Source organism: Dermacentor silvarum, chromosome 10 (genome assembly GCF_013339745.2).
Source record: "Dermacentor silvarum isolate Dsil-2018 chromosome 10, BIME_Dsil_1.4, whole genome shotgun sequence".
Taxonomy (NCBI): Eukaryota; Metazoa; Arthropoda; class Arachnida; order Ixodida; family Ixodidae; genus Dermacentor; species Dermacentor silvarum.
The window spans coordinates 101,283,312-101,355,400 of NC_051163.1; the positions used below are offsets into that span (position 1 = coordinate 101,283,312).

Consider the following 72,089-nt stretch of genomic DNA (forward strand, 5'->3'; position numbering starts at 1 on the left):
ACCGATATCAATGCAGGGGCGCTATGAGGAGATTTTCCTCTAGAGTTCGTTATATTACCTATTTGCTTCAAAGAGGTACGACCTAATGCTAACGCATTTGTCTCGCATTTACCGCTAAATCGCCACTTGACCTTTTTTTTTGTACGTGCTTCAAACGTAAGTGCGCTGTGACAAAATTCCACTACTTCTATTTCTATGTCAATTTAAACAAAAATAATCTTGATTTGTACCTTGAGTGCAGAGGCATAAGAGGCTCACCCAAAGTGTAAGCGTTCTGTTAGTGGTTTTAACAGTGCCTTTTTGTTTCATAATGTAAATAAATATTTTGGCAGAAAGCACGGATGCTATTTGAGCAAGGTGTATGGTTGGGAATGAGATTCCGTTTAAGAAACGCCGCAAGGGCTATACCCTACCTGGCGCAGGTACGGTACACCAACCATTTTATGTCTCCGAGCTATCCTTCGGCCAGAAGAATTGCAACTGTCCCTACGGTCTTTTCTTATCGGAAACGAGCCTTTTTGTCAAACTGCGATTCATCACCGGACAACTTGTTATGGCGGAACTGGTAACACGGGTATTGCGTCTTGTCGCAGTACTGCGAGACCCGCCATACGGTGCGCGTACTAGAAGGCCGGGTAAGAAAATCCTTTCTAAGTCACAGTGGCATGTGCTTTTATATGCTGTCTTAACTCAGGCTTAAAGTCATTTGGTAAGACTTTTGTTATTTATTGCCAATGGGTGGAAAGCCACAGGTTCTCGTGGTTTTATCCAAGATCGCCTTTTTTGTTTGGTGCGCCGTTATTAAAACATTCATTTTCTGCGTAATCACTATTGAACGTGCCTATTGTGCTAGATTGCGTTATGCCATGCTCCGAGCTTACAACATGTTTTCATGTTTTGTAGCAGCTTAGAAAAACTGTGATTGGTGGTTGTACAGCGAAGCTGTAAACGACACACACAACGATTACCCATTGTGACGTCACTTGAATTCACACACGTGGCTCTACAAAGAGTGAAATCAGAGACAACTGAAGTGTACTTAACCACACTCTTTATTACTTCACAACGACAAATGCGGCCGCGGCGGCCGCATCTCAATGCGGGCGAAATGCAAAAACGCCCGTGTGCTTTCGTTGTAGTGCACGTTAAAGAACCCCAGGTGGTCAAAATTAATCTGGAGCCCTCCAATACGGCGTGCCTCGTAATAAGAACTGGTTTTGGCACGTAAAATCCCAGAAAGAAGAAGAAGAACATTATATTAATGCTGTTCTTCTGGCGTCTTTACTTTCTGTGATCTAACCATGATAGCCTGGAATGAACTGAATGAGTTTCTAGGCCGTGGTGATGTCACTACGTGATTTCTATGCTGTTGGGTACTTTTCCACTCTGAGTAGCTTACGCCCCCGTAATTTTTTACCGTGGGAACACACGTGGGAGAAGGATCGCTGTAAACGACAGCCACAACGATTACCCATTGTGACGTCACTTGAATTCACGCGCGTGGCTCTACAAAGAGTGAAACTGGAGACACTGGTTTCACGAGGTTTTTGAATGACGTCAACCCCTTTCGAAGCAGCTGCAAACCTAATTTTACCGGAACGCGTCAGAGGGTACTCCCATTGTTCACACACGCCTTATCATTCAGCATGTGGTTTTGATGCTCGTTTTGTGGTTTTTCTTTTGAAAACGAGGGCTGAGCTGTATGCTGTATACCTGATTTCAAAGGAGAGGCGAGGGAAGCCCGTAATAGTGCGTGTCAACCCGCTTTCCTTCCATGTCCCTCCTCGCGACACATGACGTTTTTTGCTTACGACGACACGAAAATTTCCTTGGCTGCTAGAGGTATACAGCTTCGCTGTAAGAGGAGTTATATTTGGTCCTTCGTTTGCGATGTGGCTCATAAAGAAATGTTCTGCTTCGAACATTCTTACGTAGCATACTATGCAAACAACTCGCTTTTCGACATACTCGTTAGAGTGCACTCATGTTCAATACGTCAATGTGTGTCTAGGCGAGTTTGAGAGAATTCATCAGGACGTTAGCGTAAAGGAGAAAAAAATATTATTTACAACCGTGAGCGAGTGTCTACTAAATTTTTAGAGCTATCTATGTATCATTATACTATTTTTGAAGTTTGCCTGCTATAAAAAATAATCGAAAAGTTGTTTTGCCACAACGAACCGTTGGTTTGTGTTAGATGACTGTTCGACATTTTATTCTGGAGTTGCGGCTCAAGGAAAGAAGGAAAAAAAAAACCTGGAAGCACAGTTGCTACAGCAAAGCAGAGTTAACAAGACGCCATGAAGTAGCGGTACATGTTTTTCCGATGCTCCTCTGTTGTTAATGCGAAACACTGTAAGCTGCGTTTAACACGAATATCCATGTGAGAATGAAACATTTATCAATCCACTAACTAGAAGGCAGCCCTACTCAAGGGTGTACGCGTGGAGTATATTTTGCAGCATAAAAAGCCGACAGATCCCACGCCCTGTGGGAATCGATGTTATGCGAAGCAGTTAGCTGTGTGCGTAGAGCCTACAAGTTAACGAAACGACCATAAGAGCACCAAGACGTAGGCGGCTTTTCATGACCTACATGACAGGCATGTCATGACATTAATGTCATGAGTCTTCAGGAGTCCCTTTAGCTACACCTAAGAGACCTTAATTAAGGCGAACGCCTTAGTCATGCTCATGACTATAACTCCGACCATCAACTTTAGCCTTTTCCTTCACTTAGTACCACATCCGAACCTATTGCATTGCTTTTTAAGTGTTAATATTTTTCGCTGAGTCATTGACGTTTTTGCTGAGCCATGCTTATGACTATGACTTCTACCACCATCCTTCACTTAGTACCCACGTCCGAAACCATTTCAGTGGTTGTTGAGTGTTAATCTTCTTCCTCTGAGTCATTGCCATTTTCGCTCATTCATGCTCATGATTATGACTTCTACAATCATCCTTTAGTGTTTCCTTCACTTCGTACCCACGTGAGAACCCATTTCACTGGTTTTTGAGTGTTAATCTTTTTTCGCTGAGTCATTGTAATTTTTGCCGAGTCGTACTCATGACTATGACTTCGACCATCAAACTTTCGCCTTTTCCTTCACTTAGTACCACATTCGAACCCATTCCATTGGTTTTATTGCGATAGCAAGTATATGGACACTCCAAAGTGAATTTCTGCCGTCGGTGTCGCCGTCGCCGTGAGGTTCCGTATGACGTCAACGTCGATGAAATCGTAGCCGCGCTCCGGACGCTGTATGTGCGAGTGAAAGGGCGCGAGGGACGCGCGCTTTCACGGGGAGCGAACGCACGCCGGAGAGCAAACGAGCGTTCTGCGCCGTTCTCCATGAAGGGCTGCAGAATTAAGCGTCTCTTTCCTCCTTTCCATATATAGAGAGCAAACGCGACTTTTTCCGTCGCGCGAAAGGCTATGGGAGACGGGAGGGAGGGAGGGGAGGCGATGTTTAGCTGCAGCACCAAATGCGTATTTAAATAAAAACACCGCGCGCGTTCGGCACGAACGCGGGCAAAATGCCGACGGCGTCGACAACAGTTCTGCGCGTTGCTGGTGCTGCTGCATGTCCAACTTTATACAGCTGATAAAACTACTATCCTTACTCCGTATTTTTGCTGTACTCCGTATTGCTGTACTTACTCCGTACTAATTTGCTGTCGCAATTGATGCTTCGCCTTTCGGGTGAAACTGCGACAATTGTTTTTTGAGTGCTAATCTTTTTTTGCTGAGTGATTCTCATTTTCGCTGAGTCATGCTCATAACTATAACTTCTACCAGCATCCTTTAGTGTTTCCTTCACTTAGTACCCACGTCCCAAACCATTTCAGTGGTGTTTAAGGGTTAATCTTTTTTCGCTGGGTCATTGTCATGACCTACATGACACGCATGTCATGACATTTATTTAATTACCTATCATATGTGTTCATCGTGCACTCCTGTCATACTATGCCAATTTTGGTAGCTACCAAGTAAACAAAACGACCATGGGAGCACCAAGACGTAGGCGGCTGTTTCATGAGCTACATGACACGCATGTCATGACATTTATGCCATGACATTATTTATGTTCGTCATATACTCTTGTCATAGTATGCCGATTTTGGTGCATACCAAGTTAACGAAACGACCATGAGAGCACCAAGACGTAGGCGGCTGTTTCATGACCTGCATGACACGCATGTCATGACATTCATGCTATGACATATCATTCATGTTTGTCATACACTCGCGTCATACTATGCCAATTTTGGTAGCTACCAAGTTAACGAAACGACCATGAGAGCACCAAGAAGTAGGTGGCTGTTTCATGACCTACATGACACGTATGTCATGACATTCATGCCATGACATATCATTTATGTTCTTCATATACTCTTGTTATAGTATGCCAATTTTGGTACATACCAAGTTAACGAAACTACCATGAGAGAGAGCACAAAGACGTAGGAGGTTAGATAGATACTGTCAAAGTAGCAAATGTTCGCCAAAAAATGCTTCGCATTAAAAAAAAATGTCGGCTGTAGCGTCCTTTAATTGCACAATGGCGGATGTGGTGGTGCTGGGTCTTCGGATTCCTTTCCGCCATGTGGTGTTTTTTAACGTGCACCTAACTCTAAGCTTGCAGTAGCGTTTTTGCATTCCACTCCTCTCGTAGTGCGGCCGCCGCGATCCGAAATCGAACTGAATTGTTGGGTCTTGAGGCAACAAATGACTAGGCGCGGTGCAAACGCCATCTGTTTTTGTTGAGTTAGCGCTGTGTGTGTGTCTGTTCCTATCCGTCTTGTCTGTTTCCCGTTGCACCTATAGTCATGAATAACACACTTGCCTTACCTGCCGTGGTGGGATAGTGAATTTGGCATTGCGCTGCTAAGCCTGAGAGCACCGGATTGAATCCCGGCTGCGGCAGCCGCACTTCGATGGGGGCGAAATGGGAAAACGCTCGTGTACCGTGCATTGAGCGCACGTAAAAAAAAAAAAGAAACCCAAGAGGGTCGAAGTTAATCCGGAGTCCCTAACTACTGCGTGCCTCATGATCAGATCATGGTTTTGGAACGTAGAACCCCAGAATTCTTTACTTCTTCAAATCAAGTCAAATCAAATCAAAATCACTTTATTTCAGGGCATTTCCTTTGGAGACAGAGACTAAAGGCTGAAACAGCCTGACAAGGGCCCCTGCCCCCGTTCAGTTCATACAGCATTTACTCGTACAATAACGTATACAATGAGGTGCACGTTATATAAAAAGTGCAGTTGCACTCTATCGATAGCCGAAGGAAAAAAAAGTCAATTATAGTACATCAGATAACAAGTATGAGATGCATACATATGCACACAGATCACGCAGATAGATATATACATATACACAATGTTCACACAAGATTCATGTGTTAGATAGCTAGTAGGCCTTTTTATCGTGTTACAAATATGTAGAGAATGATTATGCACCAGTACACTGTGCGTAAAAAAAATAAAAAAGAAAAAAATGAGAAAATGCTATGAATGAAGTAGAGGCTAATGTAGAACAGTCTACAGTACACATGCTGTTGTGACAAGAAACGTTTTATACATCCTTTTAAGTTTACCAGGGCTATCTGTCCAATTTATTATGTCTTTCTGTATATTTTGAATCTGTATAGCTTGCTATGTTAACGATTGTTTCCCGTAATTTGTCCTAATCTTCGGAAGCCTCCTCCTATGCTGCCTAAACCCGTACTGATGTTCAACTACCATATCAATGTCTTTGTATATGTTTGTGGCATGTATATGCTGCACTAATTTATAAAGATAAACTTGATTGGCCATAAGCAGGTTGTGTGTCACAAATAACTCGCTGGTACGAAAGTCACATATATCTCCTGCATAATTTTCAAAAATACGTAGTACGCGCTTTTGTGGAACCATTAATCTATTATAGTTGCGCTGAGTGGTGGTACCCCATACTAGCGAACAATAGGCAATCTTAGAATATACTAAAGTGTAATAAAGAATTTTTTTAAGCCGAAGCGGTATTAGTGTTGAAATCTTTCTAATGCACCCTATTGATCAAGCTATATCGACTACCAAATGGTCCACATGACATGACCATAACAAAGACTCTTGGAACCAAATGCCTAGGAATTTTCGCTCAGTTGTTTGCTGAATACTCTCGGTTCCATCCGTAATATGCATGACATGTTGGTCGCGTTTATTTGGAGGAGAAAAAAATGATGTATGTGGTTTTAGAGGCATTTAATTGTAGACAATTATCATTTAGTGATTCGGATAGGTTTTGTAAAAAATGATTAGTCTTTTCTTGAAGTTCACGTTTCCTCCGTGAAGTAAAAGATATGTTTGTATCGGCCGCAAACATTACATTATCAAGGGTGTTGTCAATCTGAGTTATGTCATGGATGTATAACAAAAACAGGGTAGGACCTAATACTGATCCTTGGGGTACTCCATTTGTCACATTTAACTATGTAGAGGAATAATTAATAACATCTGTAAATTGAAAGCGTTCCTCAAGATAGCTGGCTATTAATTTCAATGACATGGCACGTATTCCATAACATTGCAGTTTTAGAAGTAGTGTACTATGATTAACCGAATCAAACGCTTTTCGCAAATCTAGAAAGAGCCCTGATGTATAATGCTTATTTTCAATACCTTGAATGATTTTATCCTTTGCACGAAGTAGCGTTTGTTCAGTTGACTTAATTGTGTTTTTGAAATCCGAATTGCCAACTATATATGATATTATATTTCTCTAAGAACTTTGTTATGCGATCATTAATTGAGCACTCAAAGATTTTTGATAAAACAGGTAATACCGATATTGGCCGATAATTTGTAAGGGCGTTTTTGTCTCCGGATTTGTGTATCGGAACAACCCTTGCCATTTTCAGTTGGTCAGGGAAGACACCAGTGTCGAACATTAAGTTAATAATATGGGCGAGAACGTTTTTTAGTAAGCTGGAAACATACTTTACTGGTTCAGTCCTAAATTCGTCATAACCAGCGGCGACATCATTTTTTATTCTATTAAGTAACTCTTCAGTCTCTCGCGGGGAGACGTGATACAGAACAAACGAATTTGGTAAAGAACTGATGTGTCTGGTTGGTTGATGACTGCCTATAATTGAGCTATCTGCCTTCCCTGATTCTATAAAATACTCATTGAAGGTGTTGCCAAACGCTGCCCTGCTATCGCATTTCCATTTATCTCAACCTCTTGTACTCTGGTTGTTGCATTTTTTCTGCTTGTCAATCTGTTTACTGTTTCCCCATATCTTTTTCACATTAGTTTGATGGCGAAGAAACAAGCTTTCATAATAATTTTCTTTTGCTTTCTTTAGAACTGAAGTTAGTTTATTTCGAACCTTTTTGAACTCCTTAAATAGGTTTACATCGCGCGTAATAATAAAAGTATGATACATCTTGTTTTTTTCTCTTATTCTTCTGTATAGTGCAGGGTTAATCCACGATTTTCTTATTGCTTTCTTATTATTTTGGCCACATTGTAAAGGAAACGCCTTATCATAACTTACTTTTAACTTGTTATAGAAGATCTCGTAAGCATCATTAGGATCATTGCAGTCATACACGCTAGTCCAGTTTACTGCCTCGACCAAAGAAAAAAAATTTTTCAGTGATTTGTCATTTATCACTCGATACTTGCTTACTTCAGGATGTTGTCTGCGTGTGAAGTGATCAGTAACACAAAACACGGGCAGATGATCGCTTATGTCACTGACTATCACTCCACTCATTAGTTATGATACACTGATATTCGTCTATGGTTGTATCCGTTTTAGGACCAATGCGTCTGGGAACCGAAACCAAATTCTCAATCCGTATGACATAATCAGACTCTTATAATTCATCGCGTACTGGTCATTACTGACCGTATTTATATTTATATCACCAACAAAGAAAACAGGTAACTTGTTTGTCTGAAAAAACTGCAGCAATTACTCAAAAAAGACTAAGAAGTCACGTTTAGAATCAGCTGGTTGCCTATATATGACAGCAAGCTGAAATTGACATGTTTTTATAACTAAGCATTCAACATTTACATTTGTAATTGTGTACTCCTCAATGATGCTGTAAGCATAGCTATGATTGATATATATCGCCACACCCCCGCCTCTTTTCCCTACGCGGTCCAAGCGTATGCAGGTGTAATTGTTAATGACGGGTGTATCATCAGTAATAGTCAGCCAAGTCTCTGTAAAAACAATGACTTCAAATCTCAGCACGAGAGACTCCAAGAAAATTTGTAAGCTGTCAAGCTTGTTTTTTATACTTCTAATGTTGAAATGAATCAAAGAGAAGTTAGATTACTTGGTCGTAAATGTGTTGTTAAATATTTCTGATGTGTATACATCACACGTGCTCATCTACAGTAAAGAGAAAGCAAGCTTATAATTAGCTGATGCAATCTTCAGTTCATTTTTGCAAGGTCATCGGAAGAAGAGATTCGCAGGACACGACTATCTTCGTCTTTTCTTTCTAGGACCTTGCCTCCTGCTGTCCACACGAATTTACATTTGAGCTCTTTCTTATTTGCCACTGTTGCTCCAAGTAGAGCACTGCACGGGCCGATTTTTGCGGCCCGGGCCCGGCCCGGGCCCGTTTTTACATTGGGCGGCCCGCCCGAGCCCGATCAAAAATTTTATGGCGAGACCCGGGCCCGGCCCGGGCCCGGCCCGGGCCCGGAAATAATATACGTTACCCGCCCCGCCCGGCCCGCCACCCCTTTACCTTAAGCCCGAGCCCGGCCCGAGCCCGACTCGAAACCAGCCCGAACCCGGCCCGAGACGGGAAAATACATGTTTTTCAGAGTTGAGAAGCCCGAGAATAACTCGCAGAAAGCCCGAGCCCGGCCCGGGCCCGCGTCAAAAAACCTGAGCCCGGCCCGGGCCCGGGTCAAAAAGCACACGCCGTGCCCGAGCCCGGCCCGAGCCCGTGAAAAAACGCCTCTACCCGGCCCGGCCCGGCCCACGGGCCGGGCCGGGCCCGGGCTTTCGGGTAAGCCCGAGCCCGTGCAGTGCTCTAGCTCCAAGCAACTGTCTGTTGTGGGGCGTCAAATGTTCATTGACGAAAATTGCACTGTTATCACCAACCAAGCCAACGTCTTTTGCGCCAATTCTCATTTTTCTTAGCCTTGTCTAGTAGCGAGTCTCTCTTGGCACGCCTCAGAAAACGAACAACAATGTTCTTGGTTGTTGAGTTCACAGTTGGGACTCTATGGCATATATCAATGTCCCTCTCGTCGACTGGCTCAGTGACTGGTTCACATATTTTTAGAACCGCTACTAAAGAGTCGCACTCGTCCGGAACACCTTTGATCTCAAGGTTGTTACTTCTTTGATACTGTTCCAACTCTTGTAATTTAAGATTTAACTGTTTGTTTTCAGCTTTTAGTTTTGGATTCTCAGAGACCAAGCTTTTTAATTCATTTCTTAGTGCCTTTAGATCCTGAGTCACATCTTTGACATCGTCACATGTGTCAGTGAAGTGCTGAACAGACTTTTCCTGGTCCCTGAGTTCAGCACGCATTTCCCGCTTAAATTCGGCAAATAAGGCTGCTACATCCTTTTCCCTCTTCTTCCCTTTCCCCGGTGACATTGTACAATAGCACAAGTATCAATCCAATCACTTTCATACAAGACAGCGACAACAGACGTGTTCGGCAGCAGCGCAGAGTTGCAAAGACGATTTCAAAGAAAATCGACACTATTTCTCACCTGCAAAGGATGCAGATTTGTCGTTAGCGTGTGCACGATTTAATGCTCTGCCGCCGAACTGGACGCCTGGGCTGAAGGGGACCGTATTTAAGCCGTCGACCGTCAGGAAGGTACAGCAACGCCCCAGCTATCTTCGTCACGTGGTAGAGCCTTGACGGGCGCAACAGATCTGGTCTGCAGCGCTGATTATCTCGGCCGCTTCTTGAGATGGCTGCAAAAGATGCAGATTTGTCGTTAGCGTGTGCACGATTCAATGCGCTGCCGCCGAACTTAACCAACAAGCTAGCCCAACTTTCTACACTAATAGGTGAGTGAACTAGGTGGATAAAAAAAATCTATGCGAAACATGACGCTGACGGCGACAATTAACCTGGCGCGCCTCTGTAAGGGTTCTTCTGAAAATCATGAGCCATTCCACTCTGTGAAGGTGGATGACCAGCGACGCTGTTTAGCACACGACACATAGGTGGCCGAATTTGGACAAAGGTACGAACACATTTATTGTCTTCATCGGTTGTCATCGTGACGATAGGTACGCACAAACGTTCTCGAGTTACCTCTGTTATTATTATATTAATTCCATCATATTCGCGTAATGTCTGGACTCCCGAGGAGTAACGCGCCTACGAAGAGCGACGACAGTAACAGAGAAGAGACGCCGGCGGGCGGCAAACACCATCGATGAGGATCGGGCACAAAACGCCAAGCGAACGGCGACTTGTATTTCTCGTTGTTCATATACATTCGCGTGCACGACGAGGTCACCGCCCCAAGAAGCCGGAGGAAACTAGACACGCGTGACGTTTCGACGGAACCTCCACCACGGGAGAGCGGAAGGAAAGGAAACTAGATACGCAAGCACTTGGAACGCCGACAAAGAGAGGGCGGTGCGAACGTAGACATAGCCGACGCGGGTCGGCCTTTTCGGTTAAGATCCGTTCGCAAGATCTGCTCACGATCGTAACTTAAGCTGCTCAAGAAGCTGGTCGGGAGAGAGGTCGTCACCACTTCGCGTGAAATCAACCAGCATCACGTGGCCCATCGCTAGCCTTTTTGGTCTCCCACAGCTGAACTCTGATTTTTTTCGCTTCTTTTCTATTTTTCAGTAGCATTAGAATAAAACACATCTGTTCTTAACCTTGTGTCTGGAACCTCTTTAGGTCCCAAGTGTGACAAAGGTAGTTCAAGGGCGCGCTACAGGTCCTGGAGCCCATCACCCGGAGTCCACAGGGTGCCATTGCATTTGGACGCTTTCTAGACTATCTCCGGGATCGGAGATAGTGCAGAAGTTTTTGCTCGCGCACATGGAATTTTCACGGGACCCTAGCCATGCAGAAACAGCTTCGCTGTAAAAGAAAAAAAAAAGAAAATATAGTTTCCCTTGTGCTTCATATATGTTTCATGCACCGTACAGGTCATTACGCACTAATAATTCTAAATTATTACGCCCTTACTTAACCCATACGAACTTTTTAACTTCTTTATCTTCAAATAAAGAAACTGATGTCAGTTCAACAATGTTTCCAGGCAAATCATTTCAAGCTTCATACGTATACGAAACAGTACGTATGAAGGTTGAAATGGTTTGCCTGGAAACATTGTTGAACTGACATCAGTTTCTTTATTTGAAGAGGATAAAGAGTGTTGCTAATCCGTATTTTGTAAACTCTCTCCTGCTTGCGCAGCGCTGCTGTCTGCTTTAGTTCTGAATAAATAAATAAAATAAATAAATTATAAATAAACAAGCACACACATAAATAAGTACATAAATACATAAATGAACAACTAAATAAATAAATAAATAAATAAATAAATAAACAGTGCTGGTGCGCTCGGGCCAGGCTGCATGCTGCATCCTGCGTGCAAATAAATAAATAAATAAATAAATAAATAAATAAATAAATAAATAAATAAATAAATAAATAAATAAATAAATAAATAAATAAATAAATAAATAAATAAATAACATTGACACCTCGCAAAGTGCATTAGTCGGGAGAAAAATTAAGTGATGCCGCTGTGTATAGGACGTGGGGCACCGGAAGCTTCCCAAGGCTGCCTGCTTTTACGTTCGGCGACGTTCGCTCAGTGGTGGAATCAGATTCACGGCACATTACTTGACTGAGGTATATAACTGCCGAAAATTTTCTTCGTGCCACGCGCTGGGAAAAATTTTGCACCTCTCCGATTCATGAACTTTGGCGATGTCTGCTTGTGTCAGTAGTTTATTTGTTAATTTTAAAAATGAGCTGTTTGGTATTTTTGAATTAAAGAACTGTTATTGAGCCACAACGGCCCACTTATGGAATAAATACTTTGAAATCAGTGACGCCACACTGACCTACCAGCGACTGGATTTCGGTGTGAAATTCAAGAATTGTAACTGTGGCCTTCAATTTTTGAAGCGAAATCTTCATTATCCTACCTCGGGCAGCCGTCGGCGACTCAACAGTTTTCACCTTGAGAGCTAGAGGTCAAACCACAAGAGAGCATTAAGGCGCGTTTATAGTCCATCGGCACACGGGCGAGCGTCATCAAATGCCTGGCGCGTCGGAGCGCATTGGCCGCGCGTCCGGTTACGTTGTCGGCGCCAGTACGTCGAACCATCGGTCGAACTATAGCCGCTGTTGTTCTCGCCAACGTGACATAACATGTGCACGCGTTCACGCTACGTGGGACTATATTTAGGCCCTTACGGAGCCCTGAAAGGAGACATTGCCGCCGTTTCCCGAGTAGAGTTGGGCGAAACCACGCCTCGGCCAAAGCTCGACAATGGGCCTAGCCAGGGCAGTGAAGCTTTCGCTATCAACCAGGGTTAACCAAAGCTAAACCACAGCAATTTTTTCTTCCACATATCAAAATCTGACTGCGAAATCAATCGATCAAGTTCATTTCCATTTTGTGAAAAAAAAAGAACAAGTGGCAAGAGAAAAGCAGAAACGTAGCACGGCTTGGCAAGCCTCGCCACGCCTTTATTCAGCGGGTTACGCAAATATAAATCAATACAGCATGTCATACTATTCAAAAGGCATACATTATTGAGACAGCAGAGCATGTTTCACAGGACAAAAATAAAGCTATACACTTTCAACAGATCCTATAAATATACATCAGTCACGCAGTGATACATGTTATATGACGTAGGTACAAAATTATACTTATGCAAGAGATCGCGCCGACAGCATCAAAGTGCTACACGAACAATAGGGGCTTTTCAGACGTGGAGGAGTTATATTGGAAATGTATTAAGATAACGGTGTCGTAGTTAGGCCTGCACCGAGGCAATTCAAAAGCGTCACGGTTTCTAGTTAAATTAAGGGTTCGCGAATTACAAGCGGAACAATGTTAAAAATAAAAAAAAATCAGATAGTCGTTTTGTAAAATCATGCGAATCGATGACCAAACAGATCGCTTACAGATATAATTCAGAGCTGTTCAAAAATGCGTCAATAATTGCGTGAAATGTATAAAATTACCGATAAGCCAGAGAAACCGCTGTTTCTGCCTAAAGATTAAAGTTTCGAAAGGAAGTTTTATCGATATGCACTGATTCCTCTTTAATGTTCCTTTAAGAGTTAAAATAATATTTGGTCTACTAGAAGCAGACACGAACGAAGGTAAGGGGACATCTTCCACTCTAGGTGAATGAGAAGGGAATGCACGTGCACCATAATTTGCATATCAATCAGCGCGAAATTTAGAACGTCGAGAAACAGGTGGCAGCACTTTCAACCGATCACCGGCACGTGTGTATGCACGGTCACTTGTTTTCACCGCGTAGACAGTCTGTCAGGTCGGAGGCCGTGTTGTACTTGCTTTCGAAGAATTCCGCCAACGCTCTCGCCATCTTGATGTGACTGTAGGAGCCGGACGGACAAAGATCGGAGTCGTCTTCGTACTCGAGGTCGAACACCGCGATACCGTAGTCGATGTGGGTCAGGTTGGCCTTTTGCCTACAAAGCTGCAGGAAAATCAGTCACCTGTTACAGAGCTCTTGGCAGACGCGTACGCTCTTAAAAAAGGTCGTAGTAATTACTACCTAGTGCCACACCATTTGCTACCTTAGTGTACCTGAAGTTGGTAACGATAGAGTTAGTAAGTTAGTAGCATAACTGACTAAACAAGGTAGTCACTGTTTAGTAATGCGTCTCAGCTCCGACCAAGAACGATGATGGCGTTGACTACAGTGAACAATGTATAAGACACTGTACTGTCAGTATCGGACTATTCGGAACCGATACAAATACGGATACAAATCGGAACAGATGCAAAAAAAATTATGGAGATGCCATGCACTTTGGGAATCAGTGTAAGCGAGGCTTTCTGTGCTGTTTGCGTTGATTGACCATATTTAGCGGGGGATGTTGACAGTGAATGTTTAAGTTTTGTAGCGTTTAGTGCAATACGAGAGTGGTGAGTTGATGTTAAAGGTTACTTCACGTGCCCCATTTCTTTTTGTCTGCGTGGCGCGCAGAAAACACAGCGAGACGGGTTTCTTTGATCGAGTCGTTGTTATGCGCCATTGTCCATAACTTCCGAGGTTAGCATTGTCATTGCCTCACACGGCACATTGCATTGTGGCAGAAGTGTTAAAGTGAAATATGGGGCTTTACGGGCCAGAACCACAATCGGATTATGAGGCACGACGTAGTGGCGGACGCCGGATTAATTAAACCCCCTGGGGGTCTTTAACGCACCAGGCGGAGCGGACGCCGACTAGTGCGGACGTCACCGTATCGAGCTCCACAGTTTTGATGCGCTTTTCTGGGTTACCTCCTCAGCACCCGGGAAATATTGGTATCATTGCATTGACGAAGTCAAGCGGCACCAGAGGACATCACAGTTTTGGACCTGGGGCCGTTTTTCACGCCGCTACGACTCTAAGAAGACTTCCACCCCGCAGCAGCACCGCTAAGCCTACCAACGAGTAGGGAAGCGGCAGCTGCAACGCGGGAACGCTGATGGCGTGCTTGCAACAGACGGTGACAACGGCGACCGCCTCGACAGCTGCGGCTGCGGCGGCGCAGGGGAACCCGACGAATAGCAAGACATCGATGCGGCTAGCTGACGCCTCCGATCCTGAGCGCGACAGCATGGAATACCAAGACGCCGATACACCGGAGCAAGGTAGCCAACGCGGCCCCCGAGCGTCCATGCAAAAACGAGCCAGAAACCCAGCCGGTGACGAGGACGGCTGGCAAACAGTGCTAACGCTACGCCAGAAGAAAGCCTTGGCGCAGGGCAAGAAACTGAAGAAAAACGTCGAAGAAAGCAAAGGCAAGACCAGCCAGCCGCATCAATCAAAGCCAACACCCACCGCGAGACGGAAACCCTTTTTCCGGAAACTACCACCGCTGCCGAAAGAGGACTTTAAAGTGGTGTTTCGTCCGCATCAAGGACTGCCAATGAAAAACCTAACAAGCCCACAACTCGCTGAAGCCGTGATTACAGCCTGCCGAGGTCAAGTAAGTGGCGACAAGTTCCTCCTGAGACTAAAACCAGGGTCCAACATATTCATTGTGTCGACGCCGGACGAAACTACGGCAGACCACATCCGTCGCATAACGAGCCTAAACGTTAATGGAAGAATGCATGCCGTTAATGCATACGTGGCCACTGGGGAAGGCACCGGCAAAGGTGTAATACACGGCCTAGCGTCTCACACCCCTGCCGAAACGCTGATGGCAAATCTACGAATCCGCACGAAAGGAGTCGAGATACTCAGAGCACGAATGCTCGGCGATACCAAAACCGCAGTCATTACCTTTTATGGATCCATCATACCACGAAACGTATATTACATGGGTGGTGAGTTGGCGTGCTACCCATATAAGAACACTATTCAATTTTGTAACGCGTGCCGACAGACCGGGCACCGCACAGACGTATGCCCACAGCCTGATCTGCCAGTCTGTCGCACGTGTGGCACGAAAGAACCCCAGGCGGACCACGAATGCCTCCCCATCTGTGACTCTTGTGGTGGGGAACATTTAACAGGAGACAAGGAATGTAAGAGAAGACTAAAGCCCCAAGCACGTCCCCGTGCCTCCATCAAAACACGTAGTAAGAACCCTTGGAAAGACACACCCAAGCAGCCACCACCAGGACCAAGATGGCTCAGCTCGGATGACTCGGAGGACGAAGAGGAGGAATGGCCTTCGCTACACAGAGAACACAAGACAAAAGCCAGAGGTGAATCACGATCGAGATCCCACACCAGAACATCAAATCCAGCCAACCCAAAGAGGTCTAAGAAGGCATCACGCTCCCAGTCCCGGTCAAGATCGAGCACAGGAGACGAGGACATAGATATCCCCCGCCCAAAACCCCACTACCCGCAGCTCAACCCTAAGCCCAAGGCTCCAGGGAACAAGTCGGAGAACACAGATCACACAAAGGTGAGCTGGACGGGGATGGTCAAAACCGGGGCTCCCATTACATCAAATCCCGAGTACCAGAGAGTCTTAGCAGAAAATCGCATGCTCAAACAAACCCTAGAAGAAGTCAAACAGGAAATGGCCGCCCTCAGAGGACAGATTAAACAAATGGCTAAAGTAGAACAACCGAAAACCACAGTAGTGGAAGAAAATATCCCGTCGTCTCAAAAACCGATAGAAGCGATGCTACAGCAAATAATGCAGCAAATGCAGGGAATGCAAAATTTCCAGAAGCAATTATACGACGATTTTAAAACATTAAAAGAGCAAGTCGACGAGCTAGCCACCAATCAAAAACACTTGAATCGTAAGCGTGCTGCAGGTAGCCCAAATGCACCTACCCTTCGAAAAGCCAAAAACGGAGTAGTCTCTGACTCCACGGATGCGGAGGGTGTCACAGGCCATGGCCACTAATCAGGCAAAAACACACGAAATCGTTGAAATTTGGCACTGGAATTGCCGCAGTTTCCAAAAAAAGGCGGCGGCCCTACAGTGCTACATCGACAAGGCGATTGTTAAGCCGGACATTATATGCCTGCAAGAAATTGGCAAATGCACGGTTAAATTGCGCGACTATTATACACATCACAACCCGGATTATCCCAGGATCGCGACGCTGGTTAGCAAAGGGATCGCGTCGACCGTTAGGTACCTTCCTAACGCTCAAACACAACACCATATAGTGGAACTCTTTCCAACTTAGAGAGGACGCGCCAAAACCCAAATAATCAATATCTATAGCCCACCTAAAGAGAGAGGCACGGATTTTGCGTCTATAATTACCCACGCCATGGGAAACATGGAGAGGAAAGACAGACTAGTTCTCGTGGGAGACTTTAATGCTCCACACACAAACTGGGGATACAGAAGAGATACACCGAAGGGCAAATTACTCCTTCACGCCGTAGAAAATACAGGCCTACAGCTGGAAACGCTGCCCTCGGCACCTACTAGGACAGGGAACAGTGTAAGCGCCGACACGTACCCAGACCTCACTTTTTCGCTGAACGTTAGAGATGGTCACTGGCAAAACTTACAGGAAAACCTGGGGAGCCACCATTTCATAATAAGCTTTTCCACCGCCACTCCCAAACTCAAACGCGACCTCGGTTCCGCATCTATGACGGATTGGCCGGCATATCGCCAGTACCCAGTTTCCTTAAACCCGCCGGCAAATGCGGAGCAATGGGCGCAGGGCCTCAAAGAGGCCTACGAAGCCTCTACCAAAAAAATTACATTAACGACGGAAAACCCAGTGGTCGACCCGCACCTGCTACATTTGTGGGACTGCAGACGAGGACTTACCAAAAGATGGAATCGACAAAGACTAAACAGAAAATTAAGAATAAGGATCGCAGAAATCTCGGCCCAGGCGAGCGAATACGCACGTAAACTACAAGCAGAAAACTGGGCCCAGTTTACTGATTCCCTTAGGGGGACCCTATCGACAGCGAAAACCTGGGCCATCCTAAGAAGTATGATAGATCCAGAAAACACAAAGACCGCAACTACGCGAACCCTCAGAACACTAACCGGCACATACCAAGGCGACAATGACAAATTACTTCAGGAACTTAGGCAGCGATACTTTGGAACAAAAGACCCCGATTATGTCACGCGCGGTTACTCAGGTATAGAAAACGATGCACTAGATGCCCCTCTAACTAAAACAGAGCTTTTTGCTGCCGCACAAGCCCTTGGGAAAAATTCAGCACCAGGGGAAGATAGGGTCACCAATCCCATGCTCCGCAATTTAAGTGACGAGCAGCTTGAGCGCTTAGTACACTATTTCAACGAGCAGATCTGGGAGACGGGGCACCTTCCACAACAGTGGAAAGACGCCACCGTCATACTCATCCCAAAAGCAGGCAAGGCTCGCAGTCTGCAGAACTTACGTCCGATATCCCTCACATCATGCCTAGGGAAACTCTTTGAAAAAGTAATTCACACGAGGCTCACGAATCACCTAGAAGATCGTAGCCTCCTATCAGACTACATGTACGGCTTTAGGCAACACCTATCAACTCAGGACATATTTCTCAGGCTTAAAGAGGAGGTCCTAAGCAATATACCTACGGGAGGGGAGCCCGTGGTAGTCGCGCTTGATCTCAAAAGTGCATTCGACACCATGTCGCACACGCTCATACTTGAGGAACTAGAAAGAGTAGAATGTGGGGAGAAAATGCACAATTATATACGCTCCTTCCTCACAGACAGGAAAGCCACGATAGGAATAGAAGACATCAGGTCAGATAAATTCGACATGCCAGGTAAGGGTACCCATCAAGGGGCCATCCTCTCGCCCCTTTTATTCAATTTAGGCATGAACAGACTAGCAAGACGGCTAGAGCCAATTCCAGACTTAAAATTCTCGCTGTATGCGGATGACATTACCCTGTGGGCGACAACAGGCCCTCTAGGGTATAAAGAACAAGTCTTACAAGAAGCGATAGAAACTGTAAATGATTTTGCAGAACAAAGCGGCATGTCCTGCGCGCCAGACAAATCAGAATGGGTAAGGCTACACGGCCGAAACTATCGGAAAGATCAAAGCGTTAGCCTATGGTTAGGTAACAGGGAAATCCAGGAAAAACAAAGAATCCGGATCCTAGGCCTATGGCTACAAGAAAACCGCAGAGCGGACTTCACTATCAAAACGTTAAAAACGACCACCAAACAAATAGCTCGCATGATAAGCAGAGTAACGAGGAAAGGCAGAGGTCTAACCGAGGCGGAGGCCATCCGACTAGTGCACGCGTTTGTACTAAATAGGGTCACGTATAGCCTGCCGTATCAAGAGCTCAGCCCTAGCGAAACCAAAGAAGTGGACGTAATAATACGTATGGCGTATAAAGCGGCACTAGGACTCCCACCCAGCACGTCCAACGAGAAATTACAAGCGCTTGGACTCCATAATACTTACGAGGAACTGAGGGCAGCGACTATGCTGGGGCAAAGGGAACGCCTCGACCGCTCTAAGGCAGGGAGACGGGTCCTTGCGGATTTAAATTTCCCTATTAGACCCCATTACTGCGAGAAAGATCTCATTTCTGTTCTCGAGACTTTACGAGAACAGCTGATAGTTTCCCCAATTCCGAGGAACATGAGTCCACTCTACCATGGTGCAAGGCGCGCGGCTAGAGCGAGACAACTCACTAAAAAGTTCAGTGGACACCGTGATGTCATTTACACGGACGTCGCAAAGTCCCATCATGGTCACGTTCTAACGGCAGTAAACTACTCCACACACTCAAACATCAAAATCTCGGCCTCAGTGCGCACCCTTTGCACGAGCACAGCTGAAGCAACTGCAATAGCTCTAGCAATCAGACAAGCAGACGCAAGCGGGAACTCGATAGCGGTCCTGACAGATTCGCAAGCAGCATGCCGGATGTTCATAAACGGACGTCTACCGCGCATAACCCTCAAGCTACTAGGCGAAACACTACGTGCATCACACGGCATTACATGGTGCCCGGGACACTCGGGAGTCCCAGGAAACGAACGGGCGAACGCACTAGCTCGCGAACTAGCGAACCGAGCAGACGACGCCCCAAGTAAAATACCAAAGGACCACACCCCGCACGACATCCTGGAGCACCAGCGTCGCGAACGACAAATCTACGCGTTTCCGCATCCGCAGCTCGGAGTAGGAGACGCTCGGAAGTGCCGAAAAATCCAAACTCACACCTTTCCGCACTTGCGACTGTGGCACGCAATGTGGCCAGCAGTATATGCCGGTCAATGCCCCTGGTGCGGGGGGCGGCCTTCTCTTCCCCACATTATGTGGGAATGTATATGTAGGCCACCGAACATTAACTCGCCCCTGATACTGACCTCACTAAGGGAGCCCTGGGAGGCCGTCCTCGCTCGAGCTGACTTGGAGACCCAGAAGGGTCTCTTAGACCAGGCTGAGCGTACGGCAACGGCCACTGGAGTCCTGGACTAGGGACCCACCCTACCCGCTCCCTTGCCTCTCCCTTTTTTTTATTCAATAAAGTTTTTCATCATCATTAACGCACCAAAATCCAAGTACACGACCCACCTCGAGCAATGCCATAGCGGCAAAGCTACAGCGGCGGGCACACAAGTGTTGATTTGACGGGCGACCGCTTCAGCAGTGTCGCCTAGACGATGCGGTGCTTCGCTGCGCCTTTGCCTCTGCACACCGTGCGTTAGTTGTCCGCTTGGCGAATGTGCATGGTATTTATTTTTCAGAAATAGCAGAAACGTACCGTACCGTACCTTGAACTTAAATTTATCCAGTTGGTCTGCTACCGCTGTCGTGTCTACTAGCAGCGTTTCCTCGCCTTCTCACATCGTCGTGTCCCTCTCCCACCCTCTCCCCCTCTATGGGAACTGCGAGCGTTGAGTGGCAAGGCTGTAATTCGCTCGTTTCGTGATTGCACCGATATTACCTATTCTCTGCCTCCATTCACTGCAGGTAAGCGCAGCAGTTTCTGCAATGCTATTTTTCCATTATTTTAATTTAGTACCTACTGTAGACCACAATGTGGCCCTTGCAGGAAGGACATACAAAATTATATACAACGAAGGAAATGTGCAAAACAAGCAAAAAAAAAAAGAAACTGCATCTGAAAACCAGTCGCACATACAGCTTACGGCCAATGAGAATTTTATTGCGACAGCAATTATATGGACACTCCAAATCAGATTTCTGCCATTGGCGTCGCCGTCGCCGTGAGGTTCCGTATGACGTCAATGGAGATGAAATCGTCGCCGCGCGCCGAACGCTGTATGTGCGAGTGAAAGGGAGCGAGGGTCGTGCGCTTTCACGGGGAGTGAACCCACGGAGAAGACCAAACGCGCGTTCTGCGCCGTGCTTCCTTAAGGGCTGCAGAAGGCGTCTCTTTCCTCCTTTACAATCACCATATATGTAGAGCAAACGCGCCTTCTTTCAACGCGCGAAAAGCCGGGGGGGGGGGGGGGAGGGGGAGGGAAGGGAAGGGAGGCGACGTTTAGCTGCGGCACCAAGTGCCTATTTATATAAAGAAGTTGTGAGGCGAGAAGGTGATAAAGACTTCCGACGCTGCTCGACGAGTGTCCTGTTCTGATGTGGTCGAAAACCTCCGAGCCGCCCCCAGAGACTCCGGCAACAGTCACCAACGCCACGCGCGTTCGGTGCGAACGCGGGCAAAACGGTGACGGCGTCGACACCAGTTCTGCGCGTTTCTGTTGCTGCTGCATGTCAAAGTTTATACAGCTGATAAAACTAATATCATTACTCCCTATAGCTCTCTACAAATTTGCTATCGCAATTGATGCTTCGCCTTTCGGGTGAAACTGCGACAACTTTTTTTTAGATGCGAAGCATCTTATGGTCGGGGCTATGTCACTGCCTTCCTCGCTCCATCCATCCGCCGTGCGGCGTCCACACCCGCACTGCGCGCCCTCCTCCCCCTCCTCTCCTTGTATGCATATGTATAGTACATTTACGCCAAGCTCCGGCTTCCGGAAGCCGGAAGCCGGCTTCTGCTCCCGGTTCCGCTTCTGCTTCCACTTCCGGTTTCGCTTCCGCTTCTGGTTCCGGAAGCCAGCTTCCGGCTTCCGGAGAACGCTTCCGGCGTTTTGCCCGAATGATTCCCCGGTGCTTCGCCCACTCATCATCATTCACTTCGTCCTCTCATTCTCCTCCCGCAACGCCGCGATGAGTGCCATGGACAGCGCCGTGGAGAAGAGGGCTCGAGCCGCTGCCACGAAACGGCAGCGGCGACAGACCGATCTGAAAACTAATGGGAACTTGAGTCGACCCCATGGCTGCTTCGCATACTACTCGGGGTTCCCCTACGGGAAGATGGTGTAATTTTTTCTATTGCCGGACGCGACCATCGAAGAGTGAGCCCTTAACAGCTTCGCTGTAAAAACAGCGGAATAACAAAAAAATGTCAAAGCTAGTGAAAGCTAGGAAGCACGGCAATAAATAAATGTGGAGTAGAATGGTCCCGAAAACATACAGCGGCGAAGAGAATAATCACACATTTACCTTACTCTATGTCATCATGGAAAACCAAGTAGGATCTCTAACCCTATGGTATTTACATATTTGCAATATTAACGCATTGTAACTAGGATAGCCTAATTTACAAATTATCAATTATCCATAAGGTTGCACGAACCACAAGCAGCGGCGATGGAAGCAAGGCTCTCGCGTGCCTCTGGCCACTTCGTCGCTAGTTGCCACGTCGTCAGACCGACAGTATACTTCACTGACTCGTAACACTACCACCAGGGGCGACAACGCCGACCCAGCGTGTGCGAAGCAGGCGCGTAGCCAGGATTTTTTATCGGGCGGGAGGATAAAGTTGCATTTCGGGGTGGTGGAAGGAGGGGGGGAGCTAAAGTGCTATTATTCTCTGCTAGGTTCCCATGCTTGGTGCGTAATAATAGAACTCTTACCCTTGAGCAGGCTTTTGGTCTGCCTGAAGGCGTGTACCATCCTGCACTTGTCTACGGCGGGCGTTCGAAGGATATGCGCCTTTGTTCATAGGCGACGTGCTAGGCATAAAAGGGAGCAGGGTGCCGGCCGGGCAAATTTTGGGGGCGGGGAGGGGGGGGGGGGAGGCTGATGTTCGGAGAACTCTGCTTAGAGGATAGATGCTAGAGGGGCCGTTGCTCTAAACTATATGATACACAAGAAATAAGTAGCTTATCGAATGCATTTTCCCTGTAGCGCGAGTCGTTAAAGTTTACAGGAAAGTATTACCTTAAACTTTGGCGATCACCTATTTGACAATGATGTATAGGCTACAACAACAAGAAAACGACATCGAGTCTTCTGATATTACATCTGCGCTTACCTTCTGACGCAGCATGTCGGATGTATCGTACGTCATGATGAGCCCGTCTTGGAGGCTGTACGCGTAACCGGAGTGATCATCCTTGTCTTCAAGTCGGACGTAATTTGGGTTGTTGCAGACCTATTTGAAAGTAAAAATGCACAGTCGGTGAGGACGAAAATGGTGCGAATTTCCACCGAAACAGTCGTGGCAGTCGGCAACAGCATATACGAGATCTGTTAGAAAAGTATCCAACCTTATTTTAGTTTTTTTTTTTGCGAACACCTGGTGAATATGAAACAAGCGCGATTGCATCAGCCGACTTTGAACCTTCGTGTGCATGCGCGAATTTTTTCCTTCCTGCCGATAGCGTTAGTCGCTGGGACGCAGCGTTTGAGTGAGGTAGTGCGCAGTGCTCTCGTCGGTTTTTTTTATTATTATTATTGCAAGGAAAATGGCGGAGCGACTGGAGCAGCGCTACTGCATCTAATTTTGCCACAAACTGGGCGACAGCCAAGTGGAAACCATTCGGTAGATTCAGACGGCTTTCGGTGACGCGTGGGCATCGCCAAATAGTGGCAAAGCTTACTCACATTGTCCCTTCTCTTTATATATGTAAACGAAGTTTTGCTGGCTTTATTAGCGAAAGAGTTGTGAGAGCGGCGGTGACGTTGGCAATTATGCAGTCGTTTATTTGACAAAACGCGCCAGGACACTAACCAAAAAATGCTTACTTGTTATTTTTTTTCAAGAAGCAGTGAAAACTTCGCTACATTACTCGCTTTATTCATCCCTGTTCACTAGCTGCTTTCGGTACGTTGGCCCAGCTCTCCTGGCGGAACATTTTCTGCGGACGCCCATGCTTGCAGAACAATTACGCTCCTAAGACAACTGTGAAGAATCGTTCACGTGAGTCAAGGGTGCAACCAAAACTTGAATATAAAAGCAATTGTCGAGAAATAAATAAATACATTAGGATACATGTAACACGTCCCATAAAGATTACACAAAGGTATATGTGTAATCCAGCTCTGTACCGGCCGCACAATATCCTGGAAACGAGGAAAAAAAAGTTAATTCGCGCCTGCCACCCTTTTCATAAGATATTTTTTAACACTCGCAACAAGATGAACCGGTATATGTCTGCGGTCTCTCTTAACTCCGACGAGCTCATTTGGACGAAAACGTCGGCAATAATGTGGGAGAGCACAAATGTGCTGGAATGCTACCAATAGTTTTCACGCAATGCAAACATGGCGTTTAAAAAAAAAAATGTGTATCGCTGCATGCGCGGTGAAATGTAACGCTTCCTTTCAACGTAGCGGCGACAGATGTCGCCACCGCTTTTCCACCGAAATTCATTTTTACAGGGAAGCTGTTAGTGCGACCAAAAACGCACTCGAAAACATTATGTGCATGTTTTCACGATAGTCTGAAAAAAATACATAAAGCTCAGGACTTATAGTAAACAGGGGTTATGTTTCGGGCGAAGTGCATAAAAATTCCTGGTTGTTTGAGTTAATTTGGTGATAAATAAAAATCACTCATTTTTAATTTCTGCCTGCTTAGAGGGGTTACATAAAACGCATGCACAGTGATCCCGCTGCTCTGGAGCAACTAAAGTTGGCAGCAATTAAATATTCGTAGAGTAGGGGGGCTGTACTATGGGTGAGAAGTAGAGAAAGTTTGAACGGGGCAGGTTTAGTGCAGCTTTTGCAGGGAATTACTTGCACAAGCATTAGAGACTAGCTCTACAAGCGCATTTTACAAAATGCGTAGGAAGTTTACCAATGTCCCGAAAGAAGTTATTCTGCCACAAAAATGTCATTTCAAGGGACTAGGGGGCAGTTTTTGAGCGTAATGTATGGGCAAAATTTTCAGAGCATCCGTTAATTGTGAGCTTCATATATGCTCATTTTCCGCAATGTTTCCCAGAGTCCTATTACTTCGATCTCGTGACACCGAACTCTCATTAGGGGAAAATAGGAGCATTTATTAATTATTTATTTATTTATTTATTTATTTATTTATTTATTTATTTATTTATTTATTTATTTATTTATTTATTTTAAAATATCTTAAAGTCCCGAGGCATTGTGTAAGTGGCGGGTGTAGAGGGGAAAGCTGAAAATTTACGGCTTGATTATGAGCTTTGTAAGCGACTTCTGAACCCTCGTTTTATTCATATTTTCATGCTTTACACGAGGATATAAGTAAGCTTCTACGGTTTTCTCAGTGAACTAAAGGATGAATCCTGGATGGCCAAGTTTGAACTTTGTGGCTTAATTACAGCGTTTGCAGTACATTTAGTATGGAAGCACCCCAGAACAAGATGAGGGTGCTTTAGGAATAGCGCCGAATTGTCTGCGACCGAAGACAACAGCCCAGTGGTCTTCGACCACCAAGGCCACGTTACCTGCGGTGCATCGACCCGCCCCTGCATGATCACAGATGTCGAAGAGCTGGCCATCGCGTTAGCCATCCGCTAAGTTCCACACGGAAACAAACCGCTGACGATCCTCACGGATTCCCAGCAGGCCTGCCGAAACATCCTACAGGGAAGAATCTGAAGACCTGCTGGAAAAGTCATAGCCCAAAGAATCCAAGGAGGACACTGAGGACATCACCACCCAAAACCATCATCTGGATACCGGGCCACGCTGGCACCATGTGTAACCTGTGCGCCGACAGAGCAGCTCGAGGATTCGTACATAACCGAGCACTCATCACTCCGACTGATGATGACCCAGACCAAGTTGAACCCGAGTATATTCAGCCATCCTGAACTACCACAGAGGCAGTTGCTTGCGATATCAACCACCCCTTCGAAAACTGAAGACGTCGGATGCCGCTGCCTGGCGTAGGCTCCACACAGGCACTTACAGGAACACATGGCATCGCAGCATACACCCCACAGCCTACAGGGATGAATGCCCGTGGTGCGGGGTCACACCAATCCTATACCACATTACGCGGAAGTGCACGCTACACAGTTGTTTTTTCATCCGTTTTCATTTTCCATTAATTTATCATTTCTTTAATTCAATTAGTGTGTGCAAGTAATTTCCCCTATGTTGTTCTTGGTGTCAATGTTTGTTGGCTTCTTATGATATGATTAATAAAAATCGGGCCCCTCGGTTCCCTTTCTTCTCGTTCATATATATATATATATATATATATATATTGCAGTGAAGACGAATGCCCGGAGCTGCAGCCACATCGCGCTTCCCGGATGACTGGCGATGTGGCTGCAGCGCCGGGCATATCATCATCATCATCAGCCTATATATATATATGTCCACTGCAGGACGAAGGCCTCTCCCTGCGATCTCCAATTACCCCTGTCTTGCGCTAGCGTATTCCAACTTGCGCCTGCGAATTTCCTAACTTCATCATCCCACCTGTTTTTCGGCCGTCCTCGACTGCGCTTCCCTTCTCTTGGTATCCATTCTGTAGCCCTAATGGTCCACCGGTTATCCATCCTACGCATTACATGGCCTGCCCAACTCCATTTCTTCCGTTTAATGTCAACTAGAATATCGTCTATCCCCGTTTGTTCTCTGATCCACACCGCTCTCTTCCTGTCTCTTAACGTTACTCCTATATACTACAATATATACTACAACTATATACTACAATATATATATTAGTGGTGAAAGAAATATTCCCAGGTTTCACAACAGCAAACATACTGTTATTTTCACTCATGTGTCGGCAAGTGGCCCAACCTTCATTATATATATATATATATATATATATATATAGAGAGAGAGAGAGAGAGAGAGAGAGAGACAAAACCATACCTCTGTGATGCTCCCGAACTTGGTAAAATTTCGCGGCGGCCTGATACATTCTTTCAGAAGTTTGTAGTCATCTTGGTTGGCAGCATTCTTCGGCCGGTTCCAGCGCCCCGCTGCGGTTACAGACACAGCCCATGCAGGCGTGTGTTGTTCTTCCGCCACCTCGCTCAGGGTTTTGTGGGCTGTTGTCTGGAGCAAGAAAACAGATACGCCGTCTGATTTGAGAAACAACCGCCTCTCTATATATATATATCTAAGAATGCCTCTAACAGATTTTGGGACCAGGCCAGTTGCCAGCATGTAACGGGCCCCTCACCCGGCCCTATCGCAAATTTCGGTTATACACAGGAAATTGTAAAACGCCGGTTAAGAAGCGTTTTACCGAAATACTTTTTTTTCAAGTCGGTTCATTATTGAAAGAGATAGAAGAACTTTACGGTCCTGTTACTATGCCGCCAAGGGGAGAGCGTCACTGTCAACGAAGACAGACTCTCTCTCTCTCTGAATCCAATAGCGTTTCCAAGCGGTGTTCCTTCCTTGCTTTCTCCCATATCGGAGCCGAAGGACGTACCATGGCGTCGAGCCCCGCATCCATTCTTGCGGTGTTACGCCTTCTACATTATCTGATTAGTCATGATGAGTGACAAAACGCGCAGCGCGAAGCGGCATTTGTGCTTATGACCGTGGCACTCTGGCTGGCAGCCTGCTTCTTGAAGAAAAATTGAGCACGGCGTTCCGTTAAAGCATTCATCTGTAATCTAGAGGCTCGCAGCTTCATGATACTTCGCCGACACGATCGTCGGCGCGCCATGCATACGCTACGCTTGCTTGTTAAACATGGTTAAGCCTGGTGAGGGGACCTTTAAGTTCATGCACTGTACCTCCGGTATGCTGTTGAAAGGATGTTCCACAACCACTGCCATTGCCTTGAGTGGCACAGGCTAACACTCCCCAGGGCCCTCATCTTGTACACGTCACTCAAGTACGCAAAAAAAGTTGACGGCAGGTTGACCAATTTGGTAGCCAAAAGGTAAAGCACGACCGCACGCTTAGTACCGAAGTAGGGGGCTCGGGTACCACCAGCGGAAAGTTGTCTTTAGGTCCGCTTTCATTTCCTTGGTATTTCTAGATTTGTATTAAACATAGGAATTATGTTCGCCTAGGCTTTCTGGTCCCATTGTCTGTTTGCTTCACGTGTTTCTAACAGTAGATGCTTCGCGTTCTTCACCAATTTCAGGAGGTACCAAAAGTCCTTAGCGCTCAGCTAAACATTCGAACAACAACTCAAAAGAAGAAGCACATACTATATATATATATATATATATATATATATATATATATCATAAGAAGCCACCAAGGACACCAAGGACAGCATAGGGTAAATTACAAGTACGTAATCATTGAATTAAAGTAATAATAAATAATGGAAAAGGAAACGTGGATGGAAAATCAAATAGCCGAGGTGGGATACGAACCCACGTCTTCACATTGCTGTCCTTGGTTCATTGTTGAAACGGTTCCACAGTTTCGCACAGGTTCATGTTCAGTTCCAAAAGGGCGGCAGGAAGTTCGGTTCGGGTTCAGTTCCTGTAAGTCCACCTTCAAAGCTTAACCGAATTTAAATCGACATATTGATCGGGAACCGACTTACTCAACGTGGTCTTACCGAATTATTGACGACAATGGCAGAGTTCCTACGAACGTGTATCCTTCGAATCGGCGCGCGCACGCTCGCCCCACACACACACACACACACACACACACACACACACACACACACACACACACACACACACACACACACACACACACACACACACACACACACACACACACACACACACACACACACACACACACACACACACACACATATATATACATACATATATATATATATATATATATATATATATATATATATATATATATTGTACCGGAGCACATCGGCACCAGCTCTGTGCCAGCGAGTGTGTGGAAGAAGACGTTGACGATCGTGTGGTTCGCGCTAGGTCGGTTTTCAACGAGCCAGCTTGTTTAACCGCTTCATCTAGTCTACCTGCCAAATACTCTTGTTGCATTTGGTGGAGGTGCTGGGTAGTCCCCTTCAGCGTCCTGGAACTCCGCAGCCGTACGCTACCATCTGCCTTCACGATGACCGAGGACGCCGGCCCCTCGCGAGCTTCTCCCGCTCCCACACCTGTCGTGTGCTCTGGGGTGCTTCGTATGCGTGATCCTCCAGTCTTCAGTGGCACTGACGATCACGACGTGGAAGACTGGCTGGCCGAGTATGAACGTGTTAGTGCAAACAACAAGTGGGATGACCGCGACAAGCTGACTCACGCCATCTTTTATTTTACCGGCGTGGCCCACCTGTGGTTCAAGAACCATGAAGCTGATTTTACCACCTGGTCAGCTTTCAAAGAGACCCTCGTTTCGTTTTTCGGCCGGCCAGCGGTGCGCAAGCTTCGCGCTGAACACAGCCTCCGCGGACGATCTCAACAAATTGGTGAGACCTTCACCAGCTACATTGAGATGTCATCGGCCTCTGTAGGCGGGCGAATGCGTCCATGTCGGAACCTGACAGAATCAAACACATAATGAAAGGCATCGACGATGACGCCTTTCATATGCTCGTGGCCAAAAACCCACAAAGCGTTACTGAAGTTATTGAACTTTGCCAAAGTTTTGACGAGCTGCGTAAACAGCGCATCTCCACACGTCGCCCTGGAATGCAAACGGCTGACGTTTCAGATTTGGCTCCCAGCACCGCTAGTATTGATTACACCTCGTTGCTGCCTCAAATTCAGCAATACGTACGCGAGGAAGTGGCACGTCAGCTCTCTCTTGTGGCATCGGTCACTGAGCCTCTCCCCCCACTGGACCAGTCGCTTCGCCGGGTTATTCAGACGCAAGTTGCTGAAGCCCTACCGTCCCCCGCTTCACCGCCGCAAGTTACGGCTCCGTTAACTTACGCTGAGGCCCTAACACGATCTCATGCCCAGCCGACGCCAGTCCCATCCAGCCCAGCCACCAACTTCTACACGCCGCCAAGTCCGGTACGGCCGGTTTACGTACCTATCTCGCATCCAAGACCACCTTTCAACCCCTGGCGCACTCCGGACAACCGGCCGGTGTGCTACGCTTGCGGTATTCCGGGACATGTTGCGCGCTTCTGTCGCCGCCGCGGACTCTATTTTCGCGATGGCGCTCCCAACCTTAGTCATGTCCCTCAACAAGCTACGCACCGTCTTACATCTGACGCCACGGACTCGTATTCACGTCGCCCCGCCTTCAGTTCACGCCGATCTCCTTCTCCCCGCCGCCGCTCCCTTTCCCCCATGGTTCGCCGTTCCAACCATGCCCAGGAGGAAAACTAACAGCCGCAGTTCCTGAGGCAAGAACTGCGCCGTCGTCGAAATTTGCAAGGCCTCTTCTTTCGCCGCCTAACGAGATTGTAGTGTTTATAGACGGTGTCGCGACGAACGCTCTTGTCGACACAGGAGCAGCTGTTTGTGTGATTAGTGAGATTCTCTGCCGCAAACTGAACAAAGTGACGACTCCGCTTTTTGATATTTCGCTACGCACAGCGAGCTCGCAGCACGTGAAGCCTTCGGCCACCTGCACCGCTCGCGTTTTAATTCAAGATGCGCTCTACATCGTCGAATTTGTCGTCCTTTCTCATGCATCGCATGCCGTTATCCTGGGCTGGGACTTCCTTTCCGCGCATCATGCAGTTGTCGACTGCGCTCGTGCACAACTCGCCTTGTCTCCGTTCTGTACCGCAACCGTCGATGACCGTCGCCCGTCTGCTAAAGTGGTTGTCGCTGCTGACGTCGTCATCCCTGCTTTCTCTGTCGCCTTAGTGTCCGTCACCTGTGACGCTGTCCCCAATTCAACTGCACTTTTTGTACCGTCCGAGAAATGTGCGCGTCGCCGGGACGTTGTCCTACCGTTCGCAGTCGTCACACTTGATGATGATTCCAGTGCAGTTTACGCGTGCAATCCGTTTCCCTGCCCTTCAACTCTATTACGTGGCGAATCTGTTGGGCGTCTCGACACTTTTGCTGCCATCTTTCCGTTTGATGCGCCTTGCGATACGACCCCACTGCCTATCGATGCCGTCACTTCTGCCGCCGCTCCCGCCCCACCCGACCACGACGTCTTGTTGCGCAGCGTCGATAACGCGCTCCCGCAAGCTCAGCGCAATCAGCTCGTTCAACTCCTTGACCGTTTTCGGACCTCTTTCGACATGGGCCGACCTTGTTTGGGGCGCACGTCAACGGTTGTTCACCATATTGACACCGGTCACCATGCTCCACTGTGTCAGCGTCCCTACCGAGTGTCACACACCGAGCGCAGCGTCATCAGTGAACAAGTCGATGACATGCTGCAACGTGGCGTGATCCAGCAGTCACACAGTCCGTGGGCATCTCCGGTCGTCCTGGTACGGAAAAAGGACGGCTCAATCAGATTTTGCGTGGATTACCGCCGACTAAACAAGATCACACGTAAGGATGTTTATCCTCTACCACGAATAGACGATGCTCTAGATTGTCTACAAGGTGCCGAATTTTTTTCTTCCCTGGATCTTCGCTCTGGATACTGGCAAGTGCCGATGGCTGAAGCGGACCGTCCAAAAACGGCTTTTGTGACCCCTGACGGGTTATACGAATTTAATGTGATGCCCTTCGGCCTGTGTAATGCGCCTGCAACTTTCGAGAGGATGATGGACACTATCCTCCGGGGACTTAAGTGGCGTACCTGTCTTTGCTACTTAGACGACATAGTTGTCTTCTCTCCCAATTTTGAATCTCATCTCGATCGCCTCGAGCAAGTTCTTGAGTGTCTCACGGCCGCTGGTTTGCAATTAAACTTGAAAAAATGCCATTTTGGTGCCAGACAGCTTACGATTCTCGGCCACGTCGTTTCACAAGAGGGAATCCTACCAGACCCTGCCAAACTGCGAGCCGTTGCTGAGTTTCCCAAGCCAACCACTCTTAAAGAGCTCCGTAGCTTCATCGGCTTGTGCTCTTATTTTCGGCGTTTCATCCGTAATTTCGCCTCTATTATCGCCCCCTTGACTCAGCTACTTGCCAGCAGCGCTGACCTCTCGGCATGGAATCCCGATTGCGACGAGTCATTTACTACGCTCCGCCGGCTCCTTACGTCCCCTCCAGTACTGCGCCACTTCGATCCCAATGCGCCTACTGAAGTTCACGCGGACGCTAGCGGTGTCGGTCTTGGTGCCATCCTCGCCCAACGCAAAGACGGCTATGACGAGTATGTCGTTGCATATGCCAGCCGTACCCTAACAAAGGCAGAGTCGAACTATTCTGTAACGGAAAAGGAATGCTTGGCAATTATTTGGGCAATCAGCAAATTCCGTACTTACCTTTACGGACGCCAGTTTGACGTTGTGACTGCCCACCATGCCTTATGCTGGTTGTCATCTATGAAAGACCCCACTGGCCGCCTCGCACGTTGGGCTTTACGCCTTCAAGAGTATGACATACGTGTCATTTATCGCTCGTGACGCAAGCATTCAGACGCCGATGCCCTATCCCGTTCTCCGCTGCCTCCTGACCTACTTTGCTTACGAACTTCCACCTGCGATTCGTCGTCCCTCAGCATCACCGACATGCCGGCCGAGCAACGCAAGGATCCCTGGATCGCTTCTCTGCTTGACGTTCTCTCTCACCGTTCACTTGAATCTGTTTCACGCACCATTCGTCGTCAAGCGCATCACTTTGTCGTTCGTGACGGCTTGTTGTACCGGCGCAATTACCTAACCGATGGCCGCAGGTGGCTGCTTGTTATCCCCCGTCATCTGCGCTCGGACATATGCACCGCCTACCACGACGATCCTCAATGCGGCCAAGCTGGCGTATTCAAGACCTACTCCCGCTTACGCCTGAGGTATTACTGGCGCGGCATGTATCGATACATTCGCCAGTACGTGCGATCATGCCTTTCGTGCCAACGCCGCAAGACTCCCCCTCATAGCACCGCTGGTCCTCTACAACCTTTACCGTGCCCTACACGACCATTTGACCGTGTTGGCATTGATCTTTACGGTCCCCTCCCCAACACTCCTGCAGGCAACCGGTGGATCATTGTCGCCGTCGACCATCTCACACGGTACGCTGAAACATCTGCGCTGCCAGCTGCCACCGCGATAGACGTCGCTCGCTTCCTTCTTCGCCGCCTCATTTTGCGACACGGTGCGCCCCGTGAATTATTAAGCGATCGTGGCCGCGTCTTTCTCTCAAACGCTATTGAGGCACTGCTCCAAGAATGCCGCATCGTTCACCGCACACCACCTCTGCGTACCATCCTCAAACAAACGGCATGACGGAGCGTTTCAACCGTACCTTTGGAGATATGCTTGCGATGTACGTGTCCGATGATCACTCCAATTGGGACCAGGTGCTCCCCTTCGTCACGTACGCCTATAACTCTGCGCCACAAGCTACCACCGGCTTCTCCCCTTTCTTTCTTCTATATGGACGTGAACCATCATGTTCAATGGACACCATTCTCCCCTACCGACCCGATGTCTCTGAAGCCACGCCCGTTTCCGAAGCGGCTGCTTATGCTGAAGAGTGTCGTCAACTGGCTCGCTCGTTTACCGCGCAAGACCAATGTCGCCAAAAATCTCGCCATGACGAATCTGCATCTAGCGCCCACTATTCCCCGGGAATGCTAGTTTGGCTCTGGGTCCCATCCACTACTCCCGGCCTTTCGACCAAGCTTCTCTCGAATTACCACGGTCCCTACCGAGTAGTAGAGCAAACATCTCCCGTCAACTACATCATCGAGCCGCTCGAGCCATCTTCCGACCACCGCTGCCGAGGGCGTGAAACAGTTCACGTCACTCGGCTGAAACCGTTCTACGACCCTCCTGTGCTGTCATTCCCCTAAGTCGCCAGGTTGGCTCCTTTCTGCGCGGGGAGTGATTGTACCGGAGCACATCGGCACCAGCTCTGTGCCAGCGAGTGTGTGGAAGAAGACGTTGACGATCGTGTGGTTCGCGCTAGGTCGGTTTTCAACGAGCCAGCTTGTTTAACCGCTTCATCTAGTCTACCTGCCAAATACTCTTGTTGCAATATATATAATATATGTGAAACTTGCTCCACTGACCGGCTAGGCAAGTAAGCTAAGGATAACCGCCGCTAAGTTGCTTCTACGTACAAAAAACCGTGTTGTTTAACAACGATCCGGCTGGTGCGCCAGCTTTCGTCAGAATGAACCAGACTGCGATGAACCAGAATATGATTCACCAGAACCCGGTTTATAAGAATGAACCAGACCCTGATGAAGGCTGGACCCCAGCCGGAACGTCGGAAAATGATGTTGGTTTTCGTTTCGTGCCCCCTAGCCCCCTACCATTCAAGCAGCCGAAATCACTGGATCCAAGGACACATCTCACTTCATATATATATATATATAAGGCTAGGTGCAGGACACGATATATAGGCGCTGAGTATCGACATCCATGCATGTGAAGGGACGCAGATTCGATCATTTGTGTATATATATATATATATATATATATATATATATATATATATATATATATATATATATATATATATATATATAGTGGGCACGGCGGACCTGGCAATGCCATGACGCTAAACAGGAAACTGTTTTTCGTACTGCAGGGTTTGCTGGGAATTGCCGCCGGTTTAACAACCACCGGTAACGTGTGCCACGAGGCACGCCACACCAACGATGCATACCAGCTTCTGAACTTGGTCCCATCACCAAATCATCAAGCGTCATCTCATGATGGTGCGGAACTACTAGCGACACCTATAAAACAACGCGGCGTGACGTTATCAACAGCCGAGCACATAAAAGAGACACTTCACGACTACAACTTCAGTGGGCACGGCGGACCTGGCAATGCCATGACGCTAAACAGGAAACTGTTTTTCGTACTGCAGGGTTTGCTGGGAATTGCCGCCGGTTTAACAACCACCGGTAACGTGTGCCACGAGGCACGCCACACCAACGATGCATACCACCTTCTGAACTTGGTCCCATCACCAAATCAACAAGCGTCATCTCATGATGGTGCGGAACTACTAGCGACACCTATAAAACAACGCGGCGTGACGTCATCAACAGCCGAGCACATAAAAGAGACACTTCACGACTACAACTTCAGTGGGCACGGCGGACCTGGCAATGCCATGACGCTAAACAGGAAACTGTTTTTCGTACTGCAGGTTAGTTGCCATTCCTGTACATTTCGAAGTAACTGTCCTGGCATTGTAGTCCTGCCGTGCCCCAGACGGTGTTATAGCATTGCCCATAATTGTTTTTTGATGATCAGATTGTTGTTATGTGGCGATGTGGAATTAAACCCCGGACCTACACAAAAATAACTTTTTGAAGAGCTACTTGAGGGTCAGAAGGCCATGCGATGTGACATGGATGAATTAAGGGCAGAAATAGCAGACATGAAAAAGACAGTAGAGAAGCTGCACGATAAAATGTTCGAAAACAGCTCTCAGCCCTCCCTCCCTGTAGGACAAGCTGATAAAGTGCAGGCGGCGCTGCAATCGGTAGAGCATATCATAAACTTTCAAGAAAAAAAAACTAACAGATCTGGAGGACCGAAGTAGACGGTCTAATCTGATAATTCACGGAATACCCAAATCGTCCGATGAAACAGAAATTTCACTTAAAGACAAAGTGGTCAAAGAGATATTCGAAGAAAAACTTGGCGTGAAATGTAAATCTATTGGCCGCATCCATCGACTTGGACAGCGGAAGGGCAAACGCCCAGTAATCATTCACCTTCAAGATTTCAATGAAACGAAGGCAATCTTCGCCAATGTCAAAAAGTTAAAAGGCAGCACAACGTTTATCTAAAATGATTACTCAGCATCAACGTTAAGAAAACGGAAACTGCTCTGGGAAAGTGCGAAAAATGAAAAGCAGCTGGGAAAGAGGGTCTCGCTTATCCACGACAGACTAAGAATTGACAAGGAATTCTTCTTTTGGGATGAATCACTTAACAAACGTGTTAAAGTTGTAAAAAACGGATCATCCACGCCCGTGGAAGGTGAGCAAGATAATACATCCGTATTATCTCGTGATTGACACGATGCCTGTGAAGCTCATAAACGTCTCCGAATGTTGAATATAAACGCTCGCAGTGTCAAAAACAAAACCGAGGCCTTAGAGATCTTGCTACTACAGCACGATCCTCATGTAACTGTTTTAACAGAGACCTGGTTGAACGAAGAAATATGCGATAACGACATTTTCCCTCCTTCTTATAAAGTTTATCGTAAGGACCGGCGCACTAGGGGTGGTGGTGTAGCGATTTTAATTAAAGATAGCGTTCAGGCTGTTTTGCTGGACGATATTGTCGACCTCGAATGCCTGCGCGTCAAAATCTCTTACTGGGGTCACAGTTTTACATTATACGCTTTTTATAGACCTCCGGATGCCCCACCAGATATATTAGAGAGACTGAGTATAGAAATGTCCATGCATGAAAGAAACAAAATTGTTCTGCTTGGTGATTTTAACCTACCAGGAGTGGATTGGGAACGCCTTATTGCAAGTAGTCAACATAACAAACATGTCAACATTATGTTTGAAATTATGTTGCGATACAACTTGATGCAGGTAGTCCATGAACCAACTCGTGTACAAAATGCATCGAGCTCGGTGTTAGACTTGGTATTCATCAGTCGAGATTTCTCTGATTATAATGTGAAAGTCGAGCAAGGGCTCTCCGATCACCATCTCGTAAGCATATCGCTACCACTAGTACAACTACGTAAGCATAAACCCTCCTCTGCGCTCTACTTTAAAGATTTTTCTAATGCCAATGATGCAAGCGTTGTCGAATACATGCAAACCTGTTTGGGTGATTTCGATAGCACCAATATTCAATTACTTTGGAACAAGTTCAAGGAAATGTGTCAGTATTGTCTAGCTAACTTCGTCCCGAACAAACTGAAGAAAGTTAACAAACAAACACCTTGGATGAATCGGAATATCATTCAACTGAAACGCAGAATAAAAAGATTTAAAAAGAAGAATGCGCAGTGCAACAAAATACGAGAGATGCAAGACAACCTCGCACGTGCGGTTCACACCGCGAAAGATGATTATTTCAAGATATCGCTTCCTAACTTCATAAAAAATGATCCTACTAAGTTCTGGCAGTACATAAAAGAAAAGAAGAAACCAGTTTCGCAAATATCAGTTGACGGGAATGCAGTGACGGATCGGAGTGCCATTTCTCAGCACTTCAACAATTACTTTCAAAGTGTGTTCTCTGGTTCAACGGTGTGCGCATGCGGCGTCACACCGCCCCATTTAGCAGATGTAAATTTCATATCTTATGCTGGTGCTGCATAAGATATGCTGCTTAACTTGAAAACAAAGAGCTCATGTGGTCCGGACGAAATTCCTAACGTATTTCTCAAGCGATATGCTGAAATTCTTGCCAAATTTCTTGTGATTTTATTCCGTGTCTCACTCATTACAGCAAAATTGCCAAATGACTGGAAGACTGCCCGGGTTGTCCCTGTGTTTAAGAAACGCGACCGGTTACTTATGCAGAATTATCGACCAATATCACTAACCTCCCAATGCTGTAAACTTGTAGAACATATAATTGCTAATTGTATACACAAATGTTTGGAAAATAATGCTGCATTAACCGAGTACCAACACGGCTTTCGAAAAGGATATTCTACGGTAACCCAACTTATAACGGTAGTTCACTCGTTCGCTTTATCTCTTGATCGTAACGGCCAAATAGACGTAATATTTCTTGACTTTAGTAAAGCTTTTGATAAGGTCCCGCATGATAAACTAATTTTAAAGCTTAAAATCCTTGGCATCCCTGAAATCTTTATCAACTGGATTTCCGCATACCTGACTAACAGGAAGCAACACACTGACATTGGAGGACAACTTTCTGGCAGTCTTCCAGTCACGTCAGGGGTTCCACAGGGTAGTGTCCTGGGCCCCTTGCTCTTCTTGGCTTATATTAATGATATTGTAAATGTAATAACTCCTGGTGTGTAAATCCGGCTGTTTGCAGATGACTGCGTCTTGTTCAAAGAAGTTTTTGGTTCCGATGATCAAATTGAGCTGAATAACAACCTGAATAACATTTTGAAGTGGTGCAAAGATTGGGGGATGGTTGTTAACACCGAAAAAACTGTATTCCTCCCTATAACACGTAAAAAAACACCTCTGTTTTTTACTTACAGACTTGGCCCATCGTCATTGAAAAAAGTTGACAATTACAAATACTTAGGTGTTACATTAACAAGTAATTTATCCTGGAATATACATGTTAACAATATTTGTTCATCGGCCTTTCGAAAGCTTTGCTTCCTAAAACATAAACTTCAAACCACCCCAAGCAATGTTAAGCTACTTTGCTATTATTCCTTAATCAGACCTAAATTGGAGTACGCCAGTGTAGTTTGGGACCCGTATACTCAAATAAACATTAAGTGTCTTGAAAGAATACAGCGGAAAGCAGTCCGATTTATTTATAACAAATTCTCACGAACTGACTCTCCATCCGATATAATGATAGCCAATGACATTCCTCTTCTTAAAACGCGCCGAAAACAGTTCCGAATCGACTTCCTCTCACTGCTTCTTAATCACGGACTTGCTATAGATCCGTCACCGTATCTATCACCCTTACTAACCAGACCTACAAGGCACCATCAGCCCAACTCTTTAACACCTTATTTTGCTAGAACTGACACTTCCTTTTTTCCACGCACGGTCTTAGATTGGAACGAATTAATCCAGACATCTTAGTCTCTCCTACCAAACCGAAGTATCACTGTTGCACCATTTCACATCTGTTATTGTAGCACTATTTTTGCAAAAATCTAGGAACAGATTCCGTTGTTGTTTTGCATTCAGTTGTGTTTTATCTTCTTGCACTAATCTTGAAACAGATTCTATTGTTGCTCTTTTGTGTTTTATTATCTATGTTATTGCGTTAATCTTCAAACAGTTTGTATTGTCGCTCTTTGTAATATGACTGTTTTTTTTAAACTACCCACCTGCTTGGACCCAAGGGTCTGCAGTATGTAATAAATAAATAAATAAATAAATAAATATATATATATATATAATATGCAAATGATTGAATCTGAGTAATCAGGACACGATATATAGGCGCTGAGTATCGACATCCATGCATGTGAAGGGACGCAGATTCGATCATTTGTATATATATATATATATATATATATATATATATATATATATATATATATATATATATAATATGCAAATGATTGAATCTGCGTCCCTTCACATGCAAGGATGTCGATGCTCAGCGCCTATATATCGTGTCCTGCACCTAGCCTTGTCTCGTGGTTCCCTGCTTACTCAATGCATCAAACAAATCAAAGAGGCGTCATATAATTATACTGTTTTCTCCAGGGACGTAAGGCTTACCAAAGAAATTGGGAGGCCCGGCATGTCGATAACGGCATTCTGCGGCAATATCGTGCAGGATGAGTTCCACTTGCGCTGCACGAGAGAATTGTGACCATGGAACACGAAGATGTCCGGTGTGAATATACTGCATAGCGAAAAAAAAAAAGAAAACAAGCACTTTCTTTCAAAACTTTCGTCAGATTGACGTATTGACAGACACGAAAATAATTATATTTAACACAATTAATTGAGGAGTAACCGCATTCAAAATTGCATTTCCGTGTAATGGCGCTTCATGCAAAGCATCGGCCTGAACGGCAGGTATAATTGCTTACATGCTAAACACCGCATACCCTCGTCGATGTTTGTATGCTCCGAAGGCTGTAGAGTCGTCTTCACGTAAGGGCTGGTAACATTTTTAGGTGGGATGAAGTCGCCAGGGCGAGGGCAAATACACTCCATCCTCAGCAAAAAGATATAGTAAGCAATCACTCGGATAGCACGCTCGAAAGATACCCGTTTTTATGTTTTATGTGTTCCTAGACGTCCCCCTAATTATCCTTCGAAGCTTTAAATTGGCTGCTGTGGTCGTGAGTAAACGGCCGGAATGAAAAAAAAAGAAAAGAAAATACGTTGTACTAAAGTGGCATCACATTTGAAGATAGTGCTTTGCCTACAAAATAAGCTCCTCGGCGTGTCTTTAGAGGTAGCGGCAAATGGAGGTGCGTACACACCCCTTGCAAAAGAACGGAGGCGCGGCTCAGCCAAGATTGAGGAGTTATTTTTGGCTAGTTGGTGCGACATTGAATGTAAGTAAATCGTGAGCAGATGAAGCCGGCGCTCCGTTCTTTCTCCTTCCTTACCCGGTGTTAAAGTCTACTCGCACTCTGTATTGGACAAGTCCCTAGAGAAAATTTTACGAACTACGTCACTAAATACGTCATTAAAAAGTCTCGAAGACCTAAAAAAGCTAATATGGCTAACGTGGCAAACAATTTGGTAAATTTAGCCACGTCAAAAGGATATTCCACATCCGCCGCCATGGCCAAGAGTGGCTCTGGTTAACCCTCCTCCGGTTAGATCTTGTACACATACATAAATATCCAAGAATGTGTACGTGGAAAAAGCCGCCATCGTAACTCAAGTATTGGGACAATGTACGAGTAAAACGGAGGCTATGGGTGCAGCTCCCAAAGGCGGCAAGTTGTTTTTTCGCCCATTCAATTTCCATTTGGCTGATCATGTCTATGCTACAAATAAAACAGGAAAATGAGAGGACACCTAAGCACTTCTTATGAGTTGTCAATTCGAAAGCATTAATGTCCAATTGAGCGCCGCTGAGCCGTCCTTCGGGTGACGAACTCCTCGCGGGCAAGCGAGCGCGTTGAGACGCTAGGCGCATTTTGATATGGCCTTATCGGGGCAGAGTTAGAACGCAAGCGAGCGCTTGGGCGGACAAGGAACGCGCGGATAGCACAGGCTTCCGAGAGCGAGAGCGAGGACGATTTGGAGTCGCGGCGATGCCCTCTCCCTTCACGCAACACCTGGCGCATTACTAGGGCAGCAGGTTTCCCTTTACCGTTTACGGTAGCAGGTTTCCCTTTACCATTTACCGTCACGGCACGAGGCGCACTCGTGCCGTGGCACGCAGCCAATGGTAAATCCGTCGAGGCGCGCTCGTGACGTCACGTCACAGCAAATGGGAATTTAGGTGCCATTTCGCTGTTACAGACGCCGGACGCCATAGTATGCCTGGAAGTGCTGCAACACTGATTTGCTTTTGCGATTGGTATAGTAACTACGAAAAAAGCCTTAAACGAAAAAAGCCAATGAACCGCCGACCCGGGATGTTGTAAGGGCTGTTACTGCCGATTTTGAGAGCCGTTTCTTATTCTTCACGCAAAGGTAATGCAACATTTGCATAGCTCGATAAAGCTTTTCAATCGACACGTATGTTTAGTCACATATTTCCTTCAGAGAAGCGGTCGGTTAATGCGGCTTGCAGCCTTCGGCGACAGCACATATAGGTATGTTTATAACGCGTCATATCGGCGCTCATCGCTTGTTGTGCTGACACTGTAGACACGAAAGAATGGTCTGTTTAAAAACACCGATGGGAAAACTGAACTAGAGTGATTTATCCTTGTTAGACTTGTTGATTCCTCAGCCCAGACGGGCCGATAGAGTGTAGACGGACTCGGCGGGTACGGTAGGCCTAATCTTCGGTGGAAGCGAGCGATCTCGGTGTGGGTACCTGGCGAATGCGAAAATGTTTGTATTTGAGCTTCAGAACCTTTTAACTATTATTTTTAGTACACCAGGGAAAGTGGAAGCGCACGAATCGCCGCAGTTTTGTTGTCGGTGCGATAATATCAATCAGCGGCAGGCTTCCTGAGGTCCGTTCGAACGCGTCTGAACGGCTTCTGGGTTTCGTGTCGACTGTACAACACTGAGACAACTCGCAGTCATCGATTGCGTACTAACTAGTAGAAATTAAACGAGGCGTTATCTGCGTTTGCGTAATTTCGTTCACGAATACAGCTATCCGCACAGTCAAAAGGGAAATGTACAAGGCGAAAGTGATCTCAAATGTCGCATATGCATGGGCTAGCTCACGCACCTTTATTCCAAGCTGCAACACCGCCGACACGAAACAGACATTTATGATCCCAAATTATAGTGCTATTTAGGACAGGAGTCTGTTTTTTGGAGAGGAGATGCCCATAAAATTGTATCAAGCATTTAATATTCAGCAGCGCCTATACTTAGGCAGTGCGGCACAAACGAAACTAGCGCAGTTTCCAGTACGAGCCAGCGAACTCCAGCGACAACCAGCGCGTGTACAGCGCGCACCAGTGCGCCCCAGCGTCATAGCAGTGAAACCAACGTCTCGTCCAGTGTGGCCCAGCTCTTATCCAGCAATCTCACCAGTGTTGCAGTGACTCCCAGCGTGCGCCAGCGTCCCCAGTGCCATCCAGTGTCAAAAAACGCGCTGGTTTCACACTGGAAGGCACTGGAAGACGCGGGTTTTTGCAATACGGTAGTTATACAGAAAAACATGTTTTTATTCAATCACGAGCGCTTCTGTTTGGATGTGCAATTTTGTGAAGCGCAAAAAGTATTGGCGGGCCACTAAATTTGGAGCACAGATGACAAGATCCGTGTTACCCATGTGACAATTTGTCATCTGTTCTTGCCTTTCATCGCGTTATTGTGCACTGGAGGTGAGTAAACTTCATTGAAAAATGTAATACGGGTGAAAGAAAACATTTTATGAGGGTTTCATTTCAAGAAAGCTTTATCTGTGCAGTCATATCCACGTTTTAAACCAAGCCTCGCTCAACACAACCCAACGCAAGTCTCACTCACCCCTATATACCATCGTCACCAAGATGTTCAAGCGCCCTTTAGGAAACTCGCATAGACGTGGTGCCAGATTACCTCTAGGAAATGCTGTAAGAAACTATACGGGTTTCACAGCCGCCACTCAAAGCTGATGCTTTTCCGCGTTTAGGAGACAGCATGCGCTCGCTTTGCGAACCATGCTTCGCTGCGTATCGAAGATCGGCTCACTTCTTCTTCTATGCCTTTATCTCCTCCTCACTCACTGTATGCGCTTCGGGTCTCTTTTGTGTGTGTTTGAGGTCGCTTCTGCGCTTATACGTTACTCGCTGGCACGGGCCACCACGATCACCACTATTTCCGGCATCGGCCCTTCGTGCGACAGAAGAGCCAGCAGACAGCCGCAAAGTGAGTGGAGAGGCAAGAAATGTTATGATTTTAAATTATGAGGTACTATACGGCGATGATGTTTAAGTGAAGTGTGCGTTGTAAAACTGCTGAATTGTGCAATTATGTATATTGGGGTAATGCGTGACGATAGCAGCAATACGACGGCGGAATAACTACGACGCTATGATGCTACGATGCTATGACATGAAATGACGACGGCCTGACATCGCTGGAATGACGACAACGGCATGATTACAATAGAATGACGAAGACAAAATGATGATGGCTGCATGACGGCGACAGCACGCCTGCATGAAGACGACGAAATGTCGACGACGACGTGAAGACTAATAAATAACGACGACCGAATAACGACTGAATGGCAACCGTATAACGACGACGGAATGAAGACATGAGAATGACATCGATCAAATGGCTACAATGAATTGACGACGACTGCACGATGACGACGGCCTGACGGCGACGGCAAAGCAGCGAAGTCGTGGCAACAATGGATTCACGACTACATGACAATGACGGAACGACGATCGCGGGACGACAACGGCGCTTGCGTTGGAGCTGAACGCCTGTTGGTACAATCACTCGCTGCCCCGGGCCGCCTTCGTTCCTGGTACTGGTATCGGTTGATCCGTTCGTTCCTATCACTGGCATCGGTTGAACCGCCGCTGTATGTTAGTGGCAGTGGCGTCGGACTGCTAAGCAGTCGATTATGTATATGCCGTATGTATAGTGGCGTCGGACTGCTAAGCAGTCCGGCGCCACTGATAAGCAAGGACTTAGCACTGCTAAGGAAGGACTGCTAAGCAGTCCGACGCCACGGCCACTAACATACAGCGGTGGGTCGCGAGTTCGATGATATAGCCGCAGCGACCTCTTTTGAATGGGGGTCGAAATGCAAGAATGCTCGTGTACTTGGGTGCACGTTAAGGAACCGCAGGTGGGTCAAATCCGGAGTCCTCCACTATGGTGTGTCTCATAATGAAAGTGTGGCCGGTTTCGGCACGTAAAACTCCAGAAATAAATTTAGTTTACCGGTGCCGATTTGCCCTAGCTCGAAGTCCGGCCGATCGTGCAATACAGCAGCCTGTACCCGTAAAGTGGATTGAAGAGGAAAAAACAAGCTCAGCTTTAAAAGACAACTGAAGTTTAGTTACGCAGATTACATTGGTCATTTTTGGAGTTCTTAATGTGCGGCAAAACTGTAAATTTTGGTTACAGCGCAAACAGGTTTGGCGAACGAAAATTTCAAGCTGTCACGAATCCTACCTATTTCATATTTGGACGAGAATTGCTGTATGAGACACGATATTCTGATATTGTGTTGTAGCCTCCATCGCCATAACTTCCTCACCAATAACATTCTGTACGGGACGCCCTGTTCTTGGTTGCTTTCTTACGGCCGTACTTTAGGGACAGTTTTCAGATTTAAGGCACCGTGGTAACTGACTGGTGCTGCGTAAAATATACAAGATGTAAAAGAATATGAGGCGTAAAGAAAAGACATTATTCAAAAGTGTCCTGTGGCCTACAATGCAAGATTCCACCTTGACTACGACCACAATCGAGAAAAATGGAAACTATTTGAGGAAAACGCTGTCTTATGAATTGAAGCACAAAATTAACTGGAACGCCCATGCATTTCGTCGGACACTTTGAAAATTAATATTTCAAAACTAGTTCAGTCCTGAGAATTCGTTCCAAGTGGATACGTCTTCCGGACTCACCGGCTCATAGATTGAAAGATGCGCCGTAAAATATTTATTTAAAAGGTAATTAGCGTAATTATGTTAATTATTCAATTAGGCGTTTTGATTTCTCGTGGAAGTAAGGACCACCTCATCGACTAGTTTAGATCAAGGATTATAATTGTGCTATCTGTCATAGGGAATTTAAAAAATTGGTGCAGCTAAAATGAAACACCCTGTATAGTGAAGGACTGACATTGTATGCATGCACTGTTATTGCACTAATCTAGAAAGAGATTTCGTTGTTGTTTTGTATTCATTTTTATTGTATTACACCTTATTACGCTAATCTTAAAAAAGATGCGATTGTTGTGATTTTGTGTTTTATTATCCCTGTTGTTACGAAACAGTTTTTGTTGTCACTTTCTGTATTATGTCTCTACTTTGAAACTGTCCATCTGCTTGGATCCAATGGTCTGGAGTATGTAATAAATAAATTAGTTAATTAATTAAATAAGAGCTGGTAATGTCAAGAAGCATCGGATCAACAAGAAAATGTTGTAACCAGGTCGTCGCCCTCCTTTGCATGGCGCCCTCCTCGCCAGGCGGATCTCTGAGAAAGAAATTGGTTGTCTGTTTTGAACTGGATCGCATCGCACCATGCACCAAGTGATTGACATATGGTCTCCAATCGCTTGCCAGTTCATGCCTGTATCTAGAATTACAGACTTGTGCGCGTTTGCAGGCTCTATCACTTGCAGCTGCACGCTATATATACAGATTAGGCAACAGTGGGACGATGATATTGCGGCCCGGATTTCATGCCACAGTCTCGTCTGCGCCTTGATGCCGAAGGGAAGGGAAGATCGGCTGGGTTTCAATCGTGGTCGCGTACTAATATGGACCTTTAGCCGCATGCGTTTGTCAGTACGCCAACCTATATAGCTTTGATACCTTATTACAATATTTCACTGCTCTTTGAAATAAGACGACAATTTGGTTGCTCGGGACAGCTGTTCTTAAAGCAATGACTTTCTGCTGAATTGTCGCTGTCGCACCTAGGATAACCTTAAGAATTAACAAATCTAGGTCACCTTCGTGGCTCGAACTTAGCCGCCCGCTTTTCCGCTCTGAGGGCGTTGTGATTGATCTACTTTGCGAAGAGAGGGCGTACCTCAATATTGAAGGAATGAGATCGATCCACTCCTGGCTTAGAGGGGTGTAGCCGAAGAAGGTCAACGTGCGTTGGTTCTTGCCTTCCGCGTAGCGCTTCAGCAGTTTGTGAAATTCCTGTGCACGAGAGACAGGAGTAAGAGTGAGCACAAGCTTCCACATCGAAAGTGTGAATGCATGTTCAACATTAATCCTGGAGCAAACTGTGCTCGACTGCATCACATTGGTCTCTGACAATATTGCAACGTCGTAGTGACGACGAATGATTAAAGAAAGCCAGAACTGTCAGTTACAAATTACTGAGTGAACTTTTGCTCAGAAAGACGAGCAACGCTTCAATCACAACGGAGAGCAGCGAGCATGGTGAAACCGCTGTTTATCCATGTATTACCAAACATTCCACAGCGCTCGCGCACAGTCGAGAACGTACATCACTACTCGCGTCGCGTGCACAGTCTATTAGACAAGATACTATCGCTGCAGAATCAACAATGAAATGAAAAATCAAGATTAGATACAGTATAGGCGCGTCTTGAGAGCGATAACTTGATAGCAAGAACGGTCACCAGCAAAAAGGAAACCAATGTAAACACGACAATACACGCAGAGCCCTTGGTGTTCTTCAGAATGAGATGTCAAAAAAGATACAAAGGAAACATTACCGTGCGTTTAGGCAGTGGTTTCGCGAACACAACAAAACATTACAAGCCTCCAACAGGTAAAAGTGGTGCGACACCAGGCTGTAGTTGTTATAGCATCTTGTAGTAAAAACAGCGTAAGAAACGAACACTGAGACACACACAGCACGACCGCTGCCTGAGGGTGTCACAATAGCCGTTTCTCGCGCTGTACCTACTACAAGATGCTATAACAACTACAGCCCGGTGTCGCACCCTTTTGCAGTTCATTTGTCATGCAACGGGCCAATTTTACTCGTATTCCATCTACTACAGCTCATTCTTTGTGTAAACCTTCTCGTCTCGGCAACTTGCCGAGCTCGTCTTTTCACCTTCAGCGTCGAGAACACGGCGTTCGTGTTTTGCGTGTCTCGGTCCACGCTCTATTTCCAGCGCGAAATATACTGCAACGCACATTTGGAGAGCGCATTCATCATCTGTGGTGTGTGATCTGGGAGGAATGACGCATGTTAGCGAGTACCGAGAATACCGCGGCACCTTTAGCGTTGCCGTCTAAACCGTTTGTTCCACGATACCAAAGTGCCATGAGCTGCTTGACTTTCCAAGCCGCCCACTAAAATAATGCACACCCTTAGAAGTGAGAAAGGGTGTAAACCTATTATAACTCACACGCTTACACCCTTTTTGGCGTAAGCGTGTAAGTTATAGACAGATTTACACCCACTTTACCATGTAGAGGTGTGAATTATTTTACAGTGCAGTAGCGCAGGGGCTATGGCATGCTGTTGCTAATCACGATGTCGCGGGTTTGATTCCCGGCTCTTGTACCGTGCTTTTTGGTGCACAATACCACAACATTTATTATCGCCAAAATAAATTAGTTCGATATTTCTCAGCAGGCTCTACAATCGCTACTTTGAAGATATTGTGGTTATCTCAGCTCTAAAGGCTTGTTATATAATTACTGGCAATTAATTACCTAAGCTTAGACTGAAAATACTTTGGCTTGCGGAAAAGGACAGCGAACGATACTAAGTCGGTTGCATTCTCGTGATTCACACCTGGATTTCTTGAAATTTGGCACGACTTAGCTGAAACACCCTGTATATAAATCATACTAATATATCTGGGCCACTTCTTACAGAAGGTAGGCAGCGTCGATTAGTTTTGTAATACCTGCAATAATATTGCTACACGCGTGTGGTATTTGGTTGTTTGAACGAGGCGCGCGGGCGCCTAGACGAAGAAGAACTGCTCTGGGCTCTCGAGCTATCGGCTGATCTGGCCAGCGCTGCAGCTATCTTTTGTAAATATACTTGTCAATAGTCTCCTGTACTTAATTCTTCGTTCGCGTAACATTTTTGGTGGAGCGTGCCGTTCCCCTTATTCTCCGGCCAAGATAATGTTGACGTTGATGACTGGCTACGCATGTATGAGCTTCTTAGCCGCAACAACCACTGGTACCCTACCATAATGCTAGCTAATGTCCTCTTCTACTTGGGCGGAACATCTCGTGTCTGGTTCCGGACACACGAGGAGGAGATCTCTAGCTGGGACGCTTTCAAGGAGAAGCTCCGCGACCTCTTTGGCAATCCGACCGGTCGGCAGCAGGCTGCAAGAAAAGAGCTTGCTACACGAGTACAGTCTTCCACTGAATCGTATGTCTCGTACATACAAGACGTGCTAGCTCTTTGCCGGAAAGTCGACGAGAAAATGGTCGAAGTTGACAAGGTTGGCCACGTTCTCAAGGGGATCGCGGACGACGCGTTCAACTTGTTGATCTTCAACAATGTGTCTACCATCGACGTCATTGTCAAGGAATGCCGCCGCTTTGAGCTCGCCAAAAGCCGCCGCGTCATTCCACAGTTCTCCCGGCTCCCTAACACGGCTGCGACGTCGTACTGCGTCGCCCTTACCGCTTCACCCCCCTCCAATGAGACCGTCACGCGTATTGTTCGCCGCGAGCTCGAGGCTGCCAGTCCTGCCACGTTCCTTCCGCGCCCACTTGACCCCACCATTGACCAACTAGCCCCAGCGATCTCCCTCATTCAGGAGGTTGTGCGGCAAGAGTTTGCCAACCTCGGTTTTCCTGCTGCCTGCTCCATCTCCCGAGCTGACGCCCGACTGGTGCCGACAGCTGCGCCTCGCAGCGATCTGTATTCCCGTCCCAGATACCGCAACCCTACAGAGTGGAGAACGCCGGACGACAAGCCCATTTGCTTTCGTTGCCACCGCATTGGCCACGTCGCTCGCCACTGCCGCACCTCCTGGACATCGCCGTATTCGAGCTACTTTTCCCCGTCTCCTCGCCCATATGCCGACCCTCGCCCCTCCTCGCCTCGCTGTATGCCTTCTAGCTCTCACGTATCCGTCGATGACAGTCGTCCCACTCGCTCGCCGTCACCTCAGCGCCGTCGGTCCCCGTCGCCCCAGCCACGCCGCTATTCGTCGCCGACCAATTATGGACCCTCCCGGACGGAAAACTAGGCCATGCAGCTCTTGGAGGTAGTGCTGCATCACGTTCGTCCTGTCCAAATCCTCCGTTGACGCTCCTCACGAACACGAACCTAATTGAAGTAGATGTAGATGGTGTCCCGTTGACGGCATTGATTGATACTGGAGCCCAAGTGTCCATAATGAGCGCTAACCTATGTCGTCGCCTCAAAAAAGTTCTTACGCCTGCCGTCACTCGAGCCGTACGCGTCGCCAATGGCGCCACTGTTGCCGTCTGTGGTATGTGCACTGCTCGCGTAGGAATTGCTGGCCGCCAAGTTCCCGTCCTGTTCTCCGTGCTGACCAGTTGCCTTCATGACCTAATCTTCGGGCTCGACTTTCTGACGACGCATTCTGCCCTCATCGACTGTTCCACCGCTACGCTGTGCCTCGAGCTTCCTCTTGTTTCCGACGTTCGCCCCGAACAACCGCACACCCTATGCACTACAGCGTTTGTTCGGTTACCTCCAAAAGCCCTAACCTTCGTCAAATTGGCCTCAACGCAACCGTGCCTGATGGCGACTATGTCGTCACCCCTATTCGTGATGTCCTCCTGGCGCGCGACATCTCTGTGCCACACTCCGTCGTTACCCTTGCCGCTAATCGGATGTGTCTCCCCGTTGTCAATTTTGGCTTGACGAAGCAAGTGTTACCTGAAGGCATAGCGGTGGCCACGCTCCGGTCAGTGACAGACGACCACGTCACTGCTTTTGCAGCCGAAGCGTCTCCAGATCCTCCTAATAACCCGCAGGATGCCTTGAACCTCGACGGCCCATTACGTCCCATGGTCGCTCCGGACCTCGCCCCTGGCCAAGCAGCCGCCCTATATCGCCTTTTGCTTTCCTATCGCGACATATTTGACACTGACAATCGCCCACTTGGTCAGACGTCCCTTGTTAAGCATCGGATAAACACTGGTGATGCTGTTCCCATTCATCGCCGACCGTATCGCGTGTCCACGGCAGAGCGGCAAGTTATTCAGCAGGAAGTCAACAAGATGCTCGCCAAAGGCATTGTTGAGCCCTCGTCGAGCCCTTGGGCGTCGCCGGTGGTGCTCGTCAAAAAGAAAGATGGCACATGGCGTTTCTGTGTTGATTACCGTCACCTAAACCGCGAATCACTAAAAAGGACGTTTACCCGTTACCACGAATTGACGAGGCTCTTGATTGTCTTCACGGTGCCAAATACTTTTCGTCCATTGACCTTCGATCTGGTTATTGGCAGATTTTCGTCGATGACCAAGACCAAGAAAAGACCGCTTTCGTCACTCCAGATGGCCTCTACCAATTTAAGGTTATGCCGTTTGTTTTATGCAATGCCCCCGCCACGTTCGAACGGATGATGGACTCTCTGCTTCAAGGTTTCAAATGGTCAACTTGCCTTTGTTACCTCGACGACGTCCTTGTGTTTTCTCCTACGTTTGAGACGCACCTTGAGAGCGTCGCAGCTATCCTTGACGTCTTCCGCAAGGCTGGGCTCCAATTAAACTCATCGAAGTGCCACTTCGGGCGCCGACAGATTACAGTGCTAGGCCATCTCGTCGATGCTTCCGGAGTACAACCCGACCCGTAGAAGGTTCGAGCAGTAACAGCTTTTCCTGTACCTCAGTCTGTCAAAGACGTGCGGAGTTTTGTGGGACTCTGCTCTTATTTCAGACGGTTTGTGAAAGATTTCGCAGCAATCGCTCGACCACTCACTGAACTTCTGAAGAAAGACGTGCCTTTTACGTGGAGTTCCCCTCAGGCTGCCGCATTTTCACGCCTTTTCACGATTCTGACCAATCCACCGATCTTGGCCCACTTTGACCCGTCCACACCTACAGAGGTCCGAACCGATGCCAGTGGTTATGGGATCGGCGCAGTCTTAGCGCAACGACAACACGGACACGACCGCGTTATAGCCTACGCTAGCCGGCTCCTGACAACTGCAGAGCGCAACTATTCGATTACCGAGCGCGAATGTCTTGCTCTCGTCTGGGCTGTTTCAAAGTTCCGCCCATATTTATATGGCAAGCCCTTCTCAGTAATCACAGACCATCATGCGCTGTGTTGGCTTTCGTCGCTCAAGGATCCTACTGGTAGGCTCGGTCGTTGGGCTCTCCGACTACAAGAATATCCCTATATACACAGTGACGTACAAGTCGGCCGGGACGCCAACACCAGGACGCAGATTGCCTCTCTCGCTACCCAGTCCAAGACCCGACCTCTACGTCTGATACTGACACCGACGCCTGCGTTCTCTCTGTTTTTCCATTGGTCCATGTCACCGACGAGCAGCGCCGTGACCCGTCCTTGCGTGTCATCATTGACCGCCTGGAATCGTCACTTGCCGACAGCTCCCTTCACTTATTCACACTTCAAGATGGCGTACTCTACCGCCACAACGTTCACCCCGACGGCCCAGCATTACTCCTTGTGATCCCTAAACACCTTCGCTCGGCTGTTCTCCCGAACTTCACGACCTCCCCACTGCCGGTAACCTCGGTTTGTCACGTACCTATGACCGGATCCACCGACGCTTCTTTTGGCAAGGGCTTGCTCGCTCCGTTCGAAGATACGTAGCTGCGTGTGAGAAATGCCAGCGACGCAAGACACCGTCGACGCTCCCTGCTGGGTACCTTTAACCAATTGACATTCCCGCGGAACCATTCTTTCGGTTTGGTTTAGATTTACTTGGTCCTTTTCCTCTTTCTACCTCTGGGAACAGGTGGATCGCTGTGGCCACAGATTACGCCACGCGCTACGCCATCACCCGAGCACTCCCTACAAGCTGCGCCACAGATGTTGCCGATTTTCTTCTACGCGACGTGATTTTATTGCATGGAGCTCCGCGACAACTTCTCACAGATAGTGGCCGGACATTCCTGTCAAAAGTTATCGCGGATATCCTGCAGTCCTGTGCCACGAGGCACAAGCTATCCACGTCATACCATCCGCTAGCGAATGACCTCACGGAGCGTCTTAATCGCACTCTCACAGACATGCTCGCGAAGTATGTGTCTTCCGACTACTTTCTGACTGCTACCTCGCTCTACCGTTTGTCACCTTTGCGTATAATTCCTCGCGCCACGACACAGCCGGTTATTCGCTATTTTTCCTTCTTTTCGGCCGAGAACCAGCACTGCCCCTCGACACAAGCCTCCCTGTTCACGCAGCACCCACCAGTGAATATGCACTTGACGCCCTCACCCGTGCTGCCCACGCAAGGGAAATTGCCCGTGGCCGCCTTCTGCACTCCCAAGAGAGTCAACGGCGTTTGTACGACCAGCGACACCGCGACGTGCACTTCCCGCCTGGTTCTTTGGTGCTTCTATGGTCTCCGTCGCGTCAGGTCTGCCTGTCAGAAAAACTGCTGTCTCGTTACACAGGCCCCTACCGAGTGATTCGTGCCGGGACTCCCGTCACCTACGAGATCGCCCCTGACGCCCCATCTGCTTCCCAGTCCAGTGATATCGTGCACGTTACACGACTGAAGCAGTATCACCCTCCCAGTGATGACATTTAGACGCTCCGGGACGTCGCTTCTGCCGCCGGGGGATTATGCTATACGCGTGTGGTATTTGGTTGTTTGAACGAGGCGCGTGGGCGCCTAGACGAAGAAGACGAACTGCTCTGGGCTCTCGAACTATCGGCTGATCTGGCCAGCGCTGCAGCTATCTTTTGTAAATATACTTGTAAATAGTCTCCTGTACTTAATTCTTCGTTCGCATAACAATATTACTCTTTCCAAAAGGACTAACTTCGGGGCGAAATCGGGTATAACTCAGTTACGATAAAAATTGCTTTTTTCGAGCGTGAAAGAAGCCCGCGAATATACGCAGAGTGCCTCGAGCGGCCAGTCGAGCGAATTTCCCGTGAATTCACGGGCTTGTTTAACGCTCAGAAAAACCCTTTTATGTAGCGTAACACGTATTGAGCAACAGAAAGCTGTATCGGGAGTTCTTCATGTTTCTTTACAATGTCATCATTGACACTTTTCATCTAATTGTAATATTTGACAAGTTGATTAATTAATTAAGACTAATTATGTAATTAGGCGGAATGCAAAAATATTCTGAGTATCTCCAAGCGACGGCAAATAACATTACTTTGGTTCTGTCCAGCTACATGGCATTTGCATATATTTAAATCTCGGTGCATGTAGTTGGGAGACCCTGTATATACAGCTGAATATCGCCCCAGCATGTGACCGGTAGCCATTTGTCTTAACGCGGTTGAATGCGACGCTGAGGAGGTACCAGCTCAAGGTGGATCGGTGTCCGTGGGCCGCACAGTAGGGCTTGCAGGAGTATACATGGCACCGTTATCATGGTGGGCAATGATTCCACGGTAGGCACATTTTGCGTGGCGGGACGCAAGTTCCGCGAAGGCACACTTTGCGGGGTGGGCACTGTTTGTGCAGCTGAGTACTTCATGGTAATGACTCTTTCGATCGAGCTATTTTAGTTATTTATTTTTTAGCGTTTATACCGTGACGCCAGATAAACAATGCTTAGAAAGGCTAGGAGCACGAAACCTAGCAAAACGTGTTTCCTCGCCGCTTTGAAGACAAGTTCGAAAAAAAAAACTATGCAAAACCATAAACGAGATAATGGAGAAAGAAAATGCTACAGATTCTAGAATATATGGGCTCATCTCAAGAGACTGCGCACATCAACACTTGTTGCGTAACTTTATAGTGGACACAAGCAGGCGTGTGGATGGGCCAGCTAAGTTTCTCAGCATGGTAGCAGTCAATGGCTCTCATAAAATATCAGTGATGATCGATCCAGGGATCGATCATCTCCGATGACTAACCCTGGAGAAGATCTAGGGAGCTGACTTAAATATGCGTCATCAAGCTGCAGAACTATGTGACATGCCAATTTTGTGTAAAAACCGAAGACTTGTTTGGAATCGGCAGCATCGCGTAATGCTCTGTGCACCATCAAAACCACAAAGGCTGGCATAGAGGTTGATGGGCGTAGCGAGCAAGCAAGTGGAAGTGATTGCTGTAGACGAAAGAGCTTTGCCTGTTGGCGTGTTGGTTGGTAGGAATTGGACAGAGCAAGATCAGCGTACTTTACCTGCGTATTGGGGATGAGCTGAGGATCGGTTACAGAGATGAATTACCCTTCTGTAATATCCTCCTGGCTCAGAACTAAACGCCCAAAGAACCGCTTCCTGTCCACGAAACAGTTGCACTGCAGAAGAAAACTGTGTGTTGGATGAAGCTGGCGACTGCTATTGATGCTGGAGACCTCCTCATGCTTGGTGGTGCTGATACAGGATTACCCTTTCTCATTAAAGGTGGCAAGGTTGATGTACGTGTTTGTAATGACAGGCATCAAGACCAAAAGCTGACGAAGGGAAGTTTGTTTGCACATGATGAACTGAAAATAGAATTGACAAAAGCCACCTACATTGAATTATACAATCCTTCTGTTACTACTGAGCTGCATACAAATGCGAGCAAGGATGGACATGCAGGAATGACTTTACAGCAATATGAGTCAGGACGTTGGTACTGGTGTTTCGCGTCAGAAAACACGCCCTTGATGCCGGAAAGAACCATCATGCTGGCAAGTTAGAGTTGATGGAAATCGTCTGTTGCATAGACAGACTTCACCAATTCGTTCTTGGTAGCCTATTTTTCTTACACTGCCAGGTAATAGTGTACCTGAATACCCATAAAACCTTAAAGCTACACATAGCGAGGTCAGTTGATATACTTTAGGAATATGATTTTGAAGTGAGGCACCGTGCGGGGGATGGAATGGCACATGTTGAGTTCTTAAGTCGAGAACCCGCGGGAGCTTCAAGGAGGCACACTGGACAAAGTTGTTTCAATCAGGGCAGAAGTGCGCCCAAGCGTAAGCTTAGAAGAACATGTTATGGTTGTTGAGAGGCCTGATAGAGAGCTGCCACCCCTCGCGCAGATACTAGAGAAGCCAGCAAAAGAAAGGACAAAGGAAAAAAACTCAGAGCTTTAAAATTTTGTGTTGTGAAAAAGATGTAAGCTGCACATTGAACTCACCGCTTCACTCTAGAGCAAGTGGTCAAGTACAACGAGTGAACCAAACACTGGTACCGATCATTATAGCAAATCTCACAAGGTTTGGGATCTGCTTATCAGGGAAATTGAAAGCTACCTGAACACAGCATACAATGCATGCACTGCAACAAGCCCACTCAAGGTCCTGCATGAGTATCAACTAAGAATGCATGACGGTTCCCTTGGATGTCTCAAGACGGGAAATGCAATGTATGCCCGGAGTAACTACACGAAACTGTTTGAAATGGCAGGACAGAACGGTTTTAGGCGCAATATAAGACAAGGACTCAGAATATACATTCTTAGTCCGTGTCTTATTTCGCGCCTAAAACCGTGTCATGTACGAACTTGCCCGACCGCAAACTTTACTAATCAAAGCAGTACTTAGATAGAAGACACTTTGCTGGAGAGTATCTTAATGTTGGCGATGTGGTAGAGACGCGAAGGTTACCTGAGAATACAGATGGTACAGCAAAGACCCAAAAGAAATTCAGGAGAACACTAAAAGTGGCCGAAGTGCTCCCATCGGACACTTACAGTGTCACCGATATCAGTGGAAGGAAAGGAGCTTATTCGAGCACAGTATATAGTAGCCATTTCAGTCGATGGGGTGGATACTGTTGTGAGTCCCACGATGATTCCAGCTGCGATGAAGTGTTCAGTACCGATGACACCATTGCTCTAAGACCCAGTAAACGTATGGCAAAGAGACCGACGCCCTTTCAGGACTATGCTTCGTGAACTGAGAACAGTGTTAATTTCAATTTACTTGATTCCTCTAACTATACTAACCTTGAGTATATATATGAGTTGTATTTATAGCCATGGGTTGGAATCGCAACTGTCTGTACCAACACGCTGTAGTGATTATGGATCGCAGTCATTATTCGATCATATCCTCACAAACTTCGATGACGTCACTCACGCAGGCGTGATCGAGAGTGATATAACTGATCACTTTTCAGTGTTCCTATACTTTGAAAGGTCCTTCATTCATACCAGCGTATCAAGTCACAGGCATCTTTTTAAGTCAGATAGGTACTGTCAACTCATTACAGATACTGACTGGTCAGGTGTATATGCCACTATTGATCCAGAGGAGGCGCTTATCAGGTTCTACGACGTTATTTATTCAGCAGCTGAGCGTTCAACTACATTGCAATCATCCAACAGACGCTACTTCGCGCCACGCTGCCCTTGGCTGTCCGATTCACTCATACGATCCCTTCGCAAAAAAGACAACATGTATAAAAAGACCAAACGTCAACCGTTCAATCTAAACTTAAGATTACGCTATAAGCGATATTCCGGCACATTGGCTTTGCTTTAAAAAAATCTAAGCTTAATTATTATGAACATGAACTTCAACTTTGTAAATATGACACAAAGAAAAAGTGGCGGCTATTAAAGTCAACCAAGTCGCGCAGCAAGGTGACGTCTGTTCGTGTTAACAACGATATCCTCACCACAGCCAGTGATGTCGCCAAAGAATTGAACGTTCACTTTTCTTCTAGTTTCACCGCCTCCCCTTCTTCCAGCTATGCACCTCCGTTTTCTCGCACTTCCCAATCTCTTTTTCTTTTTCCTACTTGTGCCTCGCAAGTTTGTTCAGTTACTTCAGGATTAAAAGCTACTGGACCTGGGTTAGACAACGTTCACTCAAAACATGATAAATCTGTAAGTTCTTTTGTTGCCCCTGTTCTGAGCCGCGTTTTTAACCGCTGTTTCAAAACCGGTGTCTTCCCCGAAAAATTTAAAGTGGCAAAGGTAGTGCCCGTATTTAAGAAAGGTGATCCACTTAACATCGACAATTACAGGCCCATATCTGTGCTTCCTTTACTCGACAAAATCCTGGAAAAACTAATCGAAGTAAGGCTAACTAAATATTTCAGCAAATTTAACCTACTATCTTCATGTCAGTTTGGCTTTAGGGCTGGCCTTTCCATTGATACAGCAATTGCATGTTTCACTGACAAAATTAGGTCATTCATTGATAATTCCAACATCACGGGATCCATTTTTGTCGACTTTTCAAAGGCATTTGACACCATTGACCATTCAATTCTTTTTTGTAAATTAGAGTACTATGGGATAACTGGTCCTGCATTGACCCTATTACAAAGCTTCCTTCTTAATAGGTTTCAGACCGTTTCTATCAATAAGTACACGTCTAGTCCAACTACTATTAATAGAGGTGTTCCACAAGGTTCGATTTTAGGTCCCTTATTATTTTTTTATATGTTAACGATTTGCCCCTTTGCCTTAACTTTTCTTCCTGTTTACGTTACGCTGATGACACGACTATCTTTTCCCATCATTCTGATTCCGCGACTCTCGTATCTAACCTTCAAGCTGACTTAACCTCTCTCGAAGAATGGTGCAACTCTAATAGACTATTGATTAATCCGTCCAAAACTAGTTTATGCTTTTCCATATACTCCCAACAAAAAACAGCAATCAATTCCCTGCCTCTGTGTCAACTCTGTCGCCATTCCGTTAAGTGACCAATAATTTTAGGAGTTATAGTTGACACTCATTTGAAATTTCACCAACATATCAATTCCTATTTGTAAAAAGATTTCATATGGCATTAGGACATTATTAAAATCAAGAAAGTGCTTTAGCATAAGCACTCTTAAAGCGTTTATGCATTCATACACAGTCATATAACTTACTGTATTAGATCATGGGGTAGTTCATATTCAGTTCACATCTGGCCTCTGAAGGTACTGCATAAACAAGCCGTGCGACTTATTACCTCCGCTACTCGACTGACGCCATCACATCCTATTTTCGTCCAGCTTAACATACTACCTATCTCTTAACTATATATTTACAGGACGTGCGTTTTGTTTTTTTTTTAAGGTTTTTCATCGCATGCTCATAATCGATATTTTCCCTTCCGTCATGTTATCTAATTCAAACAAAACTAGATTTGCGATCCATAATAACCTTCTGCTGCCCAGAATACGCACTAATTATGGAAAAATGAGCATTGTTTTCTCATCCCTTTCATTGTGGAACTCACTCCCATCTGTGCTCAAAGAAGTAATGCCTATTCATGTATTTAGGCGAAAGCTAAAAATGTTTTTATTCATTGTATAACTGATGCTTTCCATTAACTCTCTTTACTGTCTGTTTTTCATTACGTTTTTCTATGTAATCACAGGAAATATTCCAGGTTGCCTTTGTTACGAGTAACATTTTGAAATTGTTATTATATATTCGCTTTGTTAGTTTTCTAATCTATTAACATAGGAGGTCCCGCCTGCGGTTTGTAACCATGGGACCTCCTTCTGCATATGCAGTTGAATTGTATTCCCTTATTGTTGCATTAATAATAAAGATTTATTGAAGATTGATTGATTGAAATGTAGCAGCAGCATGGCTGAGTGTTAGTGAATTTCGAGAAACTGATCTGGGAACTGGCGTATTGGCACCATCGGCAGGTAGATGGCGTTCTGTGTATATGGACGAATTACGTTTATTTTCGTACACGATTCAACAAATAAACAAGTTGTCTTTAATCATACCTGGGTGTGGAAAGTCACTACAACACGCATCTGTTGTAGTTTTTGTGTGCGTCACCTTCAAAGCGGTAGATAATTCTTGTGCGGTTTATATTCATCTGTCTGTATAAATGCTTACAATTTATTGTGCTATCATGGCAGTTGTTTTGGCACATGGCATTTTCTTATGCATTTGTCACTTTGCTGAACGGCATTCGGAGGAAGCATCTCCATAGAATTCATAGCCTCTAGCTTTTGCTTCGCATTTTCTCTGCCATGCCATTACAACAGAAAATAAAATAAAGCCAAATAAAATAACTTGAAAAGGTTTCCTTGTGGACCCCTGTGGAGCACTTACTTTGAAGACTCTAATCGAATCGAGCACGCTGTCTGGAGTGCTTCGGTGCGGAGTGATGTCGATCATGCCGTAGTGATATATGCGGTCGTTCCAAAAATCGCCGATGTACCTGGAAGCACTGAACCGGTGGCCCTCTTCGTATCTATATAGAAGGCTTTCGAGTATCCTGTGTTTTCTGCAATGAAGGAAAACCGGTTTAACGCATCGCATCATTTTCTGTGCGATCAACTAAAGAGCGCCAAGACTTCTTTCAAGCATTCTGAACAACAAGCAAAGAAAAACTAATTTAGACAACTACGGTGATTAGGACAAGAAAAGTGTGGGTTAGATGTAGGAGGGATGACAGGCTTGAGTTGAGAAAACTAGGATTTTGGTCACAAAGCGGTTGATACCCCAGTGCAGTTCTGGAAGGCCGAAGTGCAACGAAATACTAGACAGCGTATAGAATTAGATAGTGTCGATAAAAAGCAGCATCCGTACAAAAATATTACTTTTAAGTACATTCGGATGAACCAGGAATAACTTGGAAGATTTGGCGTTTTTGATACCGTATCTGAAAATAATAATATTCAGCGGTAATTTACGGTAAATGCGAGAGAAAAGCATCAGCGTTAAGTCGCACCGCTTCGAGGCCCCGGATTCATGATTTAAACGTTTATCACATTGCAACGTGCTCTTGAAGAGCTCAGTCGACACACGTCCTGATTCCATGGATGGAAGTGGCCAATGGTGTTTTGGAGCAGCTCTGATAGCAGCAAATTTGGCACATTGGAGCAGGTTTAGAACAGGAATTGAAAGGTGTTCTTTATTTGGCTTCGCAGAACACGATTAGGTTACGGCGAATTATTTCGGCGGAAGCCCTCACAGTGGAGGAAAGTTCACTAATGGAAATAAATGTCATACACCCAAGAAAGAAAACCCATATGCCTTCCCCTGAAACCATTATTAAGTTAAATACCGGACGTGCCAACTAAATGTGGCCAAGAAAATAAATAACCATGGGATTTACTAAAACAGCACGCATTGTATGTTGACAGGTTTCTGTTAATGCTAGTCAAGAGTTTTGTTTTTTAGTTGTGCATAAGCAAATCATATTTAAGAAAGAAAGAAATCTTTACTCAGCGCATAATAATATATTACAAAATGGTTGATAGTATCATCTGCATCCTTAGCCTATGTGGCTAGCTTTGGATCCATACCATAAATATCAGCACAAATTGCAATCTAAAGCAAAAGCAAAAGTAGGTAATCCTATATGCATGCTTTAAAGTGATGTTTTAGTGATTGAATAGCATTTGGAAGTTTTCTTGTTAAGCTGCGTATTTCATTCCAGATTGTTGCACTGACAAGTGATAGGAAACGTTGACCGTATACATTAGGACCTTTCGGCAAGTTGAGTTTATTATGCTCAGTTTGTCTAGTGTCCCTTGTAGGCCTGATAAATATTGATGAGAGATCTGCCTTGTTCGTGATTAGTATTCTGTGGATTAGTCTAGCTGTGTTATAGTCCCGAGCTTGGATAAGTGGCATAAGTTAAGTGTGCAAAAACCTGTGCATAGGGCGCGTCCTTAGTGGCCGATGCAATTATTCTCACCGCACGTTTCTGAATTTTGATTAAAGGATCAATGTACGAGGCGTAGGTGAAACCCCAAGATTGTATGCAATATGTTAAATGGCAGTGAAAAATGGTGAAATAAATGAGCCTTAATGTTTGAGGATGGAAATGTTTCCGTGCCTTTAATATAGTATAACAACCAAAAACATTTTTTAGTTACGTGTTCAGTATGTGGAGCCCAGTGTAGCGACGAGTCGAGACTTATTCCTTGATATTTATAACTACTAATTTGTTGAATTTATGTGTTTTCGAGGTACAAGTTGCACTTAAGAGTAGTTTTTCGGTTAGAAGCAAACACTACACACTTGGTCTTTTTGGAGTTCAAAATAAGTTGGTCAGTTTCGAACCATGCTAAAGTATTCTGCAGCTCACTTTGAGCGAATTTCTTCTGCTTCCTGTAGTGACTGTCGTGGAATTATTAGAGCTGTATCATCCGCGTATAAGATAGAATGAGACAGTCTTAGTGATCTAGGATAATCGTTAATGAAGAGAGAGAAGAGTATTGGACCCAGTACTGACCCTTGCGGAGCGCCCGTTTTTACTGTCTTTAGTGAAGATTCTTTGCCTCTAACCACTACGTATTGCTTACGATTTGTTAAATAGCTGCGAAAAAAAGCCAAGTACTCGCCCTATAAAACCATAATGTTCTAATTTTCGTAGTAGTATACTGGGATCTACCGAGTCAAACGCTTTTCTAATATCCAAGAACACGCCAAGTGCGAAGTAGTTCTTGTTAAGTGCTTGGTTTATAATTTCTGTTAGTGAGCTTATGGCAGTTGTACCAGAGTAACCGGTTCGAAAACCGTGTTGTGCGTTTGAAAGTATGCGGTATTTTTCAAGATAGCTTGTGACGCACTTGGCAATCAGTTTTTCGAAGAGCGTATTAATACATGATAAAATTGTTATTGGACAATAATTCGCTAAGTCATTTGGATTATTTGCTTTGTATATTGCTACCACTCTTCCGATCTTGAACTGGTCAGGATATTTACCCGATTATTAGGGCTGCCCCATAAAGTCTATGTAAAACCGCCACCGATATTGTGAATGCCAAACAATGGTTCCTTAAAATTTTCGGACTCGATGTGCGCAAGTCGCGTCATCAACATCATTGCCGCGACCGCAATTTCTGTCGTTCGTGTACTCTCCGACCATTTACGACCGCCATTGGGTCGCTGCGCTATAGATTAAAACCGAAACCTTACACCCTTGGTTTGCGTTTTGCGGCCGCAGAAGTCTGATTTCGTATGTTGTGGTTGTGCAGAATATAAAGTGCCCGGAGTGCAAATTTGAGTGACGATTACGGTTGCCATTGGATATTTCTGCTCAAGAGGTTTCACGACAGCGCAAGCAGCTCGTTTGTCAGCGTGCTGCACTACCACACCGGTAACCGGGCGTGGGGCACGTGCGAAAGATATTTTAACGTTACACGCATGGCGTTCGCCATTAATCGACGCAGATTTACCAATAGGGCGTACACGCGAGCCCTAAAATGTATAACGACAGACCGTATAAGACGTATTCATTCAGATGAGAGCGCGGCTTTGTTTCCCAACTGCCCCATAGAAAGAGTGCCAGTTCAAATCATCTTTAGCTAGTCCGCATATTACGCAAACGCGTAAGACTTACATAAAACATTCGTAATACATTGTATAGCGCAAAAGATTTTCGTTTTCCTGCGGCCAAGTTACAATGCGCCACCAAACACACACTCCAATCACACCGACGATGAAACGGATTGCTTTAGCTTGGCTTCTAGGCCTAAATGCTAGCCAACACATGGCTGTGTGGTTGCCACTGAACACGTACATCCGGCGAAATTTAGCGACTTCATTCGAAGTTAGTATTTTGGTGCAAGTTGGCGCAGCTCGGTGGTTTGGCGCAAGATGGCGCAATTTGCGCAGCACTTCCATCCCTGTCGCAGTTGCGGCGCAGAGCTGCGCCGCAACTTCCCCTACTTTTCACACATTCTATTTTCTCACGCGTTCTAGTGTTTATATAAAAGCATATAACATAGGGGCCTCTTTCACAACCCCTACTAGAGTTATAGAGCCCCACCTTTTTATCATATAACCAATGTACATATCTTCTTGTGAATAATGAATTCAATTCAATTCAATTGATCTGTTTTTTATGCACTCGTGTGATGCATTCAGTATCATACTCTCAGCCCCGCCGCGCGAATTTAGCTATGTGCTTTTGTGTGTTGATGTAGGCAAAATAAACAGAACTCGCTCGGACTCGCAACAAAGTGTGACGGAAGCGAGGTGGAGGCGAAGGATATATTTACAAAGTATATACAGTAGAGGCTAGGGCAAGAGATGTCCGATCCGGCCCAAGTGCTAGCGTCTTCATCATCGTCTTTGTCGCTCTGCCAAGCATCGCGTTGGTCCATGTATGGATCGCTCCGTAACATCACTCTTCGGTGGCTGAAGCGCCGTTCTGGCGCTTGCTATGAAGGCGAGGAGGTAGAAGAGTAGTATGGCTTCAGCCGGGAAACATGAACAACTTCAGTTGGCAGCGATGAGGTCGAAGAAGCAGGATCCAGGAGAAAAGTTTCGTAATTTACGTCACCGAGTTGACGAAGGACCTTGTAGAGCCCGGTGTAACGTGAGAGGAGCTTCTCTGACAGGCCAATGCGGCGGCATGGCGACCAAAGGAGGACCATAGAGCCAGACGTGAAGTGCACGCTTCTGTGTCGGCTGTCGTAACGGGACTTCTGGGCTGCTTGCGAAGCAGAAAGTGGATCGTGGGCAAGTTGACGAGCTGCACGGGCTCGAGCTGCGACGTCACTGGCGTATTCAGTAGGCGAGTGAGAAGACGAAGGAAGGAGAGTCTCGAAAGGCAATGCAGCATGTCGGCCAAACAGTAGATAAAACGGTGAATATCCAGCGGTGTCATGCCGCGAGGAATTGTGCGCGAACGTAACAAGTGGTAACGTGCAGTCCCAGTCACGGTGATCTGATGAAGCATACATGGCCTCGGTTAGTGTTCGGTTCAGGCGCTCGGTTAATCCATTCGTCTGCGGATGATAAGCGGTGGTGAGCTTATGTTCAGTGTAGCAGGCACGAAGGATGTCATCTACCACTCTTAATAGGAAGTACCTCCCGCGATTGGTGAGGAGCTGCCGAGGGCGCCATGACGTAGAATTACGTCGTGTAGGAGAAAGTCAGTGACGTCTGTACAATAGCTTGTCGGTAATGTCCTGGTGATTGCGAAGCGCGTGGCGTAGTCGGTCGCGACCGCAACCCATTTGTTTCCCGAGATGGACGCAGGGAAAGGGCCTAGAAGGTCAAGGCCGACGCGGAAGAATGGCTCTGCAGGGATATCAATAGGTTGTAGCTGGCCTGCAGGCAGCGCTGAAGGGCGCTTGCGGCGTTGGCAGCGTTCACAAGCTGCGACGTAACGGAGCACAGAACGGTACAAGCCAGGCCAGAAAAACCGACGTCGGATGCGGGCGCATGTACGCGAGACACCTAGGTGACCGGCAGTTGGTACGTCGTGAAGCTGGTGAAGAACACTCGAGCGTATATGGCGAGGTAGGACAAGCAGAAGCTCTGGGCCATCTGAGCTGAGATTACGACGATACAGAACGTTGTCATGTAGGAACAGAATGGTCTGGTGATGGAAACGTAAGGCGGTCGATGATGAGCCTTAAGGACGCGTCTTGTCGCTGTTCGGTGGGGATATCATCCAAAGCAAGGATGGACATTACGCAGGCCTCGGAGTCAGGGTGACGGGAGCATCGACAGGGTGACGTGATAAGCAATCTGCGTCTTGGTGCAATCGTTCACACTTGTAAGGCACAGCAAACGAGTATTCTTGAAGCCGTAATGCCCAGCGGTCGAGACGTCCAGACGGATCCTTCTACGACGAAAGCCAGCATAGGGCATGATGGTCTGTAATTACAGAAAAAGTTCGTCCAAACAAGTAAGGTCTGAATTTGGTGACAGCCCACACTAAAGCCAGGCACTCGTGTTCAGTGACGGAAAAGTTTCGTTCGGACGAGGATAGGAGGCGACTGGCGTAGGCGATGGCACATTCCTTGCCGTGCTGTGTTTGGCCAAGGACAGCCCCAATTCCATGACCACTCGCATCAGTGCGAAGTTCCGTAGGCGATGAGGGGTCGAAATGGGCCAGTCTTGATGGTGTAGTGAGTAGGCGGACGAGGGCAGAAAACGAAGCTGCTTGTTCGGGTCCCCACACGAAAGGAACGTCCTTCTTCAAGAGTTCCGTAAGAGCGCGGGCGACGTCCGCGAAGTTCCGGACAAAGCGACGAATTAGTACTAACATAATCCTACGAAACTGCAGACGTCTTTGGCTGAACGCGGCACGGGAAATTGTTGCACTGCTCGCACCTTGTCGGGGTCTGGTTGAACACCGGCAGCACTGACAAGGTGACCGAGCATAGTTATCTCGCGCCGCCCGAAACGGCACTTGGCGGAGTTCAGCTGAAGGGTGGCTCTTCGGAAGACGGCAAGAACGGCCGATAAACGGGTGAGGTGGCTCGCAAACGTAGGCGAGTAGACAATCACATCGTCTAAATAGCAGACAGATGGACCACTTATATCCCCGCAGCAGAGAGTCCATCATACGTTCGAAAGTTGCTGGGGCATTACACAGTCTGAACGGCATGACCTTGAATTGGTATAGGCCATCGGGCGTAATAAAGGCAGTTTTTTCGCGGTCCACAGGGTCGACTGAAATCTGCCAATAGCGAGACCGAAGGTTGATGGAAGAAAAATATTAGGCTCCATGAAGGCAGTCGAGGGCGTCATCAATACGAGGCAAAGGGTAGACGTCTTTATGAGTGACTTTGTTCAAATTCCGATAATCAACGCAGAAACGCCAACTGCCGTCCTTCTTTTTCACGAGTACGGCAGGGGAGGCCCACGGGCTAGATGAAGGTTCTAAGGGGTCATTATGTCCTCAATTATCTCGCGAACATGGTAAAAACTGATCAGCTTCGGCAAGGAGTGAGGGGGATACATGTGCGTTGTAGGCATACCGCTATTACATAGGCCTTCAATAGGGCACCCATTCAGGGTGAAGAGGAAACGACCCGTCCCATAAGTAGGCACACAACCGGAAGTTTCCACGCACCTTTTATTGACACTTTATGCATCTTTCAAGGAAAACACGTTTATTAAACAAAGGCCTTTCATCGGTCTTTCACTGTGAGAAAGGCTTTTTGATAAGCTCAACAATTGGCATGGCTGCGAAACTAGATGAACCCAAGGACATAGTTCTACGGTTTATTAAAGAGAAACTGAACATAGACGATGTGACAACCTATCCCGCTTCTCCCCATGTCAAAAACATGCCCGACATGATTAAAAATATGATTTGTGATTTCAGATTATTTGTGCTTTTTTTCTTGCACAGCAGCTCTCGCATTCAGCAGAAAGGGCAATAGAGAAGGAAACAAGCCATTAGCAGAAAAGAGCAGCGGCCATGCCTGCTTCATTAAATGAAAACGTGAGTGCATCGCAGTGCGATACAAATAAGCATCTATCGCCTGTTAGAAGGGGGCGCCTAGGAGACCGCGTTAGCGAATCTAAGTTAATATGAAATAAATGCTGGTTCCGCAAATAATGCTATGAACAAAGGTAATGAAAATAGTTTTCACATGAGAGACATGTGATGGTCATGTGGTTTACCACTGGAAACAAGCCAACCCCGAAAGTCCTACATGATGTGGATCAACGACATAAATCGCGCTGTAAAACCGCCGATGGTACACCTGGCCACACATATATTTTTGCGCAACGCTCACACGGAATCAAACTCACCGAAATTTTACTCCGCCGCGCTTACTCGCACCTTGACTTACCAAACTGCAACTCAGCAGTGCTCATACAAATTCAGAGTCATGGGTTGGTCTAAGTCTGAGTGAGTCTGAAACTCCGAATGAGTCAACTCAGGAGTGAGATTGCCGACCTATGGGCGTGACTAAACCTAAATATTAAGCTGTCCGCAAAGCTCGCGGAGCTACCGCCGCTTTTATTTCGTACTAGCATAAAGCCCACTTTTTCACGTGGTTACATTGTAACGCCGAAATAAGACAGCGCAATATTTCCGCAATTTTCTTCATCTTCATGTTTCATTTAGTTCGTATGGCTACAAACGCTATCGGTGCCGGAAAATCCTCAACCTCCAATTTTGTCTATTTAATTGGAGCAAGTGTTTAGCAACGCCACATCGCCCTTATACAGGAGGTGAACATGTACATAGCATATTGATTTCAAATCTACTACACTTGGAATGCGTGAAAACAACGCCGGTGACTGACGCAAATGTTTTATAAGGACTGACGCTTAGATGTTTCGAAGTTGGCGTACACGAGCCCTCGTATGTTTCAGTTTTTGCGCTAAGCGATCAGATAGTGAAAATACATTCAAATTCACGCTGGCAATTCAGGGACGCCGGTGCTGTTCGTAGAGTAAAAACCGATACAGCCAAAATAGTTCACAACACGCGCATACGCCGCGACTGATGATGTGATTCACATATTTGCGCAGCCGAGGAAAATTTCGGCATACCGTAGTTGCCGCTGTACCGAAAAGCTACCACAGTGGTTATCGACAACCTGATATAAATTGACATCACGTAAATCACGAGCTAAAACATCTCCCAATCATTCCGCAGCACGAGACCATAACACATTCCAGCAGCGCTGCGCCGGCTCGCAAAAGCCAGTGAGGAGGAAAGGCTCGTCTTTTCTTCTCGCCCGATGAAAAGGTTCGACTGCCACTGGCGTGCTCCGTCTAAGCGTCTGAACGTGTTAAAATGTGTACTTGACAGTGAGAGTGCCTAATACTGGTTTATGACATGAGTAAATGTAAATACGTAAATAAATAAAAGCAGGGACCCACACGACGAAGCACACCAGTGGTCATTATATGCAGCAGCCGGCGAGTCGCAGAAACTAAATTTGTTTTCTGGCATCGTGCAGCTGCCATGAAAACAGCATTCGGCATTTCAACAGCAGCCCGTTAGGAAAAAGAGCACCTACTCGAAGTCGATCGACAGGCCAGCATGGCGTATCATCATGCTCCCTGAACTGTTGAGGAAGTACAACAGGTCCGTGCCGTATCTGCCGTCGAAAAAATTCTGGCCCTTCTTGTAGAGCGAGTCGTACACCGTCAGGTCGCACAGGTTGTAGTCCGGAAACGTGACCGAGTAATCCAAGCCCAGACCATACACGCAGATCACCGCCGTCTTTTTGAATAATTCTGGAATGATATTGTAATGCGGAGTTGTAAGTTTATTTATTTATTCAGGCATGGTAGCCTGAAAGGACCTCTGTTGAGGTTATTAGTTAGGGGGGGGGGGGGGAGGCAATTACTAGCATAAAAGTGCTTACAAACTAGTAGTAAAAAAACGAAAGAGAACAAGAAAAAGGGGACGTGCAGGACAAAAGTATATATTATATTAATAAAATATATTAATGTAAAAAAATGTAATGCACAAAGCACAATTGTATGGTGAAAATATACAGTCTCACATAGACTACGGTATCCATTGAAGTATGTAACAGTGATTCGCATAGAACAAGCAAAATTATTAAACAAGGCAACTAATTAACAGCATGTAACTTGTAAAATTTTACATGGTCAGGTACAGTGGCAATAACATAAGGTAAGCTGTTCCATTCAACAATAGGGGGGGGGGGGGGGGGCAGGGGGGCTACAAAAGTGCATACTTTAAGACGTGGCATTATATGCGCTTCATTTTGAAAAGCGATCCCGGCGTGGAAATGTGGCTGACGCTTACTGAACGAAATTGCCACAAACTACGACGATAAAGCTTGTGAAACAGGGTAATGACGCGCTGGTTTCGACCAATATATAGCTCCTGTAAATCGGCACGTGCTTTTATTGATGAAGCGCTGGTGCAAGATGAATATTCGAAAAAGATGAAGCGAGCCACCTGGTTTTGCACAGGCTGAATGTTATTTGCGATATATTCCTGACACGGATCCCATATTGCCGATGCGCATACTCGAGCTTCCGTCGGATTAGTGTAGTGTTAAGCAAGTTTACGTATGACTTCAGGAGCGTACTTTAGACAGCATTTGACGATGCCAAGGGAACGATTAGCAGCAGCAAGGGCTTTATATTAATTGTTAAAGGAAATGAACGCCTAGGTAGTTATAGGTTGAGACGACTTCCAATAAATGATATTCTAAATGACACACAGTGGGGACTCATGTGGGGACAAATTTAATTTCAGTAAGATTTGGGGGCATTAACCAGGACTTACACCACCTGGTAATTGTGTCTAAATTATTTTGGAGAGTTACATGTTTGTTATCACAAGATATGTTATGATAAAGTACACAATCAACGGCAAAAAGTGTAATGCGGTATGGAATACAGTTAGCTAAGTCAATTATATACAGAAGGAGCAGTGGCGGCCCAAGCACACTTCCTTGAGGCACTCCGGACAAGACGTGACGTGACTAAAGGAGAAGTAAGAGTAGTCAGCAGAGGTGTATTCTAGCCTATATGCTAAGACAACAGCTATCCAGTCTAAAATACAGGGATGGCTATTATATTATGAAAGTTTAGCGAGGAGTCTGTAATTAGGCACATGAACGAAAGTTTCCTATAAGTTAGGAATATGGTGTCAATCTGGAATCCGGTGTCATGAGATGAATACAAGTCGCGAAGGAATCCAGTGAGTTTTTTTGCGTCACAAGAGTACAGTGGCTAGAATGGGGAAGTGTACGTGTTGAACGCGCCGGCTCGCGCGTGGCCCTTTGGGAGGAAACCGCAAGGTGGCGCTGCCACACGCTTACACGGTAACCCACGGTAACCCAAGTGGGAGCCCACGGTAATACCACAAATGAGCAGTGCAGGGTGACATAGGTTGGGCCTCTTTTGAAGTCAGAGAAGCACAGAGCAAAATTAGTTTTGAAGAAAGGCTCAGGAACATGGATGAAAATAAATGGGCGGCTAAAGTGCACAAGTATCTCTACATGAAAAGCGTAGACACAGAATGGAGGAAGAGGTCAAGGAAGTTGGCAACCAAGTACAGGATAATCGAAACTGCAAATAGACAACCAGGAGTCATCAGAAAGAAAGTGAGAGAAATAGAGACCGTGAATTGGATGCAAAGAATGGAAACAAAAAGGACAATGGAGATTTACAAGAATGAGAAGAAAGAAATTAGAAGGGAAAATCTGTACGATAACACAAAGGGTAGTGCCTTGCTATTTGAGGCTCGAGCCGGTTGCCTAAGGACGAAAACATATCGGAACAAATATTCGGAACTAGATGAGACATGTGCATGCTGCAGTAAAGATCCAGAAACCACTCAGTACATACGTTCCAATCATACTTGGATCGACTGGTATGTCTCCAAAAACAAGCAGTTCGCTGTGTTGAAAATCTTGGACCCCGTGATCCCACGGCACCTTTTTTCTTGAAACATGGACTTTTAAAAATTGATCAACTATACGAACTTAAGCTCGCTATATACATACGAGGCGAACTCGAGAAAAATTCACTCATTTTTTATCAAAACAACCTCTCAAGTTACACCCAATACAATATCAGGCATGACCATACTAGAGTTCCATTTTGCAGGACCAACTACGGTAGAAAAGAATTAGCATACTTAGTCCCATCCTTCGTAAATGCACACCCTAACACGATCACTATTGCGCAAAACTTCAGATCATTAAACTGCTTTAAAAGTGACATGAAAAAAATATTTGCTTTCCCTTTCTGATTGACATTGTGCTAATTGGTTTCTTGTGTGTTTTGTGTATAATTACTTTAAGTCGGTTTCATATTGTGCTTGTATATATATAAAACTTTTTTCTTATTCATATTACTCTGTTGGACCTAAGCTGTCCCTACTTACAAAGTTGTACAATGATTCTTGTATTTAATTGCACGTATGTTTATAATGTATGTATGCGTAATCCATTCCATTGATATGTGTGTATACTATATTTTATGATATGCTACTTTACCGTTGAGCAATGTATGGGTGACAGGGCCTTAGTCAGGCAGACTATGTTCCGCCTTTATCCTTTCCATCCAAGACCTTCATTGTGTCTGAATCAATGCTGAATCAATAAAAAAATACAGCATACGGCGCGCGGTGACGATTTCATCGCCGTTGGCGTCATACGGAACCGCACGGCGACGCCGACGGCAGAAATCCGCTTTGGAGAATCCATATAAAATAAGTACATGGGTGTTTTCGCATTTCACCTCCATCGAAATTCGGCCGCATGTGGCCATTATTCGATCTCACGACTTCGTGCTTAGCAGCCCAACACCATAGCCACTGAGCAACCACGGCGGGAGTGCTATTGGAAGCGTGCTGCAAGATCGAATAAAAGAAGCGGGTGGCTGACCTTTATTTTAATTTTATTTTGTATTAGCGATAGACGGTGCATGTTCTTTTCAAGCGTAAGTTAGATAAAACGTTTATGCTAGCTGTGCAACTGCATTGCAAAACATAAGCTGTTTTTGCAAGAAATTAAGATTTAAAAAATGTTGGAAAATACTCTAGGTAGGTACCTTGGGAGACTATGTAGGTTATACAAGGTGGTATCTCGCGGCCCTGCCGAAGGGATTGGCTCCAATGGAGGCAGTGTGTTTGACGATTCGTCCGAGCGTTAAAAATTATCTTGTACCGTCTGTCGATTCGGGGAAACTACGTCTGTCGCCGCGAGGGAACCAAGCGCCGGAGGAGCAAGGCGCCTGGAAGGGGAGAAGAGAATCGCCGCGTTCGCGCCCTTTCCGTTTGTGCTTCAACTCCGCGGTGGTCGTTGTGCATGTTCGCGGCGCCCATACGCTTGCGCGTAACCCGCCCCGCGTTCATGAAGTGAAATGTCACTGTAAAAGTTTCCCAAGAGTGATGTATTCGTGACTCCACGAACCGTCAGGGCGCGCGTCTCTGGCACCCAAATTCGCCGAGAAAAAAAAAGTAACCGATGATTACGATACTCCCTAATGCGAAATGTGAGCGCAGGTCTATAAAAAAGTGCACAAGCTTTCATTTCAAGCTATATTGGCTGGCGCAGACAATCTGTCTCGTGCGGCGCGTTGCAAACGGAGCGAAGTGTCGCGCAACTGCCTCGCTAATCTGGAGATCGCGAGAGCCAGCGCGTAGGTGACGCGTAGGCGTGATTCACAGCAGCCGCCGCCGACAGACCTCCCCGACGACGTGCTTTACTAGGCTTTTCTTTTCACGCTTTCGCCATACCCTCCTCCGCTTTCCGCCTCGTGGTTCCGCTGCATCCGGTTTCCTCCTAGCGTCTTTCATGCCCCGCGGCGCTCCGCGTTCGCTCTTTCATCTTTCGCTGAGCTCGTTAGCTCGGTTACGAGGGACAACGCCGTTTGCTTTAAAATGATACCACGGGCGCGTTTTCACACTACAGCAGCAAGGTGATAAAGCAGCGTAGTGCGAGCGAATGTAACTGGCATTCCATTAGCCCGTTTTGAAAGACTAATGTATGATTAATTTTGAGCTACAGTATGACTTCCGAAAAAGACTGGCCCGTCGGGTATTGGTGTGTGTATAAGCGAACTTTGGATGATCATGGCCGATTCTAAAATTTTGTACG

At 46.3% G+C, this 72,089-nt stretch overlaps 1 protein-coding gene across 1 annotated transcript; it reads right to left on the reverse strand.

Annotated features, from left to right (window-relative positions):
- Window positions 1–12,789: 12,789 nt before the first annotated feature.
- On the reverse strand, window positions 12,790–58,950 carry LOC125941079 (uncharacterized). Its single transcript, XM_049658007.1, has 6 exons — window positions 58,885–58,950; window positions 45,855–45,970; window positions 39,261–39,387; window positions 26,790–26,975; window positions 23,008–23,127; window positions 12,790–13,713 (listed from the first exon to the last, which is right to left on the reverse strand). Exons 1-6 carry the CDS (start codon window positions 58,948–58,950, stop codon window positions 13,513–13,515), a joined length of 816 nt encoding a protein of 271 aa, XP_049513964.1. The 3' UTR covers window positions 12,790–13,512.
- Window positions 58,951–72,089: the final 13,139 nt, after the last annotated feature.

Excerpts from the sequence above, each read along its gene's own strand:
- LOC125941079 (XM_049658007.1), bottom strand. The coding sequence starts at position 58,950 with ATGATCGACATCACTCCGCACCGAAGCACTCCAGACAGCGTGCTCGAT. Across the intron at positions 45,971-58,884 it reads ATTCGATTAGAGTCTTCAAA|GAATTTCACAAACTGCTGAA; the intron begins GTAAGTGCTCCA and ends TCTCGTGCACAG. Across the intron at positions 39,388-45,854 it reads CTCATTCCTTCAATATTGAG|TATATTCACACCGGACATCT; the intron begins GTACGCCCTCTC and ends TTCGCTATGCAG.